The sequence below is a fragment of the Zootoca vivipara genome, chromosome 6 (assembly GCF_965207765.1).
Source record: "Zootoca vivipara chromosome 6, rZooViv2.hap1.1, whole genome shotgun sequence".
Classification (NCBI taxonomy): domain Eukaryota; kingdom Metazoa; phylum Chordata; class Lepidosauria; order Squamata; family Lacertidae; genus Zootoca; species Zootoca vivipara.
The window spans coordinates 63,776,915-63,848,623 of NC_142589.1; the positions used below are offsets into that span (position 1 = coordinate 63,776,915).

The 71,709-nt window shown below is 47.6% G+C and overlaps 1 protein-coding gene and 1 non-coding gene across 7 annotated transcripts; one reads left to right on the forward strand and one right to left on the reverse strand.

The window, feature by feature from the left end:
- Nucleotides 1-5,808: 5,808 nt before the first annotated feature.
- Nucleotides 5,809-54,003, reverse strand: LOC118087368 (mitochondrial peptide methionine sulfoxide reductase). 6 transcript variants are annotated; one of them, XM_035119942.3, is made up of 6 exons: nucleotides 53,824-54,003; nucleotides 33,589-33,657; nucleotides 32,852-32,971; nucleotides 25,061-25,165; nucleotides 16,872-16,978; nucleotides 5,809-6,597 (listed from the first exon to the last, which is right to left on the reverse strand). In XM_035119942.3, exons 1-6 carry the CDS (start codon nucleotides 53,894-53,896, stop codon nucleotides 6,439-6,441), a joined length of 633 nt encoding a protein of 210 aa, XP_034975833.1. In that variant the 5' UTR covers nucleotides 53,897-54,003; the 3' UTR covers nucleotides 5,809-6,438. The 6 variants fall into 6 exon arrangements, with proteins under 6 accessions (XP_034975833.1, XP_088528525.1, XP_088528527.1 ...); XM_088672399.1 differs by lacking the exon at nucleotides 53,824-54,003 and adding an exon at nucleotides 43,375-43,651; XM_088672401.1 differs by lacking the exon at nucleotides 53,824-54,003 and adding an exon at nucleotides 43,045-43,066.
- Nucleotides 45,592-45,664, forward strand: TRNAQ-UUG (transfer RNA glutamine (anticodon UUG)). Its single transcript has one exon. It is a non-coding gene; the product is annotated as a tRNA-Gln (tRNA).
- Nucleotides 54,004-71,709: the final 17,706 nt, after the last annotated feature.

The window sequence follows — 71,709 nt, forward strand, 5'->3', positions numbered from 1 at the left end:
ACAAACCATGTAATCACCACCACCGCTAAAATTAATCAACCAGTCTAAGCAATACCAACAGCGCTAACAAATGAAAGATTTAAAAATTATTCAAAAGGCCGAGAGGAAAGAAAAGTGGTTAAGTTGCCCTATCTGAAAAAAAACCCACTACCTTAGCTTATTCATTTGCAGTGCCTTGCTCCCCGTCACATACGCAAATCCAATTGCTTATGGATTGTTGCCCTGTTCGCTGTTGTGCGATCCCTGACTGGCTGGAACGGCCCCCTTTGCCTATACCGGTACAGCAGAGGCGGGGAAACATATGTGACCCTTCAGAAGTTATGTTGAACTCCATCTCCCATCGGCCCCAGTCAGCATGGCCAATGGTCAGGGATGATGGGAGCTGGAGTCCAGCAACATTTCCACACCACTGCCATAAAGTGAAAAAAGCAGCAGCTGGGGGGTGGGGTGCACACGCAAACACACCACATGGAAAAGAAAGAATGCTGCTGCATAGGACGGGGGGGGGGGGAGAGGTGAATATCTGCAGAATTCCTACCCAAGCCAAAATGTTGGTCCGTACCCCAAAATACAAAGACAAAAATAGAATTTGTAACATGCAGCTCCGATAGCTATTCAGCTGCTTTCCAGTTCAGAGCCAAAAGTCATTGTTTCAGGGTAACCCTGGTAGGTAAAAATTGTTGTTGTTCAGTCATTTAGTTGTGTCTGACTCTTCACGACCCCATGGACCAGAGCATGCCAGGGACTCCTATCTTCCACTGCCTCCCGCAATTTGGTCGAATTCAGGGCCATCTTAAGTATATCCAGTGCCGCGGTGCAAAGATCCCCCTGGAGCAACCCCCCCCGGTTTCGCAGAGTTGCTGACCTTTTTACGGCGTTGCTGGCAGCTTTGCGGGGCTAGAGGGGGTGGGCAGCGGCTGGAGGGTGGCTCCTCCAGTGCATGCTTCAGTGAGGTGGATGAGGGCGGTGAGCTGATGTCGGGAGGCGCCGCGTCCAGCCTCCGCCTCTTACCTGGTGTCCTCCAGAACTTGGCTCCCTGGCGCCCTGCGACACTTGCCTCTATGGGCAAGATGCCCCTGGTCAAACTCTTGTTAGTAGCTTCGAGAACACTGTCCAACCATCCCGACCTCTGTCGTCCCCTTCTCCTTCCCAACATCAGGGTCTTTTCCAGGGAGTCTTCTCTTCTCATGAGGTGGCCAAAGTATTGGAGTCTCAGCTTCAGGATCTGTCCTTCCAGTGAGCACTCAGGGCTGATTTCCTTCAGAATGGATAGGTTTGATCTTCTTGCAGTCCATGGGACTCTCAAGAGCAAGGGTCAGCAAACTTTTCAGCAGGGGGCCAGTCCACTGTCCCTCAGACCTTGTGGGGGGCCGGACAATTTTTTTTTGGGGGGGGGGGATGAACGAATTCCTATGCCCCACAAATAACCCAGAGATGCATTTTAAATAAAAGGACACACTCTACTCATGTAAAAACATGCTGATTCCCAGACCATCGTGGCCCGGATTTAGGTGGTGATTGGGCCGCATCCGGCCCCCGGACCTTAGTTTGGCGTCCCCTGCTCAAGAGTCTCCTCCAGGACCATAATTCAAAAGCATCAATTCTTTGGCGATCAGTCTTCTTTATGGTCCAGCTCTCACTTCCATACAGCTGTTTTTCAGTTCAGAGCCAAAAGTCATTGTATCAGGGTAATCCTGGTAGGTAAATATAATAGAAAGTTAATGTTAGGTCCTGACTTAAAATACAGGTGGCGACTCCATCTGGAATTGCCAGCACCTGTCCAGGACTCTTGTTTGGATTACTTAAGGGTTTCACGTCATAAACACACTATGCCTTTGCAACACCTTATTTTATTCAAATAATTATGGGCACTGTCGTTTGCTGGTCGGTTAACAATTCACAGCAGAGATGGATTTTGGGGAGCCTTGGGGGCACCGCAAGTATGATGCAGAATGGAAAGTGAGAGGTATGGGGGCACTGGGTTTTGGTGTTGTGCAGGGCACCACTGAAATTTGAGACCCCAAGGTCTGCCATTGTTCACGGCAACATTTAAACAAGAGCCGTCGAATTGTATAATTGGAAGGATAATCAAGTCCAACCCCCTGCAATGCAGGAAAACACAGCTGCGCCAAATGGGGATCAAACCTGCAAACTTGGCATTATCATCACCACACTTTAACCAAGCTATCCAGGCCATTAGGGCAAATGGGGTCCTGCCCCACTAACCTCACTGTGCCCTGGAGGCCAACTTCCTCCTCCTCCATCTCAGTGTTGCCCTTGTATCTTATTTTTCCTTCTTTTAATAATTTCAGGGGGGGGGGTTGACAATAAATTTTCTGCGCCGGGTACCACCTGACCTTGCTATGCCACTGGCCCCTGTAGAACTCAGCTGGGAGGATGAGGACAAAACTAGAGTTTAGTTGGCTCTGGAGCCACCTACTGTTGGGCTCCAAGCCTTCTGAACTCTTGCATCCTGATGGGCACCAGTCACAAATCAGGTGTTTGTGGTTTATGACCCCAACCCGTTTCATATCAGCCATTTCACTTTTGCATCTGGTCCCACCTGAAAAACCCCTTTCCCCTTTGCATGGATTACTTCTTTCTCTTTCATTCTCAATCACCAGATGGATGCTGACCAGAAGAGGTTGATTTGGTTATGCCTTTTTTCTTTTCTTTTGGTGCATGCAGCATGCTGTGATTAATGTCACAGCTCCCCCTGCTGGCAGTCTCATGGAACACAGCTACAAAGGCAGAAAAAGAGGGCAGCCCCAAAACTTTTGAAGGCAGAAACAGTATTGGAAGCAGAACAGGCTATAACCAGCTCCCCTTTATACCACCATGATGAGCACAGTCATGAATGCACAATAAAAACCAAGCCTGGAGGGGCCCTGGGTATGGTTGTGGGGTATGGTTTTCTAACTTTGGATATTGGGGAAAAAACACGCCTGTGCTGTTGTTCTTTCATGCTGGGTTATCATTCTTGACACTCTGGGCTCCTTTTCCAAGAGAGAGGCAGGACAAAAAGAAGTTTGCTAAATAAATACACTGAAATACTGATGTGCCAGAGTGTTCTGTATTTCTTCTATTTGTTTAATTATTTTTTTTAAAAGGACAGCCTTCTAAGGCTCCTTTTCATTAAGGTGGGGGAGGATTAAACTGAGTTCAATGGGATGGGCAACACAATCCCTTAAGTCCCACTACGTTCAGTGGAGCTTGAGTTAACAGCACATAGGACAGCTGCCTTACTTAACTCAGTGGCAGACCAGTTTGTTTTGCATGCAGAAGGATTTAGGTTTAATCCCCAGCATCTCCAGGTAGGGCTAGGAAAGAATCATGTCTGAAAACGCAGAGCCACTGCCAGCCAGTGCAGACAGACCTGAGTTAGATAGGCCAACCACCTGATTCAGTTATAAGGCAGGATCCTGTGCACCTCAATTCTTTCTATGTTCTAAAATGGGTGTGGGTGCGTGCATCCATGTAACTCAATCCTTTGCATGTAGGATGCATGGAATTAAATGTGGCTCCCATGTACATTTATGTAGGGTTGCAGCCTTAGACATATCCCCTCCCCACCCCCCACAACACATGCTTTCCCCCACTAAATGCATTTATCACTGTATATGTTGACACATGGATTGTTTTACAGCTGCCTGGCCATGGTGGTGTTTTTTTAAAGCACCGCCAGTCACTGGAACAGTACAATTAGCATATGCAGATGAGCTACTGCTCCACTTCTCCCCTTCCCCCTCAATACTTCTCGAAGCCGTAGCAACTTGAAAAAAGGGCCCGTGTTGCTAGAAGCATTACTCTATGACAGGGGTCAGCAACCTTTTCCAGCCGTGGGCCGGTCCACCATCCCTCAGACCATGTGGTGGGCCGGATTATATTTTGAAAAATAATAATAATGAATGAATTCCTATGCCCCACAAAAAAACCCAGAGATGCATTTTAAATAAAAGTACACATTCTACTCATGTAAAAACATGCTGATTCCTGGACCTTCCGCGGGCCGGATTGAAAAGGTAATCGGGTAATCGGGCCACATCCGGCCCACGGGCCTTAGGTTGCCTACCCCTGCTGTATGATGTTTTGGAGGCTGCCGAAGCAGTGCTGTTTCCCCCCAGTTGTGATCTACTTTGAATTCAGTGACTTGATGCAACACAGAGAAGAGCCTTCACTGGCACCAGTACCACATGAACATCAGAGGGCAGAGGGCACTTCCAAAAGATGGAGATACTATGAGTCCCCCCCCCCCACAAACAACGCTAGTAGCTAATCTCTGAGAGAGACTCTTCTCTCAATCCCGCTACACGCACTGAGGACATTTAAGCAGTTGATTTGTGATCTAGTGCCATTTCTTCAACCTTGGGTCCCTAGATGTGGGTGGACTACAACTCCCATCACCATTAACCACTGGGCTGTGAAATGCACCTTGAAAACAGAGTGGCGTTATAAATGGTCCCGTGGCCAATCAGGGGCAGGAGCAGAGAGGAGCCCATCAGAGCCCTGTGGGTGTGACATAGCCTGCCACAGCCGATGGACAGAAAGAATGGGAAGGAGAGACACAGGCCAGCTGTCTCTCGCTGCAGATTGGTGAAATGGGGAAGGAGCTGCGTAGCTGCGTTCAATAGCAGCTGGCCTGTTGTATGCCCATAAGACACAGCAGAGGGAGAAAACAAGGTCTTGGCTTTAGTCACAGGTCACAGATGTGGAAAATCCTGAATATTATTTCATAGTTCCAGGCAGCCTCTCCAAGTCACGGTGACCTAAAGAGAGCGCTACAAAGGAAAGCACAGGAGAGATAGTATTTGATGCAAAAACCAGTGCCAAAACACTCAGGGCTTGACCACAGTAGCGTTTAACATGCGTTTGAAGCTCCTGGAACCTAAATTTTTGGCCCATCATCCACATGACAGCCTCCTTTTGAGCATTCAATTAAGAAGCCCCCTAGCCCTGGGACAAGCCGAAAAGGGGTAATAAGCCTACCTCACTGCCATCATCGAGCTGGACACACTGCAGTGGGGCTTTTTTGTGGGTTGGCATGTCAGAACTTTTTTGGGGGGGGAATCCCCTTCCCACTTCCACATCCCCTGCTTCCTCTATGGCTCTTGTCTGTCTTCCAGTAGTTCTCCCGACAACTTTTGGTAAGAGTCAAGAAGAGTTTCTTTAAATGCAACTGCACTGGAACTGGATTTTTCCGCTGCCTACAACCACCTACTTACATTGCAGGCTGTCTCGGTTGTCTCCAGAAGAGCTGCAGATGGCTCCTTACTGGTGAGGGCCAATGGGATTGTGAGCATTGCGCCAAGGACATCCACCCTTTCCCTCTCTCTGCCCCTCTGGAGGGCTGCTCCTTAGCAGGCTGTTGGTGGAATCATGCACAATACACACACACATCTATGTTGTGAGTCTGGGTGCAACTCAGCTTTTGCGTGGGTTAAAACAGACAATGTTATGGACTTCCAGATCCCCAGACTATCCCTGTACCTTTAACCTCTTTGATATTAGACTGATGTTCTCAGGTTGCATCCTGCTTACAACTTCCTCTTCCTTCTCCTACTTGAACCTCAAGATAAGCGGTCACCTTTAATTATCCTCTATGAAAGCAAAGAACCAAGCATGGCTGCCTCGTTCTTCTCTAGACTAGAAAATTTTCTATCCAAGTTACAGATTTCCTACAATAAACAGCTCTGTTGCTTTCTTAGCTGCAAGCAGCTCTGTGTGGGCAATGGCAACTGGTACAAAGTCTGCTCTCTAGCCCAATTTCCACTAGCCAAATGCTGCTGACTGCATACAGAAGGGTTTCAATAGGTAACAGGCCCAGTTGGTCCCAATAATGTATTTATTTTTTAAAAAAAACACAAAAACCACAGGAGTCCAAAAGTGATGGCAGTGCTAATGGAAGGGCATAGAAAACAACACACAGCCCCAATACAACCCAGCTAGAAGTGTCCAACTGTTGTGGATGGGAAATATCTGCACAGAAAATTGAAGGCATTTGTGTGCGGACAACCAAGGTGTGACAACAGGCATGTGGAAATGGCGGCCCACGCATGTGTTAATGCTTCAGTGGGAACACAGCCTCAGAGCAATGGCAGTCTCATCTTTCTGCATCGGCCCTCTCCGAGGCAGGACTGGACATGTGAAGAGGCCGCAACCAGGAAGAAGGCACCACTTTCCTATGTGAGGCCTCTATAGGTGGGCAGCTCTATCTTATCCAAGGCACAGGACAATGTCCTGGCAGGCTGGCCGTTGTCTGCCTGCTTCCCCAAATCTTGCAGCATCCCACAAACACAAAGGAAGGAAAGGACAGCCCCAGTTGCTAAATTACAGCTGAATTAAGGAGGATGCTAGGCTGCTTCGGTTTCCATGGCAACTGCTGAAGGGTTCCGATCACCATGGTTCCCAGGAACACTCCCCTTTGGAGGAGGCGGGCTCTCATTTGCCAATGGGGCAGGCGACCCCAGTGCCTTTCAGGCCGCAAAACCCCTCGGGGTTTTTGTGCAGGTATTGCTGGTGGTAATCTTCAGCGTAGTAGAACTTCCCGGCCTCCTGGATCTCAGTCGTTATCTGTCCTCGCTGCTTCTTAGACAGCTCCTGCCAAAGGATGACAGTAAGGAAGAAGAGACATTCAGATAGTTAGCACTTCCAGCAGGATGATTAGAGCAAAACGTAAACCACGGATAGGTAACATGCACCCTTCTAAATGTTGTCAAGACTACAGCTCCCATCATCCCTGACCAATGACTATACTGGCTGAGGCTGATGGGATTTGGAGTTCAACCATTATCCACAGGGCCATAGCTCACTGTCGCCTAGTACACTGACTGACAGCGACCCTCTAGGATTTCAGATGGGGATCTTTCTCAGCCAGGCCTGGAGATGCCTGGATTAGAGCGTAGTACTGAGGACACTCAGGTTGTAGGTCCAATCCCTGTATGGGGCAGATGCATATTCCTGCTTCTCAGAGGGTTGGACTAGATGATCCTCATGGTTTCTTCCAACTCTATGAGTCTATGCCAGGTACTGGAACCTGAGACCTTCTGCTTGCAAAGCATGTCTTCTACTACCTTCCCCCACCTGCCTCCAAGATCTTTAGTTACAAGTCTACACCACTACCACCTTCGTAGCAGCCATCAAATTTTGGAAGCTTGGTGCTGGAGATACAGTATAAAATATCAAGATGCTTTTCACCATGCATGAAAAGAACACAAGTTTCTGGCCCACATGACTGTGAAGGTGGCTGCACTTGGAATACTGTGCACAGTTCTGGCTGCCTCAGCTCAAAAAGGATATGGGACAGCTGGAAAAGAAGAGAGGAAAGAGCAGCCAAAATGATCAAGGGGATGGGAGTGGCTCCCTTATGAAGAAAGGCTGCCACGCTTGGGACTTTAGGGAAAAGGTGACATGACAGAAGTCTATAAAATTTAGAACTTATGGGTACCAAATGAAGCAGAATGTTGGGTAGACCAAAGAAAATACTCCACACAGTGCATAATTAAACTATGGAGACTGCTCCTCCTGCAGGTAAAAGATAAAGGTAAAAAAAACCCTGGATGGTTAAGTCCAGTCAAAGGCTGGGGTGTGGCGCTCATCTCGCTTTCAGGCCAAGGGAGCCGGCGTTTGTCCAGAGACAGCTTTCTGGGTCCTGTGGCCAGCATGTCTAAACCATTTCTAGCGCAACAAAACACTACTAGAGCGCATGAAAACGCAGTTTACCTTCCCATTGCAGGGGTACCTATTTATCTACTTGCACTGGCATGCTTTCGAACTGCTAGGTTGGCAGGAGCTCGGACAGAGCAACGGGAGCTCACCCCATCGCGGGGATTTGAACCACCAACCTTCCCATCAGCAAGCCCAAGCGGCTCAGTGGTTTAGACCACAGCACCACCTGAATCCCTGATCCTCCTGCAGGAGGCAGTGATGGCCACTGACTTGCATGGCTTCAAGAGGATTGAGCAAATTCATGGAGGATAAGGCTGTCCAATGGCTACCAGCCACAATGGCTGTGCTCTGCCTCCATGCCTGGAGGATATATGCTTCTGAACACCAGCTGCGGGAAACCATGGGAAGGGAGAGGGTTTTTGTGCTCAGGTCTTGCTTGAGGGTTTCCCACAGGCATCTGGGTTGCCACCTTGAGAACAGGATGCTGGACTAGATGGGCCATTGCTCTGATCCAGCAGGGTCTGCTCAGTGTTGGCCTCTGGTCACACACTGGCATGTGGCCCTGGAAGGTTGTCCAGAAAGCAATGAGTCTGGAGAGGGTTTCCCGCCCCTGCAGTAGATGGAGGGCAGACAAGACACAAGTTGTTCACAAAACACATTTTCAATCAGTGAAACTCACTGCCACAAGGTTGGGTTCTGGTGAGAACAGAGGAAAGAAGAGGATGTCCTGGCACATTTAATCAGCTGGGGTATGTGCATGGAATCTTAAGTTAATATCATTTTTAGTCTTGGTGGCTCCTGTGCGTTTTGGGCTTGTGGGTTTGTTACATGATTGATTCTCCTGCAATCTGCATTAATTGAGTTACTTCTCGGCCTGTCACTTATGTTTTCACGTTGCTTGGAAATGTTATGATCTAGTAATTACAAATTGCACGTTTTGATGAATTGCATAATGGATTGGTATTGCCTAATATATTTTTTATGTCTGTCTCATCTTATTACAAATTTGTGTTTTAACTATCGAGGTCCTGTAGACTAACATTGTTATTTTTGCATTGTACTGTATATTTTTGTCAGTTTAATGCAAACCACCTTGAACGCATAGGGAAGGACGGACTTTGGCAAAGGGAGGTGATGACCAGTAACTCCAAGCGCTTTTGAACGGGGTGAGGAACCTGTGGCCCTCCAGATATTGCCAGACAACAACATCCCACCATCCCAGACAGGCTGAAGCTGATGGGAGCTGGACTCCAGCAATATCTGAGTGGGGTCACAGGTCGACCACGTTTGCTTTAGATTAGAAGGTGATTGGACAAATTCAGGGTGGATGGGTCCACTGACAGCCTGGAGAGCACCATCACTGTTCTGGTAGCCCTTGCTACCTAACTCACTCTTCAGCGCCAAATTTAGGGTGGTGCTCTCTGTCCCCTGCTTTCACCTGGGCAGAGCAATAGCTGAAGGTTCCAGTCAGCCTCCAACCCATGGCTGGCACTACCGCTCTGCATCCTCGGGCAGCTTCTGATGCCCCAGCAGGGCCCATTGGCGTTGACGCCTGCTTTGAAATTGCTCCCTTTCCTCCCTGGGTTTGGGGCTTACCACAGCTGGCCGCCATTTAAAATTTCCCAGAAATGCCATTGTGGATCATTAAAATGGCAGGCAGCTCGCAGCCGCTGCCTGCCGCAAGACCACAGACCGGTGGCGGTGGCGGCAAACCGTTGCCCACCACTTCCATCTTGGGCCTCGCTGTCAAGCTTGGAGACGCTCAACTGCACTTAAATTTCTAGCCGAATTCTCATGCAAGGAGGTAGGAGGAGACAGATGCTGTCAAAACAAATTACCTCCGTCCGATGGGCTTAGGAGGGATTGGCCTGCTTCCTCCGGCATCTCCCCTACCCTTTCCCCTTTAGCGATAGAGGTAGCGAGCCTCTTAAGCCTTGGTGCCAAGTACAGCTTCCCCCTCTCCTCCTAGTTGGCGGCCTTCACATAGGGAGGTGATGGTAAGGAGGGAGAGGAGAAACTAATGGATGTCTTCAGCAGTGGTGGGAGGGATCTGCACCACGAGAAACGTGATGGGGGGGGGAGAGGGCGGATGCAGCCCAGCTTCCCAGCCATCTCTTTAAATGCAATTAAGGATGCTGCCCACTTCAAAGGCTCTGCCAGCTCTGGAGGGCTTCCAGCCAACAACACTGGGTTGCACATGTTTTGTGATGGTTGGGGGCGGGAGTGCGTAACAGCTGAGAGGGAGGCAGGCAGGCGAGGAGGGAGGCGCATGGCTCTCCAGGGCTCAGAACAATGAGGCTTATCGCAGGCAGAGTTAATTCACAGGCAGCACGGATGGTGCGTGCAAGAGAGCCGATAAGACAACACAGTTAATTAACTGGAACCCAGCTGGGCCTGGTGCTGGCAGAGAAGCTGCAGCGGGAAAAGAGCAGCGGAAAGCAGGCTGGCAGAGACAGAGAGAATGTGCAAGGTGATGTGGGTGCTTGTGGATGTTACAGGGGTCATAGATCCTAAGGAATTTATTTTCTCCCCCCCCCCCCCGCTCCCCAGTTCTCTCTATTAGCAGGATAGGCATGGGTGGAACTAATTGAAAAGCTCACCGCTTTGATCTCCAGCTCCCAGGAACTTCCCCTCATCCAGCGCTGCTTTCTCTGCAGCACTACGGCTATTGCTTTGGGAGACACATCCGTTCCCATACAAGCATCACTAGGGCATAAACAAAGGATGGGGAACCTTTAACTATTGAGGGCCACATTTCAGGATGCTGATAGCGGGTGGAGATGAACAGAAGTGCATACAGCCACTCTGCTTGCTCGCTTGCTGCCTCTCTGCTGCCGCCGCCTCTCCCTGCCACCTGTGTGTGTCACCCCCCTTTTCGTTTTCGCTCTGCCACCCACTTTCTCTGTGTGTCACTGACTTTCTCTCTCTGCCACCTTCTCTCTCCCCTCACCCAACCTGCTCTCTCTCCCCCATGCCTGTTCTTCTTCCCCACCCCGTGACCTACCAAGGAAAGGACAAATTGCTCTTGTCTCATCAAGCCCCAACTAGATGCTAGCAGAGGCATTTCAGCCCCACCCCATAACTCCACCCATGTTTGCCTTTTTCCTATCCTCCCCTTGCAACCCTTCCCCCAGACTCCTCCTCTGAAAGGAATTAGGCCAAGGGTCCCTACCCTTGTTATAAAGGGTCAGATTCAAAAGAAGAGATGTGGAGACCACATCAAAGAGTCGGCTAGTCAGCATTCCATTCCCCACAGTGGCCAATAAGACACTTCAAGGATGCCCACCTTATGTGTGTGTGTGTGTGTGTATACACACATACACTGATATAGGGACATGGGTGGCACTGTGGTCTAAACCACTGAACCACTTGGGCTTGCCGATCGGAAGGTTGGCAGTTCGAATCCCCGCGACGGGGTGATCTCCCATTACTCTGTCCCAGCTCCTGCCAATCTAGCAGTTTGAAAGCACACCAGTGCAAGTAGATAAATAAGTACGGCTGCAGTGGGAAGGTAAACAGCATTTCCGTGCGCTCTGGTTTCTGTCACGGTGTTCCATTGCCCCAGAAGCGGTTTAGTCATGCTGGCCACATGACCCGGAAAGCTGTCTGTGGACAAACGTGGGCTCCCTTGGCCTGAAACAAGATGAGCCGCAACCCCTGAGTCTCCTTCGACTGGACTTAACCATCCAGGGGTCCTTTACCTTTATCCATTGGCATGAATGCAGGGCCTGCATTTATGTATCACAATCAGTTTAAAAGCTTTGAAATCCACCAGTCAAACGATCCATATTTTACCCTACACAGAACACACCCTAAATGGGGGGGGTGCATCGCTATCACTATCCCGGAACATCCCAGAGCAACTTTGATCCTAGGCAAAGTTCACATTCCCACCTGAGTGCTCCTGGTGGCAGCTAAAAATGTTGCTGGTCTGCCCTTCACCCACCTATCTCTTACCAACCACCAGCAAAGATTGCTGAAGAGCAGCCCTTTATAGTAGAGTAAAGGAGCAGCATATAAATGACTGTCACGAGCCCTTGTACAATTAAGCACTCTAACAGCATAATCCACCACTGGCTCCGACACCAAAGCAACCATGTGGCTGTGGGGGCCCCTAGATGTGTGGGGGTGTATGAGCACGTGTGTGTATCTTGCATCTCTACCCCAAAGCCAAATAGGATTAGCAAGAGTTTTCTGTGCCCCGTTTATGCCCAACCACTTAAAGATTCAAGATCCATGTCTTTTTCCATCTGTGATCACCCAAGCAGCTGCCCATGGGAAACACAGATCCTGTTGCTACCTCTGTCATCGCCATCAGTTACCTGCTTTGGTCCTCTATCTCCTGCTCCAACCTCAAAAAGCATTTTCTCAGAAAGCTGGAAAGCTTTATTGCTTTTCTGTACTCCCCCCCCCCCTTTTTACTGCTATTCTTAGTGGCTTGTAATGATGCTTTTATTGTAAATTTTGGGAAGATGTGTGCGTATGTGTGTTTTAATCTGCTTTAGAATTTTATCTTATTTTATTGGTATATTAAGCAGCATAAAGATGGTCTCAAGTAAGCAAATGAGAGCAGGGGTGGGAAGGCGCCCCCGTAGGAAAAGGCAGTGCTATTGAGACAGGATCCCAGGTGGCTCTGGACAGCAAGGAGGCTCCCTGCCCTTGGAGCTATTAATAAATGCTAAGATGTGTCTTCTGCCACATGCAGGCCTCAGATGAGCAAAGCTCTAGGGACCCCTCCAGGGAGCAGGGAGCAAAGTGCCTAGTATTTAGGCTCTGCGGAGAACAGAATATATAAATAACAGATTGTTCCTAGAGGCAGCATGCTGTCCCACTACCCTCTGGGACGGGGGCTATTGAATATTTTCTCCCCGGTGGGGTATATCTTAGCATGACTAATGGGCCGTTGGAAACAAAACTGCCAGCAGTGCAGAGCTGAGCGACATGTTGTATTTGGGATCACCAAGACGGAGACAGTTTCTGGCCTCAAAGTTACACTGCTGAGTAGTCAGAGACACATACGGACAGACAGACAGACAGACAGACACACGAAAAAAGAAGATATCCTGGAGGGTTGTTCCAGAGTAACCAGCCTATTATAGCTAGGGTTAACTCTAAGCAGCCCATTGGCACTTAGGAGCATAGGCTTGCCAGGATTTTAGGCAAGGGTCTCTCCCAGCCCTACCTGGAGATGAGGGGGATCGAACCTGGGACCTTTTGCATGCAAAGCAGATGCTTTATCACTGAGCTACGGCTGTTCCTATTGGAAGCTCATACAGGTGCTTGGTCTAGTTTGCAGATGCTCGGATGCTATTCTCTGGGCCAGTTCACAGCCGTAGCATTTCCGGTTTACGCTTCTGGTTTAGCTTTGGCTAACACAGGACCAAATTAGGTTGGGCCTCTTCAGCCCATCTTTCAAGCTTTACATGCCACAGTAGGGTCTAGTTTTAAAATTATTTGCAAAGGGACGCAAACCAGTGTATTCCCAGAATGCTGATGCTCTGTCCACCAGACTGAGCTCTTGAATAGGGGCGTGGTGGAAAGTGAGTCAGTTCACATTTTAAAGCGAATCTACCTAGCTTGCGCTTTCTGAAGCAATATATGAACCGAATCACCAGAAATTCCTTCAGAATTTACATTTCTCTGAATTTTGCAATGCAGTTCTCCAAGCCATGTCTTCTTCTTCTTCTTCTTCGGTGATCACTCGTAGCTGAGTAAGATTGTCCTCCATAAACACGATTTTAACAATGGGTCCCTAAGTGACTGTGGAGGCCAATTCTGGATCCACACGTCCTTCCACAGTGGGGACATGGGTTTCCAGGTGGGAGTTGATCACGGTGTGGATTTGCCAAGTGTGCCTTCCTCTTAGCATGTTTCTCCCTTGCATCCTGAGATCGAGTTTCTTCAAATCCCATGACACCTTTGGTAAAGGCTGTTCTCCAACTGGAGCGCTTGCAGGCCAGTGTTTCCCAGTTGTCAGTGTTTATACTACATTTTTATAGATTTGCCTTGAGACAGTCTTTAAACCTCTTTTGTTGACCACCAGCAATACACTTTCCATTTTTAAGTTCGGAATAGAGTAGTTGCTTTGGAAGACGATCATCAGGCATCCGCACAACATGACCAGTCCAACGAAGTTGATGTTGAAGAATCATTGCTTCAACACTGGTGATCTTTGCTTCTTTGAGTAGGCTGATATTAGTTCGCCTGTCTTCCCAAGTGATGTGTAAAAATTTTCAGAGACACTGTTGATGGAATCTTTCGAGGAGCTGGAGATGGCGTTTATAGGTGGTCCATGTTTCACAAGCATATAGTAAGGTTGGTAGTACAATAGCTTTGTAAAGAAGCACTTTGGTTTCCCTGCGAATGTCCCGGTCCTCAAACACTCTGCACTTCAATCGGGAGAAAGCCACACTCGCAGAGCTCAGGCGATGCTGGAATTCGGCATCAATGTTGGCCCTTGTGGAAAGGTAACTGCCGAGGTAGGAGAAGTGATTGACATTTTCCAACGTTACACCCCTGAGTTGGATTTGTGGCACTGCAGAGGGGTTATTTTATACTTGTTGGTGCAGCACTTTGGTTTTTTGGATGCTGAGTGATAGGCCAAGCTTATTGTAAGCTTCTGCAAAGATATTTAGGATGGTTTGGAGGTCATCCGAAGAGGTACAAGCTAGGGGAAAATGTGCAAGTACTTGTAAAATAAAAGCACACAAAGATGCATCGTATTAGGGAAAACCTGTTTGAAAAGATGCACGTGTTTGGCAAAAACGCACACAAAAATGTGAATATTTAGGACAGGGGTCAGCAAACTTTTTCAGCAGGGGGCTGGTCCACTGTCCCTCAGACATTGTTGGGGGGGGCGGACTAAACTTTGGGGGGGAGGCATTTTAAATAAAAGGACACATTCTACTCATGTAAAAACACACTGATTCCTGGACCATCTGCGGGCCGGATTTAGAAGGTGATTGGGCCGCGTCCAGCCCCCAGGCCTTAGTTTGCCTACCCAAGAGGACGTTAAACTGAAATTTGCAAGCTGATGTGGAAATGTGGAGAACAGGCCTTAAGATTGAAAATATTAGAGAAACTGAAATTGACCGATTTGTCCATTCGTAGTCAGAAGCATCTCACTGTGGCTCCACCTAGGAAGACAAGCTTCCCAAAGTCATCCAGGTTGCCCTTGATCTCACCTCTTCCCAACAGCCCGCAAATGTGGAGCTCCTTTCCTCACCAGAAGCTGCTGTTCAACCAGCTCTGCCTACGACAACCCACACACCAACACCCTGCGACCCCCATCTATCCTTGCACACCTCCCCCCACCCCCGGTTCAGGCACACGCCGACGACGTCTGCCCAGCATGTGCCGATTCCAAGCAGGGTTGCCCTTAATTGCCTCTGCAATGGCAGCCGGGAGGGGGGGGGAACGGCTTACGGCAATGAATCACATTGAAAGGGGCGGTGGGTGGAGAGGCTACACCTGTCTGTGCCACTGACCTTTGCACCCTAGCTGGCAATTGCCGCGGTGGCAAGTTGCCAAGGAAACCAACATATTCTCTCTCCACACACACACACACCCCGGCGCAACCTCTCTTTTCCAGCCCATAGTACACATATGGCCTTGGAGGAGCAATTATCTGCAGGCACTCCCGCCTGCCTTTGTTGTGGGGCATGGCTTATAGGGCAAGTCCTATTCACTGGCAGGCAAATAAACAAGGCGTGTGTGTGTGTGTGTGTGTGTGTGTGTGTGTGTGTGTGTCCAAAAGCCCCATTGGTATCTCAGGTCCTATGCTATGAAAATGTCAGCAACGAAACAGCGGGCGAATATCTCCCCTGGGACCCTTTTATTTAGGGGATTTTATAAACCGCCTTTCAACACCCGTTTCCAAAACAGGTGGCAACATCAACCTACATAAGGAGGATTAAAATATTAAGCAATATTAACAAGCAAGCAAGCCGCGTGGGTGGGGAATCCCAGCACCAGAATCCTGCTAAAAGGAGCTTTGCTCCCCGCCCCTCAAAGGCACAGCTAAAGAGAAACCTCTGAAAAGACAAGAGATGGAATCTCAGAAGCTTCTAGAGCAGGGCTTCCCAAACTTGGCTCTCCAGCTGTTCTTGGACTACAACTCCCATCGTCCCTTGCCAGCAGGACCAGTGGTCCAGGACCCCTGCAGAGAAGATGCTGCTGCTTACAGCAGCCAGCCTAGCTTCTGCACCCGATGGTTCTCTCAGGAGGGCTTTATTTGCTGATCTTAAGTCTCCTGACAGTTTGGATAGGAAAAGAGTTTTCCCGGGATAGTCAGGACACAACCTGATGCCCCATAGAGATTTTGAACTCCAGGTCCCAGCAGCCCCAGCCAGCATAAGCAGAGCCAATTGGGATGTGGGTCGGCACATTTCGCTCAGGGCCTCAAAGCTCAAAGGAAGCCAGTGAATGCTTGCATTGGCAGTTCAGTGTGGGGCAATGGCAGTCCTTTGCAGGAAGATATTATAATAATGAATTATTATTATTAATACCCTGCCCATCTGCCACAGAGGCAGCTGTGTTGATGTGAATTAGGAAGTAGCCAAAGACAGAGAACTTTTCACAGTGATGAATGTTTTGAAGGCTCCACTAACTTCCTTTCCCACACACTTTTAAGACCACCTTCACAATTATAATTGCAAGCAAGCAAGATAGGCGTTGAAACCAAGATCTTACTTTGCACTTGAATGGGCTTCTGCACTGGCATGTACAGTACAAAGTCCTTGATCATAAATGAGATACATTCTCAGGTTTGCTTTATGGCTGCAGAATTAGGTGCTGAGCTCTTTTTTTTAGTGTTATGGGTCACAACCACTGTTAAGCAGGTTTCTTCATTAGCACCAGACTCAAGGAGTAACAGCACAGCGGGACAATAGCGGGACACGTTTTGCATACCACAAGTCCTGGGTTCAGTCCCAGGTATCTCCAGCTGAAAGATGTCAGACAGCTGGGCTGCAAAAGAACCTAACCCAGGAGTAGCCCCTCCAGATATAGCTGGACTACAGCTTCCATGATCCGTGGACCAGTGGCCATGCTGGCTGAGGCTGATGGGAGCTGCAGAAGACCAGCACAAGGGCTACCCAGGTCCTAGGGTGCTAACATGGGGGCGAAATGGACCGACCACATAAGGCAATTTAAGGTGTCCTTACCCTCCAACCTTCCCCCCATCCAAATGCCCATATCTCCCATACCTGCTCATACATCTCCTTGGATCTCAGGGCAGATTCCAGCTGCTCAGCTCCAATGGGATAGATGGCTGAACGATACTGGGTGCCGACGTCTTCGTATTGCTTCATGCCTGAAAAGAAAGCGGCTGTTAAAGGGAGCAGACTTGCAAGGCGGCCACCCTTGTTCGGCAGCAACTGGTAAAAACTGGAGTTCTGCACTTTCCGCCAACTAGTGAGTCTGCAGGTATAAGCCAGGGCAGCCATTGTGGCACCCTCCTATCAGCCACAGTCAGAATGGTCAATTGTCAGGGACGGTGGGATGAGATTATTGGTTCATCTACAGCAGCCTTCTCTACCCAGATGACCTCCAGATGTTGTGGAACTCCAGCTCTCATCAGCCCTAGCCAGCAGCACCACTGGTAAGGAATGATGGGAGTTGGAGTCCAACCACATCTGGAGGATGCCAGGCTAGAGAAGGCTGGTCTACTGTTCCTTTTCAACCTGAGACCTTCAGCCAACCAAAGGCATACTCTCCCATTGAGTTGTGCTCTTCCCCCGGCTGACCATCCAAACACTGGCCTGCCCCCATGTATCCATACAGACACACTTCCCCCCACTCCCTCCGCCTCCCAGCCATGAGCAAACGATTGCTATTCCTCTCATGGGAAAGGCTGTTAATCACCTAGGCACAACAAATCCACTGTGCCCGCTGTGTGACTTGTCAGCCCGGCCGATCCTGTGTCTGCGTAATGTGAATATATTACAAAGCCCTCATCTGGAACACAGAGAATGGAGCCCAAGCAGTGCCTGGAGGGAGCACCACACTGGAGACATTGATGTTACCAGAGGGGCAGGGAAGGATGCTTGCGGTGTGCTGGAATGAGGATGCTGCTGCTGCTGCTCTGTCCATCTCAGTACTGTCTACACGGAGTGGCAGCAGCTCTCCAGGATTTCAGGCAGAGGACATCCCCAGGGCTACCTGGAGATGCTGGGAATTGAACCTGCGACATTCTGCATGTAAAGTGGATGCTCTCTAACACCGAGTTACAGCCCTTTGCCTATCTCAGGCATAGCCAAACTCAGCCCTCCAGATCAGGCATCCCCAAACTGCGGCCCTTTAGATGTTTTGGCCTACAACTCCCATGATCCCTAGCTAACCAGTGGTCCGGACCAGTGGTCAGGGAAGATGGGAATTGTAGGCCAAAACATCTGGAGGGTCAAAGTTTGGGGATGCCTGCTCCAGATGTTTTGGGACTACAACTCCCATCATCCCTAGCTAACAGGACCAGTGGTCGGGGATGATGGGAGTTGTAGTCCCAAAACATCTGGAGGGCAGTTTGCCTATGATGTGTTGGAATGCTGTTTCTCTGCAGCATAAAAGCTTGCTTGCCTCTTCTGCAGGACTTCAGAAAGTGAATAATAATAATAATAATAATAATAATAATAATAATAAATAGGACCCTGCTCACAGTTGTCTAGAGCAGGCATCCCCAAACTGTGACCCTCCAGATGTTTTGGCCTACAACTCCCATGAGCCCTAGTAAACAACTCATATTACTTTATGAGTAAAATTTAATATCAGCCCCCACCCCCAAAAAAATAGCTAAGCAGAAATTCACTCTTCACAATTACAATAAATAACTTCTAGACTTCTAGACTATAAGCAATAAAAATAGCAGCAAGTCACAGTGCAAAAAATAACCCATTACAAGTTGAGAAGCAAAGACACACAACTTGTAAAATTATTATTGTTTTTTAATCCCCTGAACTCCTCTTCATGGTACTCCTCCTTAAGGACATGGCAATGGTCTGTAAAATTTCTCATGGTATGGAAAAAGCAGATTTAAAAAAATATTATCATATGACAAAAATCACTACTTGGCAACTATTTACACAGTATCATTCTTCTTTTTCATACATTCTAACTCCAAATTTAACACCCCAACCTTTCCCGTTATCACAATATCATATACCGGTAATTCTTCTTTTAAAGCCAAATTTAGCCTTATAAACTGATTTACTGAGTCCCTGCTGAGCCAATTTAATCTATAATTTCTCTCTCTCTCACACACACACACACATATAGGCAATTTAACAATTTCATGTTTGATCCCAATGCTGCTGGGGCTCAAATTCATTTTCCAAGTTTTGCAAATGCTATTCTTGCTCTAGTAAGAATATATACAATTAGGATTTGCTTTTCTACCCATACATAGTTCTAAACAAAAGTTTGGGGGGGGGGGGAGAAAGGGATATTGTAGAGCTAGAAAGGGTTCAGGAAAGAGCAAGCAAAATGATCCAAGAACTGAAGTGACTTGAGAGGTTGCAACACTGGGGTCTTTTTAGTTGAGAGAGAACAGGCAAGTAAGAGGGGGCATGCAAAAGATGAATAAATTGATGCACGATGGAGAGAAGTGAAGAGAGGAAACCTTTTCTCCCTCTCTTATAACACCAGAATTCTGGGGCAACTATCAGGGGATTGTTGTGGCTACTCCCGAGTAAAGACGCTCCAGTCCGTTCTGTCTTTAAGGGTTTTATTGTGCATACTATTTACAGTGCAGAGATAGCAGAAAACATGACCTCCTAGTCACTCACAGAATCCGCCAATGGCACCTTTCTGCTTCGGGGCCAGCATAATAGCCTGGGCACCCCGAAACGCCGCCCTCTAACCCTGCGTTTGGGCGCGTGCCTCAATTTGGGCACCGGAAGAGGCTGTGTTCCCTCTTCTACTTGTTGGCTAGAGCAGTGCTGGGGCTCTGCTACGTCGCTGAACCTTCCCTCCATCGCTTGTTGGCTGGATGCCCTCCATTCCGCTTCCTCCTGACCCGCTGGTGGAAGTGCTGGTCAGGATGATGGGGGGAGGCTCCAGGATAGGTATCCAGGATAGATAAAAGAAAGTACTTTGTCACAAGGCACAGAGTTAAATTATGGAATTTGCTCTCACAAGAGGCAGTGATGACCTCAATCTTGAGTGGCTTTGAAGGACGATTAGACAAATCCATGGAAGTCAAGGCTATTGATGTCCATTAGCCTCAATGGCTCTGCTCTACTGCCACTGGCAGAGGAGCAAGTCTGAACCCCGGTCACCAGATACCACAAGTTGGGGGGGATGGGGTTTGCTGCTACAGGCATCCGGTTGGACACTGTGAGAAGATGTTGCTGAGCAAGACTGGCCTTTGGCTTGATCCAGGACAGCTCTTATTATGTAACAATGGTATTCCTGGAGTGTGCTTATAGCTCTGGACTAATGAGCTGTACGTAACAGCAGTCACGAAATTAAAAGACGCCTGCTTCTTGGGAGAAAAGCAATGACAAACCTAGACAGCATCTTAAAAAGCAGAGACATCACCTTGCCTACAAAGGTCCGTATAGTTAAAGCTATGGTTTTCCCAGTAGTGATGTATGGAAGTGAGAGCTGGACCATAAAGAAGGCTGATCGCCAAAGAATTGATGCTTTTGAATTATGGTGCTGGAGGAGACTCTTGAGAGTCCCATGGACTGCAAGAAGATCAAACCTATCCATTCTGAAGGAAATCAGCCCTGAGTGCTCACTGGAAGGACAGATCGTGAAGCTGAGGCTCCAATACTTTGGCCACCTCATGAGAAGAGAAGACTCCCTGGAAAAAGACCCTGATGCTGGGAAAGATGGAGGGCACCAGGAGAAGGGGAGGACAGAGGACGAGATGGTTGGACAGTGTTCTCGAAGCTACGAACATGAGTTTGCCCAAACTGCGGGAGGCAGTGGAAGACAGGAGTGCCTGGCGTGCTATGGTCCATGGGGTCACGAAGAGTCGGACACGACTAAACAACAACAACAACAACAACAACAAATGAGCTGGGTTTGCTCCTACAAAACAGCTTCCGTGAGGAAGGAGCCATCAGCTGGCAGTTTGCATGGACCAGTGTTGCTACTGCACAAATCTGCCTAGGCAAGCAAGGTAACCCACAGGGATTAGGCAACAGGAACATATTGTGCCTGCCTTTGATACCACTGGTTCCGATTACATTTCCAGGCGAAATTCAAGGTGCCGTCAAGGGCCCAATACCCAATGGAGAGACTCTCCCCATATAAGCTATCCAGGCCCTAAGGTCATCCATGGAAACCGGGCACACCAGGTACCGCCCAATGCTGGGGGGGGGGGGCGTGCAGCATGTGTGTGTGACACATGGTGGGAGGACTGAAGGGGCCCGTCTCAACCTCCTAAAGGCCCGCCAGAGCCCGCTGCTGCTATAGGAGGGTCCGCCAGAGCCTGCCTGGCTGTGGAATCTTGAGGGAACCCGAACCCCTATGAAAATTGGGGGGCTCAGCCCCCCCTGCTTCCCCATAAATGGCACACCTGATGGAAACTATCCTCCAGGTACCTTTCATGCTGAGATCTGGAGGGTGGCAAAAGCAGAGGGGTCTTTTCAGTAGTAGCCCCATGCTTGTGGAATGCTCTCCTTAAAGAGGATCGCTTTGCAATTCTTTTTGGCACCAAGCAAAGCCATTTCTTTCCTTCCAGACTTTTATGCAGTTTTTTTTTCTGTTTTAATTGCCAACATTTTTTGAAAAAATCAGCCAGTATTTTAATTGGGTCAGCTAATCTGATGCAGTTTTTCAAGGAGATTTTATTTGTTGAATTATGATGATGGGTTGCAGGTGTATTTGAATGTTTTTTCTTGTTTTAGTTTTAAATGGGTACCAACAGTGTCCTAGGCCTCACGGCCAAGGATTTATCAAGGCATGTCTTAAGAGACACACCAGTCATTCGTATGCAAATCCTGATACTGTACAATAAATGTGACCTCATTTGCACTTCCTAAACTAATATGGATCAGAATGTAGCTTTCTCAGGCAAGTGGGAATTTCATACTGGTCTGAATTTTGCAATGCAATTCTTGACTCAAAAAACATAGCAAAATGACTTTAAAATGTGCATTTGACATAAAATACATTCAAAAATATGTATTTAAATGGAGGCTTTGTGAGAATCACAGATAAACATGGAAACCCGAAACCCTGGAGAGCTGCTGCCACTCGGTGTAGAGCAGTGTTTTTCAACCTAAGTTGAGATTCCTATGTTTGCAGCGGGTTGAACTAGATGACCCTCAGGGTCCCTTCCAACTCTACAATTCTACAATTCTAACCTTGGGTCCCCAGATGTGGGTAGACTACAATTCTCATCATCCAGTCTGCTTAGTGCAATGGTAAATAAAGGATGGTGGAAACTGTAGCCCACTCACAATGGGGACCCCGAGGTTGAAAAAACACCGGTGTAGCCAATACTGAGCTAGACGGACCAATGATCAAACTCTGTATAAGGCAGCTTCCTAAGTTCCCTGGTGAATCAGCAAAGCTGGAGGCAGCACTGCCTAGTGGTTAGGTGGTGGACAGGTGTTACAAGGGACCATTATGAGATGCCGGGGTGGGGAGTAACCTTCTCCAAACCTGCAAAGTCCAACAGTGGCTCTGCCTGAGTTCAACACCGCGAACACTGTCTGCCCCCGTAATAAGCTGTGAGCTTTGTCATGTCATTTGCTCGTATCATCATATCGTTGGGGGTACTTAAGGGTATGTAGTAGCAGCACACACACCCCCAAAAATGTTAAAAGTGTGGCACTTACTGTAACAACAACAAAAAAGCACTGTGTGTGTGTGTGTGTGTGAATGCATGTATGTCCAGAAGAGGCCAACCAAAATGGTCAAAGGCCTGGAAACGATGCCTTATGAGGAACGGCTTAGGGAGCTGGGTATGTTTAGCCTGGAGAAGAGAAGGTTAAGGGGTGATATGATAGCCATGTTCAAATATATCAAAGGATGTCATATAGAGGAGGGAGAAAGGTTGTTTTCTGCTGCTCCAGAGAAGCGGACACGGAGCAATGGATTCAAACTACAAGAAAGAAGATTCCACCTAAACATTAGGAAGAACTTCCTGACAGTAAGAGCTGTTCGGCAGTGGAATTTGCTACCAAGGAGTGTGGTGGAGTCTCCTCCTTTGGAGGTCTTTAAGCAGAGGCTTGACAGGCATATGTCAAGAATGCTTTGATGGTGTTTCCTGCTTGGCAGGGGGTTGGACTGGATGGCCCTTGTGGTCTCTTCCAACTCTATGATTCTATGTTTCTGTGTAGCACACTCCGCACTGATCTCCTTGGGGAGGAAGAGCGGGATATAAATGGTTTTAAATAAATAAATAAAGCCATTGACGCAGACACAACTCATTAAAGCACCCACACGCAATTACAAACCCAGAGGAGTGCCCTGCCGGTGACACAGAGAGAATGCTAATCTCCTCATTAAAATTACACTTCATTACAAGAAGAAAAAAAGGCTCAGCCTTCCCCAAGCCTCTAACCCTTCCCCCTATCCCTTGCTGTCACTCAGTGTTGACGTGAGGCGGGTTTCAAACAGGCCTCCCCCCCCCACCTCCCACACGGAGGGAGGGAGGGAGGGAAAGAGTGAGAGATGGAGAACATTAAAACTCCTCATTGCCCTCTTCTTTGCAACTGATCTCCCTTCTCCTTCCATCATGGCCCCACTCCCTTCAACATCCTCACCATTCTCCTCCCCACGCCTGTTGGGGGGGGGGGAGAGAATGGAAGGCACTTAAAGAGACAGCTACCTTAAAAGCAGAGGTTTGAAAATAGAGGCAGCCTGACAAGCATCATTATAGGATTGCGAACAAAACCAAAACGAAACACAGCCGCCCCTTAGAAGAGGCATTAGCAAAACCTCCCTGGGTGAAGAGCTTTGCACGTCCTCTGCATGAAGTTACCCGGGCAAATGGCTGTGTGCTGCTCTGTGGCTCTGCCCAGCGTTTCCCGAGGATTTCGCATCAATAGCCTGACTCAAGGGGACGGAGGTGGAGTTCCCAGGCAGTGCCCAACCAGACTCTGCCCAGATCCAGACCCGCACAGTATCTGCAAGGTTTGCCACATCACGTGTCCTCCTGCTAGCAAGAGCCAAGAAAGCTAAGGAACGCAGGGAGTTGCCACAGACTGGGTCAAATCGTTTGTACTTCTAACCCAACTAGTGTTTGGTTTGACAGACAGCTTCTCTCCAGAGTCTCAGGGTAGGGATGCTTGAAGAATCTACGAGTTCTGTTCTGCTCCTGACCAGACAAATGAGCAAACCACGACGCAACTATCCGTCACATCTCCCAAATTCTGGAATGAGAGTGCTCTGTTCAAAAAAGGAAAAAAGCCCACACATACCAAAATGCATTTTCAAATGTGGTCTTAGGGTGAAACAAAGCTGCACAATACATAAGATACGCATATAAAGATGGATTTTGATAATAAAATACGTAAATATTACTTAAAATGAAAATTTAAGTGGGAATATCCATGCAGGTCTTTTTTTGGGTCTTATTTTTTTTGGGGGGGGAGAGATCACAGATGAGTGGAGCAGAACAGACTTATGACTTAACACATGCAAGATTGACATATGTCAGAAACAGATTGCTCCATCCCTCCTTTGTCTCAGGTAGAGGTCTTTCACATCACCTGATTCTTCTTAGTGGAGATGTCAAGGGTTGAACCAGGGACAATGGGTGTGCTCTACTACTAAACTAGAGTCTCTCCCCCCCCCTTAAGCCGGGGTTAGGACATCTTCAATGTTTTCCATGCCATTCTAGGCACAATGCTCTATTTGCCTTGGCAGCAAGGAATAGCTGGAAGATCTGCCCTCTCCCATATGAAGCCGACTATTCCTTAAGTAATAATATAAAAATAATAGTAATTTATTATTTGTACCCCGCCCATCCGGCTGGGTCTCCCCAACCACTCTGGACGGCTTCCAGCAAAGATTAAAATGCAATAAAATGCCACAAATTAAAAACTTCCCTAAACAGGGCTGCCTTCAGATGTTTTATAAATGTCAGGTAGTTGTTTATCTCTCTGACCTCTGATGGGAGGGCATTCCACAAGGTGGGTGCCACTACCGAGAAGGCCCTCTGCCTGGTTCCCTGTAGCTTTGCTTCTCGCAGTGAGGGAACCGCCAGAAGACCCTCGGCACTGGACCTCAGTGTCCGGGCAGAACGATGGGGGTGGAGACGCTCCTTCAGGTATACTGGGCCGAGGCCATTTAGGTTGGGCTAAGAAAGGTTCCTGCTGGAAATGGTTGCAAGCCAATGTTGGCCATGGTACACAATTCTGGCATTGAGTTTGGGAACGTTGCTCTATCTAGGCCAGTTAGAGCTCTCGTTCATTCCCTTTCCTCCGACATGAGACGTTACCTTGGGTTGGATCGTGGTTCTCCCAGAAAAACTTGAGAAGGTCTTCATAGCCGATGATCTGTGGGTCAAACACAACTCTGACCACTTCCGCATGTCCTGTCATCCCTGGGAATGAAGGTGGTGGAGGAATAGATTGTTATTCCGTAAACCTGAAAATTCCCTTGCTCCTTTGGATTAGCACAGTGGTTTGTTGTAAGCGCCGTTCCCAGGAGGGATTGCTGTAGTGCCTGTCAGCTGATTGGTGCTTACAACTAGCCTGTTTTGGGCAGGGATCACCTGCGGTACAGAATTCCCAGTTGGGAAGCCTGGCCTGTGGGCCAAAACAGCTGGTATCTGCCCCTAGTGGCTGACCAGTGCTTACAGCAAGGCCGCTGGGATCAGCACCAAGAAGCATGAATGTGCAAGCATGCACATTTAGAAAATCTCGGTTACAGCTTGTGATGCATTTGGAGCAAGACAAACCACGAGCCTGGGTTCGGGTGTGACACTAAGCCAAATCATAGCTTAGCTCTCAACAGCATGGCAGCAGCATAGTTTGGCTTTAGCGCTACGCCAGATCCAGGCCAGCGAAGGCAATATTGCAAGTGTGCTCAGGTCCAGCTTGCAGGCTTCCCACAGGCACCTGATTGGCCACTGTGTGAACAGAATACTGGACTAGATGGGCCACTGGCCTGATCCAGCAGGCCCTCCTTCTCCTGGAGGGCAGCACATTTGCTATGCCTGTGTATAGGATTGCATCTGCAATATGTGGAATAAGCCTCACCGAATCTGCATTATGTTTTGCGTCGCATTTCTGCATGCCACCCAGGTATTCTCCAAATCTCCAAACTCCGATACAAACAGTTGGCCAACCGATGGCTGAAAAAAACCCCAAAGCAAAACAATTCCTGCATCTGCCTTAACAGTACTGAGCAGAATTTTATGCATGCGGGTGGATTAGGGAAGATAGAACCACAGCAAGCAACACTGCAAGGGTTAACCTAGAGCCTCCTTCCCTATTGGTAGTAGCTGAAGCATCTCCCCCATATTACTGTCTCCTATAGAAAGTCGTATTACTGTCTCCTATATAAAATGGGGATGGGGATGGGGGAGAGCGGTGCTCACTACCGCAACACCTCCCCCACCCCCTCCCACCCCAACAGGGCTGGAGATGCTTCTCGGGGAGGCCATTTCCCTTGAGCAGTTTCCAGTTAATTTTGCTCAAGCAAACCTGCTGCCCCTCACACGGTAATTAAGGGGAAAAGGAGGGGCTGCCGTGCAATGTGATGAGCAAGGCAGCCGAGCGAGCCACTAGCGCCTGCTGAGAACTGCCCTATATACAGGCGGATGGGGAGGAGCAGATGGGGAACAGCCACGGGCTCTTTCGCCCAGGATGCATTAAGGTGGGGACCACAAGCAGAAGGAAGGGCAAAGCCTTTCCACCCCCCACCCCATTCCTGCTCCCTGTCTTCTCCTGCTTGGCAGGCCAAGGTCTGAAGGCAGAGCAGGGAGTTGTGTGGCTTGGGGAGCAGCCACGCTAGCAAAGCAGCACAGTGTGCAAGCACATGAAACAAGGCGCGTTCTCCTACTCCTCCCTCACCAATATATATATATATATATATATATATATATATATATATATATATATATATAAATGTGTGTGTGTTGAGAATCACACTCCCCTGCGGCAGAGAGAGATTTGCAGCTGCAGCCTCAAAATAGGCCCGCATTTCGAAGCTGCTGCTGCAGCGTGCCGATGCGCACGGCCGTGCATCTCTTGCCCTCTGCTGCACCCAAGGAGGCACTGCATAGCTGCACGCCAGAGACCCTGTGCTGTTTGGCAAAACTTTCCCCCCAACAGCCTTGAAAGACAAAAGCAGGAAGGGCAGGGGGAAGTTGACATCACTGCTGAAGCACAGCCACAGTTAAGCCAGCTTTGCCTGCTTGGGTGTGCTGATTGAGCTTTGCTGAAAAACTACCTGTAGGTAAAGGATGAAGGAGAAGGTCCTTCGGTACATTGCACTGGGCGCAGGGGGTAAAATAGCCCTGACCATTTTGCAGTGGTAATAAAGAACCAGGCCAAATCCAGATTCTGGGAACAGGCCCTCTCTACTCTAGTAAGCCAGTAACTATTGCTCCTGTCACCCCTTGCCCATTCATTTGTTATCACTGCCAATTCGCCCTCTGAGGCCCAGTCTATCCAGATGGAGGTCAAAGCAAGCAGAGGCTGCTTGCTGCTCTTGCCATTGCTGGTGTACCAGGAGAGGGCAGTCAAACAGGAATGTGGAGCAGAGGCAATGAAGACAGGGCATAGGGGGCTAAGCTAAGCCCTGCTAGTAGAGAGGGGCTTGCCAGGTGCCAACTCATTATGCCAGCCCTGCTTGGGGCGATGAGATCATCTGGTTTGTGCATCGGCTGCATTCTGTAAGAAGCCAGGTAGCAAAAGCAAGGAGGAAGAGCAGGTCTGTGAGGCCCTGGGTGGAAACAGCAGGACCCCTGTAGGGGTGTGGGTGGGCCTCAGCAGCTGCCCAACAAAGCCACCTCTTGACACTGGCCTTGCCTGTACATATGGGCAAGGGAAATGATACCGACTTATCCCTTTAGATAAGAAAGCTCTATAGCAGGCATGTCTAACAGGTAGATCACTGGATGTCTGCGGTAGATCACTGGTAGATCATTGGCTCCCCCCAAAGAAGCTGAACAACTGTGGCTCCCCTAAAAAAAGCTCAACATTCTACCTCCTCCCTGAAAAAACTCAACAACTTTGACCTGAACCCCCCCAAAATCGGGCCTTCCTCCTTCCTAAAAAAAGCTCAACAATTTTGACCTGAACCCCAAAAAAGAGGGTAGGTCACTGCCAGTTTTTAACTTTGTGAGTAGATCGCAGTCTGTTGGGAGTTGGCCACCCCTGCTCTATAGGGTGCTAACACCTAGTGGTTTCCTGCAAGGCAACTGAGCCTCCTTCCCTACTCACTTAACACAATAAGGCATTTAAACCTTTTCGGTTGCCATATGTCCTCTTTTTCCAGGACACGTCCCATTTTTCATGGGTGGAATTGTAGCGACCCATAGCTAACAGTAAAGGTAAAGGGACACCTGACCGTTAGGTCCAGTTGCGGACGACTCTGGGGTTGCAGCGCTCATCTTGCTTTACTGGCCAAGGGAGCTGGCGTACAGCTTCCGGGTCATGTGGCCAGCATGACTAAGCTGCTTCTGGCGAACCACAGTTTACCTTCCTGCTGTAGCAGTACCTATTTATCTACAGTGGTACCTCTACTTACGAATTTAATGCGTTCCGAATGCACATTCGTAAGTCGAAAAAAATTGTAAGTTGAATCCCATAGGAATGCATTGGGAGAAAAAATTCGTAAGTCGAAGCAACCCTATCTAAAAATTTGTAAGTAGAAAAAATCCTATCTAAACCGCATCCAAGGTGGCGGACGTAGCTCCCTTCGTAAGTAGAAACATTCTTAAGTAGAGTTATTCGTAAGTAGAAGTACCACTGTACTTGCATTTTGATGTGCTTTCAAACTGCTAGGTTGGCAGAAGCAGGGACCGAGCAACAGAAGCTCACCCCGTCGCAGGGATTCGAACCACTGACCTTCTGATCGGCAAGCCCTAGGCTCTGTGGTTTAACCCACAGTGCCACCCGTGTCCCTTATAGTTAACAGTAGAGGTCGGCAAATGTGTCCTCTTTTTTGCTCTTCAAAATATGGCAACCCTACCAGCTTCCAGCCCAGGGATAGGAAACTGGTGCCCCTCTGTCGTGTTACTCAACTCATGTTATCCGCCTCAGCTAGCATAGTGTCAGGAATGGTGGGAGGGGGCAGCCACAGCTTCCCCATATCCGAGTCCTAACAAAAAATAAGACATTTAATCCTGAGCTGGAGATTTTAACATTTGCACCAGTATTACTTAAGATCCGGCCTCGCTTCTCCTCCTCTGAGATGCCAAAGGATCTCCTACCGGTAGTCTCCTTTCCTCCCAGATGGCACCCAGGGAGCAGATACAGACTTAAATTTGAAAAGCAAGAGCAGGGCACACACACACACACACACACAATCTCTCTCTCTCTCTCTCTCTCTCTCTCTCTGGAGATGCATCATCTCAGCTCAGTTAGGGAAGGGTTAAGCTCAGAGACAGGTTATAATTAGATGCATCTCTGCTATATTTGCAGCCCAACACAGTATGCATGTATGGGGGGGATGAAGAGATAAGAGTCTGTTGCCTTCTTTTATCTGCAGCCAGCCAACCAGTGAGAGAAAAGCAGAGTCGACTGGGAAGGGTGTGTTCAGTAAGGCCAGGCAAAAGGGCTGCTACCCCAAAATAGCCAAGCACAGCAACTGCAAACAAGACTACCACTTCATCAGGAGGGCAAGAGATAAGGACAGCCCTGCTGGATCAGCCCAGTGGTTCCTCTAGACCTGTTCTCACAGTGACCAACCAGGTGCCGATGGGGATGCAGCAAGCAGGACCTGAGGGCAGCAGCCCCCTCCCCACTTCTGACACCTAGTGACTGGAATTCCGATTCATCCCTCTGCCAGGGGAGGTAGAACACAGCCATTGCGTGTAGAGCCACAGAAAGCCTCATCCTCCATTTGTCTAATCCTTTAATTCTTTAAGTAAAATAAAAATAAAACAAAAATGTTGGTAAAAAGTATGACAGCACAACACAAAAAGGACTTACAACAAAAAACAGAACAGTTAACAGAAAAAAAAGCTGAGATACTTAGGGGTATGGTTGACAGCAAATAATATAAATAGATTTGAACACAACTATATACCAGTAACCACTTGGAAATAAAGAGAAATTTGGAGGTATTGGGGAGGATGATCATTGTGGGGAAGGATATCAGTAATAAAAATGAATGTAGTCCCAAGAATGTTATTTCTATTCCAATCGATTCCAGTAATCAGGGGAGCAGGACACTTCAAACAATGGCAGATAGATATTTCAAAATTTATCTGGCAGGGGAAGAAACCAAGGATAAAATATAAATTGTTAACCGATACTAAGGAAAAAGAGATTATACTACGAGGCGTCCTGTATTTGCTGGCTGCAGGAGTGGATTATTCTAAAGATTGTTCTAAGCTGCCCAAATTTGGTGGTCGTCGCCACAACCTCTCGTGGGAGTTAATTCCATAAATCAATGGAGAAGTACTTTCAACATTCTTCTGCTATTCAGCTTCCCTGGATGCCCTGAGAAGCCCACAATGACCTGTGCACCATAGCACTCAATCCTCCTGCAGTTTCCAGCAGCTGGTATTCAGTCGCACATGACCTCCAGACATATCCATGAGGACTAGTAGCCAACGCAGCAGCGTAGGAAGGGGGCATGGCACCCCTGGGCAGCACTTGAGGCTGCAGGGTGCCTGAGCCGCTGCCTCCCTCCTGGGCACCCTCCGGGCCCAGCTCTGCCCAAAAAAGCAGCGCAGGGCAGGGGTTTCCACACCGGTGATCCATCAAAAGACGTGTTCTCCATAGATTTGTCCATGTTATTGGTGAGCATCCCTGCCTCTTGTGGGAACAAACTCCATAGTTTATCTATGATAAGCAGGTTTGGCCAAGTCTATGGCCGGAACCGGAGAGAAAGAATCAAATTACATTTGTACAAAAATGGCTGCCAACCAGACATCAGTAGCTGTGGGCAGAACTCTATCCAAAATCCAAGAAATATTTATCGTTGGTTTACAGTCAGGCTTTCACTCCGAGTCCTGCATGCCCCACTGTAATCTCTTCAGATTACTCCAGAGAGAGAGAGAGAGAGAGAGAGATGGAGGGAGAGAGAGAGGGGGGGAGAGAGAGAGGGAGAGGGGGGGGGAGAGAGAGAGAGATCCTTAAAGGAAAACCTGAGCCATTATATCCCAGCTTGATCACTGAGATAATCTGGAGGAGCACTGTAAACTGATGCCATGTTACAGAAACCCTATTGGCCTCAGCTGAAAGTTGGGCATTTAGTGTACATCTTATGCTGTGGGACACAACATTAGCAGAGACTCAGCACCTATATTCCCTCTGGACTTTCAGGCATTTTTTAAAAGTATTTTTTTTTATAAAAAAAAGGAGATAGAAGAATTACACAACTTTTAGAAAACATCTGAAGTTTTTAATGTCTGACATATTATTATTTTTTATATTTTGCTGGGTAAACCCAGCCAGATGGGCAGGGTATAAATTAGTAAAATTATTATTTATTATTATTATGTCAATGGGGCTTTGCATCCATTTAATTAGCCAGGCCCTTTAATGGTTATTTGTATTGTTTTAAACCGTGTTTTTATCCTAGTTTATAATATGGCAGCCTAGAAATACTTTCCCATAAATAAAATAATTAAAAGCCCCTCCTTTTCCCAGCTGCATTGTGTTAATACCCAGAATGTAGACAACAGACGTGGATAATATTTCTTGCAGACAGATAATCCCCTGTACCAGCACTCAAAATGTTTTCACAGATAAGCTGCAAAACCGTCTGTTCTGATTGATCCAGGTTGGGGATGTTGTGGGAGGCGGGGGGGGGGAGGGGGATTAACTTCGCCAATAAATGCATTGGCGTGCAGAGGGGGAAATGGGACAGCCACATCCTGAACTGATATTACTAAAAGGGTAGTGCTGTCTCTCATTAACAACGGGGGCCCCTCACACCCTTCCGCAGCTGCTCCAGATTCTGATGGGGAGGCCCAAATAAGGCCAAGGGGAACTCCCTTTACCAAGCCAAACATGTGAGTTGATGCTAATGTTTCGGAAGAGGGGCACCTCAACAGCTTCTTCTTTCCAGCAGGGCTAGCCAATGAGGTGCACTCCCGACGTTCCTAGCTTCCCATCAGGACCAACGGCCAGGAATGACAGAAGTTGTCATCCAAGAATGTCCAGAGGGCTACCTCTTTCTTAGAGCAGTGGGGCAAAACATGGCCTTCCAGATGTTATTGAACTACAGCTCCCATCAACCCTGGCCATTGGCAGTGCTACCTTAGAGCTGATGGAAGTTGAGAGTCCCAACAACTCTAGAGGGCCCCACCTCTACCTTTGAGCCCTATGCCTGTTCTTAGCAGATTGGTATTCTTGCCTGGTTGACCTCTGGAATGCAGAAGGGTCCCAGGCGACTGGTTTTCCAATAGGCAGGAGATGGGGCTCCAGTCTTCTGGGTACCAAATTATCACGGAATTGTAGGGTTGGGAAGGGACCTTGAGGGTCACCTAAGCCAATGCAGGAATATCAACTAGATCATACATGAGAGATGGCCATCCAATCTCTGCTTAAAAACCTCCAAGGAAAGGCAGCCCGCCACTTCTCGTAGGCTCCGGAACCAGAATTAAGTACGTCAAACAGGCAAACATATGCTAATTTTATCTTCCTTAGATACCCTGCCCAATGGAATGAGAGGTGCGTGGCTGCTAGGCAAACAGCCTTTTTGTTGGCATCTTGCTTACACAATGCCTTCCCCAGAAAGGCTTGCCTGGCAGTGGGGAACCTGTGGCCCTGCAGCTATTTCTGGACAATAACTCCCATCATCCATGCTGGCTGGGTATTATGGGAGCTGCAGTCCAACAATGTCTGACAGGCCACAAGATTAAAGTCCTCTGCTTTAGAGTCTCAGACCTGGTCTACTCATTTCAATTGCTTTTGTTTGACTTGCTCATTGCAAACAGATGGAAGCCTGTAAATTTTGATAATAAACCTGGTTTGCAACGGGGGTTGAATGATTTCGATTACAACTGCATGTTGGGATGTTACCTCACAGGTTAACTAGGCAAGGAGATCATAACCAAAACCTTCCACAAGGACTAAAAGAGGTGGAGAGAGCAATCACTCACCACTGCGGACTTCCTTGTAGGTAGGATTGGGGGTAAACCCTCCTGAGAAGCCCACCTGGGTGGAGAAGACGCCCGACAGCTTCCAGAACATTCTCTCCGCTCCCCAGAAACACCCCATGCCTGGGTAGAAAAAGAGGTAGGAGAAAAAACCGTTATGAATAGGCTACAGAAAGAATTCTTGGATTTTGAATCGTTTCGGTGTATTATCACTGCCATGAAGGGTGATCACAGCGTTGTGGTGATGTTTCCCTGCCCCAGGCCACATGTTCACTGAATATGCAGAATGGGGTGGGACCATGTCTCTTGGCTCCACCCCAACCACTGAAAATTCAATGTCAATCCACATAAGGCTCCTTTCAAACTAGCGCCAACACCTAGGAGCAGGGCCAGCGAGCATGGTTCATCCATTCAGAAAACACACCATGGCTGTCTCAGGTCACACCTACACAATAAATTTAAAGCACTCTTATGCCCCTTTGAACAGTCATGGCTTTCCCCCAAAGAAACTGGGGCAAGTATCACTGATTATGGGTGTGAAGAACTGCAACTGCGAGGGTAAGCTACAGTTCTCTTTGCAGGGAAATCATGGCTGTCCATTGGTGGGCCAAATGATTTCTGGATTCATTTCATTACTTTCTGTTCTGGGCAAGATTCGAGGACAGCCAGTACTGAAACCCAATGGGGGCGGAGAGAAATTGTACTCAAACCTGGCCATGAAACAAGAGCCAGTCACGTACCAAATATTGCCATCTGCATTCCTTCCGGGAATGGCGGGTACATTGGATTTTTGTTGACGGCGTGGCTGGCTGGTGGGGGGAAAGAGAAAGAGATGTGAAAATCTCCTCGCTAAGTCTCCAGAAGCTCAAATAGGACATTTCCTAACTAGCCACTTGAACGTATGATCGTAACCCCTGCTGGGGCATAACAAGAATCAGAAAACAGTGCAATGGGGCTTACACTACTGACATGGCACGCTGCAATCCTATACACAGGGGTAGCAAATGGTGCTGACCTTTAAAGCCCTAAATGGCCTTGGCCCAGTATACCTGAAGGAGCATCTCCACCCACATCGTTCAGCCCAGATACTGAGGTCCAGCTCTGAGGGCCTTCTGGCTGTTCTCTCACTGCGAGGTTACAGGGAACCAGGCAGAGGGCCTTCTCGGTAGTGACTCCCGCCCTGTGGAACACCCTCCCATCAGATGCTAAGGAAATAAACAACTATCTGACTTTTAGAAGACACCTGAAGGCAGTCCTGATTAGGGAAGTTTTATTGTTTGATGTTTTATCATGTTTTTAATATTCTGTTGGGAGCCGCTCAGAGTGGCTGGGGAGGCCCAGCCAGATGGGCGGGGTATAAGTATTTATTTAATTTTCTGCTTCTCCAGCTCACAACAGTCCCAGACAGCATGGACCATGGTCAGTGTTGATCGGAATTCTGACAACATCTGGAAGGTATCACCTTAGCTATCCTTGTAGTATACACCTACTGTCATAGAATCATATGTTTGGAAGGGATCTTGAGGGTCATCTATTCCAACCCGCTTTGCCAGTTCAAGGTCTGCCATGCAGGATGTACTGAAGAACATAAAAAGAGACTGCTGGGCCAGGCCAAAGGCTCACCAACAGCGGAGCCTTATCCTTCATGGATGTATCTCTTACTATTGTCATTTTTCTTTTTTTCACAGATCAGCAAGATTTCCTTTACATCGAGTGCTTGCAATCTCCCCAGTACCCTTTTCAATTTTTGAAATTTATATTTATTAAATGTCTGTCAGAACACTGGAAAGTGGGGGAGCCTCTTTAAATAGCCACAAGCTCTTCCCAAAGAATTCTGGAAGCTGAGCTTTGTTACGGGGCTGAGACGAGCTAGGAGGCCCCTTTTCTCCCCCCCCCCCCCAGAGCTACAATTCCCAGAAAAGTTTAACCATCGTTCCTTTCTTTTCACAGGGAACTCTGAGAACTGTAGCTCTATGAAGGGAATAGGGACCTCCAAACAACTCTCAGCACCTTTAAGAAACAGGAGAGAATTCTTTGGGGGAAGTCACCTCCAGACCATAATGTTTAAAGCAATCTAATAACACTTAAACAGTCATGGCTCCCCATTCCTCCCCTCCCCCCCAAAAAGAATAATCCTGGGAACTGTTAAGGATGCTGGGAATTGTAGCTCTGCAAGAGACCATCTAAGCACCCTTAACAAACTGCAACTTTTTGCCTGCCCATTTCCCCCCCTATTCCAACCAAATAGCATTTTTCCCCACCAGAAAAGACACAGACACAGACACAGACACAGACACAGACACACACACACACACACACACACACACTATTACAACAATTTGGTATTGGGTTGATAGGATGCCAAGGAAATTGTTAAGTACTATAACACAGCCGTCATCAACAACTGGCACAGTTAGGTGCTTTCTAAGGCTGAGAGGCCAGCAGAGGGCTCACTGCTGTCCCAAGATGCTGAGTCCATCTCCCATTAGCAGCAGGAGAAAGAAGGGTGCCAGAGTCAATCTCCTCTTCCTCCTCCAGGCATCTCTCCCGGGGCAATGGGAACTCACACACCCACACCCACTGCCCAAGGAATCACTGCAGAGGTTTCTGGGATGAGCAAATAGATCAATTTCAGTTCCTTGTTTTTCCAGCCGTAAATTCAGTTTTCCAACATTTTTCCATTTCAGTTTGTGAAAGGCTAAAATATGAATAATGGCCTCACTGCAATTCATTTGCATTTCTTGCAATTTCTCCAAATACACACACACACACACACACACACACACACCAAAAAAGAGCTTTCTCCAATATTTTGTATGTTACTTTCACTTGTACATGAATTTATATGCACACTTAGTCTATGCTGGAGAACTGCATGGCAAAACTAGGAGAAGCACGAATTTTGAAGGATCCCCATGTGCTTCGGTTCACACCTTATTTTGGAAAAATGCAAAGGCGGTAGGTCTGACTTTAAATGCAAACTGAATCAAATTTCTCCTCCCACCCATCCCTATACAGTCACACCTCGGTTTAAGTACGCTTCGGTTTGAGTACTTTAAGTACTCCGTGGACCCGTCTGGAACGGATTAATCCACTTTCCATTACTTTCAATGGGAAAGTTCACTTCAGGTTAAGTACGCTTCAGGTTAAGTACAGACTTCCGGAACCAATTGTGTACTTAAACTGAGGTACCACTGTATCTGGGGCTATATCCTTGGATGGAGGGACAACCTGGTGACTGTGCAGCCGAAGCCTTCTTTTGCTCTGCTCTCTTAGCCAAGAGTCCAGATGGAAACTCGGGGTGTTGGAAGGGTGCCACAGCATTGGGAGACCCATGGGCACCCTGTGACTTGAGAGCCCATAGAAAATGGCAAGCAGCCCCGCTCCACAGAACCCAGAAGCGATCGGTGCCACTAATCGAAGGGCTTACAACAACTTACTCTCAGCGGGACTTTAAAAGGGATTAGACAAATTAAGGGAGGACAAGGTTGCCAATGGCTATATAATACCTCTAGGATCAGAGGCAGCCTAGCATTCCTTTGGATACCAGTCCCTGGGGAATAACAGCATAAAAGGAGCATTGCCCCCCCTTGCCCTGCTGCTGTGCTCCCCCCAAAAGTATATGGCTGGCCTTTGGCCAGATCCAGCAGAGCTCTTCTTATAGAATCATAGAACTGGAGGTGGAAGGGACCCCTAGTTCAACTTCCTGCAATGCAGAAAACTAAACTAAAACTCTCCCGATGCAATTCAGAGGTACAATGCCTCTGATGTGGGATGTGAAACACAGCCGTCATGGCTAATAGCCATTGGTGGCCTTATCCTTCATGAATTTGTCTAATCAGCTTTCAAAAGTTGGGGGCTGTCACCTCTTGGCGAAAAAATTCCATAGTTCTAACTACGTGCACAAAAATGTCCAATACGTAATAATTTTTTTCTTTTGTTTTGTCGACTTCTCACCCCGTTTTCCATTGGGTTCTCCCCCTTGCTGCACCCTATCTTCTCTCTCTTATACCGTAACAACAATACGACAATCTCAGATTCCTTCTGTTGCTCATAGTTCAAATCCTGCTCGCTACAGTATTTCTTTAAATAATCTGAATTTTCCAACGGTTGGTTTCACTGGATGTTACCAAGTTCTAGTCCAGGCAACTCCCAGTTTAGGGGCATCTGAATGACGAGCGATCATGCACACAGCAGCGAACCCTGAAGTAGCCCCAAAACATCACGAAAACGTTATGTAAAGGGGCAAAGCAGACTTATGTGCACTCTGCCAGTGCATGCAGGGCTCCAGGATGGAACTTCTACACAAAACGAGGATTACATGTGTAATGAGAAAAGGAGAACAACCTCTCCAGATGAACTTTCTCCACACTACATCGCTTAATAAACCTGTATCATTTCCTCTCTTCACATGCCTTTTCTCTAATCCACTGGATCTCAAACTCTTTCCGCCCCCTTGGTTTCATCAACTCATCCCTGGTACCCCTTTTGTTGTTGTTTAGTCGTGTCCGACTCTTCGTGACCCCATGGACCATAGCACGCCAGGCAATTCCTGTCTTCCACTGCCTCCCACAGCTTGGTCAAACTCATGTTCGTAGCTTCGAGAACACTGTCCAACCATCTCGTCCTCTGTCGTCCCCTTCTCCTAGTGCCCTCAATCTTTCCCAACATCAGGGTCTTTTCCAGGGAGTCTTCTCTTCTCATGAGGTGGCCAAAGTATTGGAGCCTCAGCTTCACGATCTGTCCTTCCAGTGAGCACTCAGGGCTGATTTCCTTCAGAATGGATAGGTTTGATCTTCTTGCAGTCCATGGGACTCTCAAGAGTCTCCTCCAGCACCATAATTCAAAAGCATCAATTCTTTGGTGAACAGCCTTCTTTATGGTCCCAGGAGTCAAAACAGTAGCAATTTATTGCAGGTTTATTCAAAATCAAATCAAGACTATTCAACAAAATGGGTGGACCTGACCCCGTGATGCCACCCTTTCCAAGTCTGAAAGACTTTTACATTTCCCCCTCCCCCCTGCCACGCACTTGTCTCTTAGTGCTCCCCCCAGGCAACTCCACCACCACCACCCGAGGGTGGTAGCACCCACTTTGGGAACCACTGCTCTAAACCAAAAAGCCCCAAACATTCCTTAAAAGGAAGTTGTTAGCAGGATGGGGACTGGCAGCAAGTTGAACGAGGGTGCAGGTCTCAATGCCAAGAGCCTGGGGTCAGACCGCTCATGGAATAGAACCATAGAATCGTAGAATAAGAGAGTTGGAACTAAGGACCAACTACGGTAGTCCAAATCCCCTGCAATGCAGGAATCCTGCCCATAGGTCTCCCTAGGTGGGCTTGAACCACCAACATTCTGGTTAACAACCAGGAATACTGACCCACTGGGGAACAATGCTTTCAGAACAGTGCCATGCAGCCGCACAACCCAAGAAACTAGGCCTCCTGCTAATCTGAATCCACAGGATTCAGGCACATCAGTACCTCTAGGGAATGCACACAAAAGTTATACACTCCCTCTATCATAGATTAAGGCTACAAAAGCCCAGGACTGATTTCTCTCACCTGCACTCTGCCCCAGCCCCCGTCCCTCCTTCTGCTGCAGATCTCTATTTTAATACTCTACCCAACAGCATGTGATCAATCGGCAGGAAGGCTTGCTTCATGTGCAGCTTCCAACCTCAACAGATGGAAGCAGGCTATGTTTATAGACGGCCTGGGACAGATCAGCCGAGACCTGCTTTGGCTTTAGTGCTGCTTGCCGGGGCCTCCCGAGGTGAAGCGGGAGGGAGGGGGAGTCCGCAAACCTTCCTGGAAGATTAGCCTGGACGTTCTCAATGTGGGCGGCCGCACATAACTCAACCCTGTGAGTTAGGGCATCCCCGTTTCTTCCTCTGACCTCAAGCGCCATTGGTTATTATATGGATCAGCGGAGAAGGGGCAGTGCCAAGGGGCACAATGGCTACTTGCATAGGGAGAAGCAGGAAATCTTTCTCTAGACTAGAGGATACCCAAGCAGCAGGAGCAGAATGTAAAGGTGGAGGGGGGGAGGATACACAAAAAGAAAGCAAAGATCAACAATGTTTGGCAGCAGGCATGTAAGAGGCCAAGAGCTGATTAGTCAACCCAAACCGGAACACAGCTCTGCAGTCTCATAACCTGCATTGTACAGATCAGTCATAATTGTTCAGTAAATAAACATGCATTCCAATGTTTTCCTTTTATTTTTTATAGAGGGAGATTGGGGGATCCCCCAAAAAATGGGAAATGGGAAGGGAACTTGCCAGCATTTCTTCATCTGCCCCATCTACAGAACAGCAATCAATCCGGCGAATGTGATTGGCATTCGCTGTTGTTGCAGTTGTTGTTGCTTTCAGTCTACAAACGATACATAACTGATCACGTCCCCCCAACCCTTTGCACTAAAACAGAGTGGAATAACGTAATGGCAGTGTGATTTCTGTAATTAATTATGATGTTGCCACACCAGACCGTGAGACGAACAACACAGGTTTTGGTGGAAGATCAAATGGAAAAGGAACAGGACTGCATGTGATGAATATAGGACAGAACGGAAAACTCTGTCTTCTTACATCATTACTTTTAAACAACTACAGTCATACCTCGGTTTATGTCCACTGCGGTTTGAGTACTTTCGGTTTAAGTACTCCGCGGCCCCGGAAGTGTTTACTTCTGGGTTCCACGGCGCGCACATGCACAGAAGTGCTCTATCGGCGCTTCGTGCACGCGCGGAAGAGGCGCTCCATTTAAGTACTGTTCAAGGAGCGAACGGCTCCCCGGAACCAATTGCGTCCTTAATCCGAGGTACCACTGTATTGGATGAAATTAGCAGTCCATGGAATTCATACACCCAAGTTATTTGAGACCTACGGGAGGAGACTGAAGCCCACCCCCCAAGCTTTGCAAATCTTCACAGCTGAAGAACACTAGAAATGGGACTCTTTTCTAGTCCCACACACACAACACACGATTCTCAAGAAGTTAAGAACCTTTTGCCCAACAGCACATTCTGAGCTTTTTTGACTCAGCCATGAAGGTCACTGGGTGAAATTGAGGCCAATCATTAACCTATCTCACAGTGGGTCACAGTGGCTGCTTTAATGTCCCTGGAGGAAAGCTAATATTTAAATGAACTACTTAACTAAAAACCTGCATGCTTCCTTTTCTAATAAAAATTCATCCAAGCTGGCTTATATATTAAAATATTAAGAGATACAGTGTGGTATAACAGTTAAGAGTGGCAGACTAGGACCTGGGAGGTCAGGGTTCAAATCCGCCCTCAGCCAGGAAGCTCACTGGGTCAACTTGAGCCAGTCACTATCTCCTAGTCCAACCTACCTCACAGGGCTGTTGTGGGGCTTAATGAGAGGAGGAGAACTATGCATGCCACAATGAGCTCCTTGGAGGAATAATAAAAATAATAAAATAAGAGTAGGCCAACTGTAACAAATAAAATAGTATTTCCCTCCCAAATTCCCAAAGAACCATTCTAATAACAAATACTATGTATTATAGAAAAGACCACACAATGTTAAGACTGACCTGCAGTGGCATCTGAAGCAGTGTGTCAGCAAACTGTGCTTAAAAACTTTATTAATTTCTAAAGTATATTTAATATCAGAATGGAACTGAATGTACTGGGATATGAAAAGAAAACCTGGGGGGGGAGGGTGAAGCATATTTGAAATCAATGAATAGGGATCATCTGCTTCAATCTTTCATTCGTTCCGAAGCAAATACATTGGGGAAGAAATGGATACTCTTTTCATTACACTCATTCATGTCGGTTGGAGGTAGGAGAGCTCACCTGCTCCAGCGGCAAAGGGGGAGGCTTCTCATCAACTGTGCCATTCCAGGCACTGTAGGTAAATAAAGTGGTCTCCCCCCCCCGTCGATCAAAAGTGGTCTTTCCCCCCCATGCCACCTGCCACAATACCCCCTCCCTGTGCCAATGTCATAGCACAGGGGATTCTGGGTAAATACAGTGGTGGCTGCAGGAAGCAGGCGCCCTCCTGTCTCCCTGATCAGCCTAGCTGCTGCCACTGCAGGCAGGGGTTAAACAAACAAAGGCACAAGAAAGAAATGGCAAAAAGAAATGCAAGCAAGGAAATATGTGGTTTCTATGCATGAACCATGGAAAAAAATGGCTGAAACGAACAAACAAAATGAACCGAGTACCAAAACGAGGGGCAATACAAGAATTCACTGTGTGCCTCTGTAGGAAAATTGCTGCCTTGCCATTGTGTGTTTGGACAGCTAAGAGTTTCAATTTAGCCACATCCTGGTCCAGTCATACCATTTTTTTAAAAACAACCACCACAAAGGAACTGTCTGCACTCCCTTTTGGCTACGTGTACATTGCAAAGCCATAGCACGTCCCCACTTCAAAAGGAAACTTGCCAGCTGCAGAGTGTGGAATGGTCCGCTGTACAAGGCGGGATTATGATGCCTTCATTCAGAGGTATGGAATCTGTGGCCCTCCAGATGTTGCTGGACTCCAGAGCCCATTATCCCTGACCCCTTGGCCACAGGGGCTGGAGCTGATCAGAGCTGAAGTCCATCGTCATATAGATAGCTGGTTCGCCATCCATGCCTTGAGTTAATGCGTGTGCAGTTACATTCGTGAATATTAAAGAGTTCACATGAATTTGCTCCCTTACCTTCCCATTTAATTTTCCAAGCAGGCTGAAACCTCAAAAAACGAGGCCTCCAGCATGCGGGAATTCATTGAAAAGGAGAAATTTTAAAGAGACAACTAGGAAGCATGATTTTCCAGAGGCAAGAAAGGCACCAGGAAATCAGCGTTGTCACAGAAAGGGAACGAGCATCCAAAGAGATAGCCTGCCCAGCTTCCTTAAATCCTTACTTGGTAAAAGAGAAATTAGCATTTCAAAGCGTCCCAGCCTCTTTGTACCTCAGGATATAGCATACAAGCCAGGTGGCAGCTATATATAATAAATCAGCACTGTGTTGACATGTAAAGAAGAGCTGAGGGAAGGACTGTGGTTCTCTTCTCTTTCTAACATTCTCCTTAACACATGTCTGCATTGGGATCATTCCAGCCAACCCAAGCCGCCCTCTAGCAGAGAGCTATTTCCCCGTTTTATCTCTGGCTTTCTGGACCACACCCACCTGATACGCTTTGCAGTGCATTGCATGGGCAATCCAAAACCCGAAAAGATGCAGCCATGTCTGCGGCTCTGCCTCAACTGTCCCTAAACCTCAGAGTGCACAAAACATATGGGAAATTAGGGGTCTGCAAGGTGGAATTTGCCCAGGAAAAGGGCCATGGAGAGGATAATGCATTGCCAAATACTGTACAGAAATCAGGAGAATAATGGATGCCAGTCAAGAAATAACAAAGCAGGCTTGGGAAGGGTTGTGGAAAACCTGCTTTGCAAGCTGAAGGTCCCCGGTTCGATCCCTGGCATCTCCAAGTAGGGCTGGGAAGAACTCCATCTGAAACACTGGAGAGTGGTGCTGCCTGTCAGTGTAAGCAATATAGAGCTAGAAGGGACCAAGATTCTGACTCTGTACAAGGCAGCATCATATGTTCCTAGGACTCAGCCAGCCCAGCCCACAATCATATACCCAACCATCTGGCATGCAGAACAAAAAGAAATGCTAGCGACCCAGCATGGGTGAGTTGGTCCTCGATTTTCCTACCTGTCCCGAGCTACCTGCCAAAGACTCCGGACGCTGCCCATTCAGGAGCCCAACGTGAACAAGCCGGGGCCATGCAGGGGAGCCACAAAAGGGGAGATAGCAGATAACCCAAGGAAGAGTCAAAAGGCACGGAGGCCCGCTTGGATCGGCTCGGTGTTTTGGCTGCCAAAGTGGCCAGGCAGCTCGGCAGCTCCCAGCCAACTCCTCCCTTGTCTCTCTGCTTTTCTCTCTCACTCTCACTCCCTTTTCCGAGCGAGAACAAGCAGGCTACATAATTTCCTTGGCCCAGATTCAATTCAATCAGCATAGGAACTGCCACATTCCCCCCCCCCACCGCCTGAAAATATATTACAAAACGGAACGAGCCATCCAACAACCTCCACGAGAGAAATATCAAATATGAAATGGATCCCCCCTCCAAAATAAAAATGTAGACACAAGAAAACGTCCAATTCAGTAGTCTGCAATTCCTATTCTCCGCCTTTCCGCGTTTCACCATTTCTTCCTCACCTCCCATCCATACAACATCGCCGCGTCCAGGCTGTCCCAGTCTTCCATGGCATCTCTGCCAAGCTTCCTTGGCAGACCTCCAGCCCGTGCCAGCTTTATTCTCTCTCTCCCTCTGTCTCACGGCTTCCCTGCCAACCTTCTTCCCAACTGTAATGGTTCTATGCCACCCTCCTCCCCCCCCCTTTTCGCTCTACGTCTGCCTGGCGGAACCCAGAAAGCTGGCCAAAAAAAAAAAGTAGACAGATCCAAACATTCATAGCAACTAGTTTATTTATTTAAAAACACCCACAGAGATAAAGAAAAGATTACAGCAGAAGCAAAGAAGCTTACCTCCTTCTGGTGCATGGTCCCCCAATTCCTTCAGGCCAGTACCCGCCCTGGACTCCTCTGGGTGCCCGCCTCATGCCCTCTATCCACAAGAGGTTCTGGGTGTCAGGGAAAGGGGTGGGGGTGGGGGTATAAAGAAAGCCAGAGAATACAAGACAAGGAGGACCTTGTCGGAAGCCTGGCAACTTTCACCTCCAAACGGTGCCAGGGTTGCTTCCCCCCTCTGCCACCAGAAGAACGGGCAGGAAAACAGCCACTCTTTTTATATGGCATCGGCTTGCTGAGGTGCAAAGCATCATGGGACCAAGAGAAAGCGAGAGAAAGGGAGGAGAGAGAAAGAACAACTCGGTAAAGGCAGGAAGAGAAGGGGAGACAATGAGCAAATTTACATTAAACATGCCAGTCCTGCGGCAGGACGCGCACGCATGTTTTGTGTGTCCAGACAACACACACCGAAGAAGAGATCAGGATTAGGCAAGGAGCCGAAATACCAAGCTGCTAATAGTTCTTCCTAAGGCAGAGGTCGGGAACCTGCGGCCCTCCAGGTGGAATACAACTCCCATCGTTCCTGATCCCTGGTGGCTATGCTGACCGGGGCTACTTCAATAACAAATTCATACCTTGCTTGCTCTAAGTACCTGATATGAATCTCTCCCAGACTAGTAACACTGTTTTGCTTGGCATGGCTGCAAAGTTTTGAACCCCAGGAGAACAGAAGGAAATATAAAGTATTTGTTTATTCGTGTGTGTGTTTTTATACCCCGCCTTTTCCCCCTGATGGGACCTGAGGCAGCTTACAGGTAAAAATAAGAACAACTCAAAACACAGGAAAAAACAATCATCATTTTTATTTAAAAAAATTAAACATTGGTAGAATTAAAGCCTTATTTATTTATTTATTTATATACCGCTGTATCGGGGGGGGGGATATCAAAGCGGTTTGCAACAATGCAAAAACTTAAAGCCAAACAATATCATAAAAGTTTTTTTTAAGTTAAAAGCAAAAAGAAATAAAAAACAAACAAACAATACTGTACTGTATTGTGGGAGATGTATAACTGCCTGCATAGGCCTGACGGAATAGAGAAGGAAGGCATTTAAAAGTTGGCACAGAGGGCACCTGCTGAATACCTAGGATCTAAAACCATATGGATGATTACAATGAACACTACAGCACCAGCCCTGTCATTAAAAGCAGTCAGTTCCTCAAAGCCTGTGGAAACAAAAAAGTCTTCAGCTGCCGTCAGAAGAACAGCAAGGATGGAGCCAGTCTAGCTTCTCTAGGGAGGGAGTTCCGAAGTCTAGGAGTACAGATAAGCATATGAAACAAAACACTCTGTGACTTGCTTGAGAGTAAAGTAGCAGTTTGGTTTGGTTTTTTAAGAAACAGGGAAGTAACCAGAATAGGGAGAAGTTGTTATTGGTTTTTTTTAAAAAAAAAACAAACACTGGTCTGTTTGCAAGGGAAAAAACCTGACTGAGGAGCAAAGTTGATTTGCAACCAGTTCAGCTGAGACACGATCCAAGATCTTCTTGCACTGTCAAGGTGGCAAACTGGCCATCTGAGTAGAAAGAGCACTGGTGCTGTTTCAAGATTATGAGTTCCAGAGAGTTGACTGTGTTAGTCAGCTGCAACAAAAAACTGGCGGTTGCAATCATAGGCACATTTACCCGGAACAAGTCTCGGTGACCACCCTGGGTCCTACTTCTTTGTGAACATGCCTAGGCTTCCACTAAGTGCTGAGCCAGGATGGAAGCTTCAGAAGGCAAGGTACATGCTTTGCCACTGAGCTACAACCCTTCCCGAGCCTGCTTTGTTGTGCCTTCACCAGCATCCCCTTCCATCAGTCTCCATAGTTTTGAATCTGGCAATACAAACATCCTCTGCAAGGCTCTTGTTTTCACCCTTGCGCTCGGTAAACATCCACTCTGCAGACCCTCATCTTCCACCTTCCCCTTTTGACTTGGGCAGTCCAGGGTGAGGCAAAGCCACACTGTGAGTGATCAGCGGTCCAGACTGAAGGTCTTTTCCAGCCCTATCTATAGATGCCAGGAACTAAAGCTGGGAATCTTCTCCATTGCAAAGCACAGAATAATCTAACTTGCCACGGTGGGCTGGGTGGACCTTCATTCCAATTCAGTAGGGTACATCTTATGATCAACGGAACTACAGCAACACCCAGCATCTTCTTCTGCATTGCATTCATAATCTAAAACAAAGGGGCTGTGGCTCAGTGGCAGAGCATCTGATTTTGCATGCAGAAGGTCCCAGGTTCAAACCCTGCCTGCTCCATGTACTGTAGGACTGGGAGAAATTCCCTGCCTGAAACCCTCGAGAGCTACTACCAGTCAATTTAGACATTACTAAGCTAAAAGAGGGGGACCCAGGTGGCGCTGTGGTTAAACCACTGAGCCTAGGGCTTGCTGATCAGAAGGTCGGCGGTTCGAATCCCTGCGATGGGGTGAGCTCCCGTTCCTCGGTCCCAGCTCCTACCAACCTAGCAGTTCGAAAGCACGTCAAAATGCAAGTAGATAAATAGGAACCGCTACAGCGGGAAGGTAAACGGCGTTTCCATGTGCTGCTCTGGTTTGCCAGAAGCGGCTTTGTCATGCTGGCCACATGACCTGGAAGCTATACGCCGGCTCCCTCGGCCAATAATGCGAGATGAGCGCGCAACCCCAGAGTCGGTCACGACTGGACCTAATGGTCAGGGGTCCCTTTACCTTTTAAGCTAAAAGAACCAATGGTCTGACTCAGGGTTAGGCAGCTTCTGAAGTTCCCATGCAAATACTTAGGCTGCGTACACATACATTTAAAGAATCATAGGAACTGTAGTCTTCAAGAGCGCTGGGAATTATAGCTCTGTAAAGGATAAACTACAATTTTCAACAACAAAAAATTTAGGGAGTGCTTTAAATGTGCATCTGCTCAGCTTATAGAAGGTGCCCAGTTCAGTCCCCAACATCTTTGGGTAGTGATGGAAGAGACTCTAGGCCTGAAATGTTGGAAAGTCACTGCCAGCCTGTGTAGACAATGGGACTCAGCAGAAGGTAGCTTCCTGTGTTCCTAAGCAAGATGCCCCACCACTGCCATTTCTTACAGACATGGCAGAAGGTCATACAAGTGCCTTTGTACCAAGCAAGACTACAGGGGTTAATGGCGACTGACATTACTGCATGTTAGATGTGCAAAAAAGAAGAATGCTCCCAACTCCTCCATCGCCTTGCGCTACCATGGGATGGTTGCAATTGCAGTCGCCACGTTTCAGGAATAATCTTGTTCCAAAAGACACTTTGGGGAGAGAGTGGAAGACGAGGAGGAGGAGGAGGGGTACGAAGGCTGCTGGGCATCCCTCCCAGCCTTTTATTCCTCCGCTGTCTCCTAGCAACACTTATCTGTTGCCATGGAGAGTGCAGTATACCCCATCCCCAATCAGTATCATTCCATAGCACAGGCCCTTGGCACATGTTCAGAATGTAAACAAGGATGACACTCTCTTGGGAAGAGCAGCTGGGAAATCAGCAAGCAGTTCCCCCCACCCTAATGCATATAACCATCCACCCATTCATTCCAGCACAAATAATAATAGATAACACAAGTTATGGAGCGAGCATAAGACATGCTCACGCCATGATCCAGGTGATCAATAAAGCTTATCTGAAATGCAAAGTGCATCAAATGATGGTCAAGCCATTATTTTCTTTTATTGCTTGTAAGAAGAACTCAGTTGGACCTTCAGGATCGGAAGGAATGTAGCTCAGAGCTTTTCCTCTACTGAGAGCACATGTCCAACTCACCCTGTCCAGCTCATGATGGCATTACTTTCACACACAGTTCTTGAGCATGTTGCTCAGTCACGGTGCTAATGAACACTATGAAAATATTAAGAGCGCTGGAAGCTGCCTCATACAGAATCAGATCACCGTTCCATCTAGCTGCATATTGTCTGCTCTGACTGCAGGGGCGTACCCAGGATCAAAACTAGGGGGGGGGAGCCATGGTCGTTCAGGGGCGGGGCCAAGGCACGGAAGGGGAGGGGCCACGAAGTGGGCGGGGCTAAAGGGCCAGCGGGCCTGATGACATCGTGGCGGTGGCAGCAGCGGCCACCTTGTGCTTCTGGGGCTGGTAGCGTTGGCGGCTACCCTGCTTGGCTGGAGAGGACGGGAGGGTCGGGCAGGCGAGAGGGGGTGGCGGGCGAGGGCGAGGCAAGACACGGCCGCAGCCACGACGGCTCCGAGGCATTGCTGCATATCAGCATAATATTTCAACCATGGTTCAAGCCCCACCTTAGGAAAAAAATCCTGCATTTCAGGGGGTTGGACTAGATGACCCTTGTGGTCCCTTCCGACTACAATTCTATGATTCTATTGATATATTACCATAGCATATGCATCATTCTGCTTTCTTGAATTGTCCTACTCCTAGGCATAGCATCCAACTCCTAGAGGCCTAGGTGCCCCCCCCCAATTTACTGGTAAATACCGTATTTGAAAGAGTCATCCCCCCATGTTGATGGGCTTTCTATGTGGGGCTTATCTGCCCCCCCCGTATTTTATTAAGGATGGAAGAGGGAGGGAAGGAAGGAAGAAATAGAGAGAGGGATAACTCATATTTGTGGGTGCCTCTGGGTGACGCTGTGATGCTGGAACTCTGCATGTACAGGAGCCTTGTAAGCAGCTTTCTCTCTGCTTGATTTACAGCAGGCACGTCCAACAGGTAGATTGTGATCTACCAGTAGATCACTGGATGTCTGTGGTAGATCACTGGTAGGTCACTGGCACCCCTAAAAAAAGCTCACCCAAAATTTTCCTCCTCCCTCAAAAAGGTTGAACTATGACCTGAAGCCCTAAACAAAAATGGGCCTCCCTCCCTCCTAAAAGAAGCTCAACAAGTTTGACCTAAACCCCAAAAAACAGGGCTTCCCTTCCTTAAAAAAAAACTCAACAGCTTTGACCTGAACCCCCCAAAAGGGGGTAGATCACCCCCAGTTTTAAACTCTGAGTAGATCAGAGTCTCTTGGGAGGTGGCCACCCCTGATTTACAGTATACAGATGCAGGAGGAGGGGCAGACTGGAACACCAATGCTTTTTATAAACATCACTGTGTCTGTCAAAGCTACAGCCTCCCCCCTTTCTTATTCACTTCTTTTTAGCCTTGCAGAGCCACCTTAGTCAAATTGAATCCTCTGAGTCTGCACCCTCATTAAATCGCCAATAGAACTCTTAATGCTCCTGAATGCTCATTAACAACTCCCACTTAAGAACAATAGGGTGAAATGGTCAGCTATCGAATCTTGCCTGGGGATATATGCTCCATTGTCTTAACTGCTTAACTACTGGTAGCCACTTCGAAAGCACGTCAAAATGCAAGTAGATAAATAGGAACCGCTACAGCGGGAAGGTAAACGGCGTTTCCATGTGCTGCTCTGGTTTGCCAGAAGCGGCTTTGTCATGCTGGCCACATGACCTGGAAGCTATACGCTGGCTCCCTCAGCCAATAATGCGAGATGAGCGCGCAACCCCAGAGTCGGTCACGACTGGACCTAATGGTCAGGGGTCCCTTTACCTTTACCTTTACTGGTAGCCACTTTGCTTTATTTATTTGATGTGTTTTTGTTACTGCTGTGTCCCCCCCCCCCAGCAAGCGGAGACTTAGCTGCTCTTGCTAAAGCAAAGCCCTTTCCACTTCAGTTTTTGGAGGGGAAAAGTGCTGGTTATGGTCTGTAAAATACATTATTTTTTTGCTTCTAGGGGGGGCAGCTGCCCCCTCCTGCCCCCCCTGCCTACGCCCATGTCTGACTGGCACCAGCACTCCAGGGTTTCACGCAGGGGGCAGTCCCAGTCCTGCTGGGGATTGAACCTGGAGACTTCTGCAAGTGATGAAGGTGCTCTAGCACTGAGCTGTGGCCCTTGCCTTACTTAATTAATAGAATTATAATCTAGAATACAAAAATAATATACAGATAAAAATTACCATGAATTGGGGGGGGGGTTCACTGTTGTGCCTCAATCTCCGTGCTGCTCACCATATTGGAAGAGTGACAAGGTTTGGGATTTTTAGCTTAGAAAAAGGGTGAATGCATGTTTGTTTAGTTATGTAGAGGGGCATGGCCGAGGCATATGGTGAAAGTGGAAAGGGAGTGGTTTCCCCCCTCCCCTCTCCTAATTCAGGACCATCCCACGAAGCTGAAAATTCAGGACAGAGAAAAGAAAGCACTTTTTTGCACAGCGCTGTAGTTCGATGATGGAATTTGCCCTCTCAAGATGTAGTGATGTCCACCAACTTAGAAGGCTTCCAAAGAGGATTAGACAAATTCATGGACCACAAGGCTGTGTCGGTGGGTGCTCATCACATATCATAGGCGGTATATCCCTCGAGTACCAGTTGCTGGAGAACAACAGTGGGAGAGTGCTTTCACATTCATGTCCTGCCTGGGGGCTTCCCACAAGTACCCAGTGTTTGCCCGCTCTAGAAACAGAATGCTGGATAAACCTTTGCCTGGCTCCAGCAGGGCTCTTAGGATAGCCTTCAGGGTGGGAAAGAAAGGGGGGGGGAGCCACTCTCTTTTCATCACTTTCCTCAACGAAAAGGAAGCAGAGACCCAAATTCCAAACAAAGGCACAAACAAGAGAAGACTGGGGCGCCAAGCTCTGAAAGGCCAGTTTTGCTTTCTAATTGGTTCTAACTCTTATAAGCACAGAGGAAGTGTGGTGCAGTGGCTACACCATCTCAGAGTAAGCGTGGCAAATCACATGCTTTGTATGCAGACTGCCCCAGGATCCCTTAAGTAGGACGAGGGAAGACTTCTAAGGTTTTAGAGCTACCAGCCAAGGAAGAGCAGAGATAGGAAACCTTTGGTCCCTCAAAGGTTGCTTGACTCTTTCGTTGTCCCCAACATTCATGTTGACTGGGGCTGGTGGGAGCCAGAGGGCCACAGGTTCCCCATCCTTGGTATAGAGCAGGCATCCCCAAACTGCAGCCCTCTAGATGTTTTGGGCCTACAACTCCCATGATCCCTAGCTAACAGGGCCAGTGGTCAGGGATGATGGGAATTGTAGTCCAAAACATCTGGAGGGCCGAAGTTTGGGGATGCCTGGTATAGAGGGTTTGGCCAGGGGTTAGGAACTGGATTCAGCTGACAGACCAGACCCTTATCTCCCCTCTCCCTTGCGAGGCTGCCCACCTGCCAATCACCTGACTTCGGAGCAACATCAAGCAACCCGTTTTCGCTCATCTGATGTGCACCTAAGCTGTGCAGGCCTAAGCCCAACTATCAGGTGATGGTCGGAGCTTGCATACTGCCCTGTGCAGCGCTTCAAATCCCCAACAATCAGCGGATCATTTGGGCTTACAAAGCTCTACCAGCTCTGCCCCTGACATCACACATAACACTAGGTGTGTAGCAGGTGGGCGTGGCTTGTCCAAAATGACCTCATGGGCCAAACAGGGAGGTCCAGTGAGCATAGCTGAGGCCAGAGGTTTACTACCACCAGTGTAAACAATGAGCTAGATGTGCACTTTGCATGAGGTAGTTTCCATCCTATCTCTTAGCCTAACCTACCTTGCAGTGTTGCCATGAGGAGCAAATGAGAAGGGAAGGGGGCATGTGCACCATTAGGGCTGGGCAATATTTCGTCCAAAACCAGTCCATATGAAGTCTATATGTTGATATCTGTTTCATAATTTTTGACCTAGCAATATACCATGAATCACAGTGTGTGTATGTGTTATGCAGAAATCACAATGCAGGGGAAACTGTGAAGCCAGCCAATGCCTCTACATAGCTCCAACCTTATTTCTGACATCCTGATCTATTGATATATTGTGATGCTTAGCTGGTGATATATCGCGATGTTGAAAACCAGGTATTGCCCAGTCCTATACACCAGGCATGTCCAACTCCCAAGAGACTGTGATCTACTCCCAGTATTAAAAAAAAACCCTCCAATTGTCATTGGAGGGAGGAGGAGCATGCGTGGGGTGGGTGGATTGCCCGGAGTTGTTGAGTTCTTTTTAGGAGGGAAGTGCCCAGAGTTGTTGAGCTTTTGGGGGGAAGGATTGCACAGTTTTTTGGCTTTCCCCCCGTAACTTTTTGTACACGATAGGGATTCCACGATCTACCAGTACCAGCCAGGGATCTATCAGTAGGTCGTGATCTACTGGTTGGACATCCCTGCTATACACCATCTACAGTTCCTTGGGGAAAAGGTGGGATTTTAAAAATAGTAATAGTAATACAGTGGTACCTCGGGTTACAATCTAAATTCGTTCCGGAGGTCCGTTCTTAACCTGAAACCATTCTTAACCTGAGGTTCGCTTTTGCTAATGGGGCCTCCTGCTTCTGCTGTGCCGCTGCTGCGTGATTTCTGTTCTCATCCTGGGGCAAAGTTCTCAACCCGAGGTACTACTTCCAGGTTAGCAGAGTTTGTAACCTGAAGTGTCTGTAACCCGAGGTGTCTATAACCCGAGGTACCACTGTAATAATAATTACTTATACCCCGCCCATCTGGCTGGGTTTCCCCAGCCACTCTGGGTGGCTTCCAACAAAAGATTAAAAACACATTAAAACACAAGTCAGTAAAAACTTCCCTAAACAGGGCTGCCTTCAGATGTCTTCTAAATGTTATAAAGTTGTTTATTTCCTTGACATCTGATGGGAGGGCGTTCCACAGGGCGGGCGCCACTACTGAGAAGGCCCTCTGTCTGGTTCCCTGTAACTTCGCTTCTCGCAGTGAGGGAACCGCCAGAAGTCCCTCAGCGCTGGACCTCAGTGTCCAGGCTGAACGATATGGGGTGGAGACGCTCCTTCAGGTATACAGGACCAAAGCCGTTTGGGGCATTAAAGGTCAGCCCCAACACTTTGAATAGTGCTCGGAAACGTACTGGGAGCCAATGTAGGTCTTTCAAGACCGGTGTTATGTGGTCTCGGTGGCCGCTCCCAGTCACCAGTCTAGCTGCCACATTCTGCATTAGTTGTAGTTTCCATGTCACCTTCAAAGGTAGCCCCACGTAGAGCATGTAATAAACATTTGATGCAATCTACCACTTCAGATGGCAGTGGGGGGTGGGGCAGAGATGAATTACTTTTCTCTGGGGGAGGGATCCAGACTGGAAATCAGGGTGAGGAGTTCTAGCTTAGCCTTCTCCCTGATACTGTTTTGAATGTGTACGATCCCTTCTTTACCAAATGGGGAAACATTTAACCAGGCAGCTCCTTAGCGCTAATTAGAAATGGAACAGACAAGGAGGCTTTACAATCTTATCTACTGCATGCACAAACTAGAACTTTAGACTGTGTGAGCTTCAGGAAGAAATGAGGTCAAGCATGCTGTCTCCCTTGGACTTCATCCTTTGCTCTTTTCCTGTCAATAATCACTTTATTACACTGCTTTACATTGCTGTCCCGCTTCCACCAGAGAGGTCAACACAGGATGCATGGTTCTCCATGTTAATAACACAACAACCCTGTAAGGTAAGTTGTCCCAAAGTCACCCAGTGAGCTTTTCATGGCTGGACACGGGGATTTGGACCTGGGTGCTCTGCAGCCATAGTCTGAGGTCACATCACTGTAGTGTATAGCCTTGGGTTTCCCCTAAAGAACCCCAGGAACCTTTGGGTTGTTAAAAGTACTGGGAACTCCTCCTGGAAAAGGAGGAGGGTCCCCCACACTCTCCCCTAGATCCACCATTTGGGAAGAACCATAGACTCTGAACACCCAGCCACAGGCATAGCTTTTTGTTAGGGGGCACAGGCCTTTTGTTGGGGGGGGGGCGGCAGAACTCTTGTTGTGGGGGAGGGGCAGAACCTCCGTTTGTCATATATTTTTATTGATTGGGTGGGGCAGCTGCCCCTCCCTTTGCTAAGCTCATGCACCCAGCCCCTTATTCCACACAGACACGCGAGGAGCTTGGATAACGAAGGGAAGCTTGCACACCCATAACTTATTTTGGGGTGCAAATCCCAACTCCCGATTTTTCTGCCCCGGGAGCGTCATGCGTCAGAGCCAGTTTGCAAACCACAAAACAACGCACATTCCAAGCGCTCCCGGAGGCTCAAAACTTCCTCCGGAGCGCCACGGGAGTGCGCGCGCGCGTGCGCGCAGGATCCCTCCTGCAATCTCCGCACTCAGGACCTGGAATCTAAAGATCCTTTTGAGCTACACGGTGTTGGATGCCTTCCTCCTTGCTCTTCTCTGCCAACGATCACGAACAGCCCGGTCCTGTGCAGGTCTACGCGGGAGCAAACCCCACGGGGAGCTTCCCTGCCTTAATTGGCGTTCCCTTTTTCCTTTGCCGGGAGGAGCTTGTGCCTTGTGAGATAGATTTGGGCGGGTAAAGGACAGAAAGCATAACTGATCATGGTGGGTGGGTATTTCTTAAGCCCCCTCCCACCTCGGCTGCACCCATCCCACGAAAATACAGGGACACGCGTGGGTCTCCCTCTTCCCGTACCTGACACTACGATTGCCTCAGATCTGCCTAGCAGAGCCTCTTCCGGAGAGGGCATCCGTACAGGACCAGGCATGGCGTCGGAGTTCAACAACGGGGCGCCCCACCGCTACCCACGTGCGAGTGAGTAGCCAGCTTCCACTTTTCAATGTCTCAGGCACGGGACAAGAGGTGGGCGGAGCCAAGGGACGGGAAGTGTGACGTAAGTGGGGGGGGCTGGGAGGGCTGTTGGGAGATCTACCTGCCTCCATCCCATAATCGGTGCTTTCGTCGTCAGGAGCCCACTAATTTTCACACACAGACACACACACCATGTACCGGTATATTTACTAATTCGGGTCACGTCTGCACTGTACATTTAATGCAGTGTCATACCACTTTAAAAGTCAGGGCTTCCCCACTCCCCAAGGAATCCTGGGAAGTGTAGTTTGCTAAGGCTGCTGTTCTCCCTCACAGAGATTCCATTCTCCGAATTGGTTTAACTCTGGGAGCAGTAGGGGAACAAAAATAGACTATAGACTACAAAAATAGTCTATAGGCAGCTCACAAACAGAATAACATTACAGAAAATAGCAGAAGAAATACCCTACACTACACTAACAATATACTAACAAACAACAGCATCAGAATCACAGCAGTAGCACCAGTCAAACAATCTGAGCCATGATAAACTGTCACAATCCACTAGATGCCTTGGAAAAAAGAAAGATATTAATCTGGTGCTGAAAAGATGTTAGGCAGGCCTCACTGGAGAGAACATTCCATTTCTGGAGTTGGGTGGCAGGTGGAGGTAGATTTTCTCTTGCATTGTGTCTATCCCCGATCACCTTTTTAAATGGAAAGGGGAAATGGTTGCCCCTCTCTTGTGGCTTTGGGTTTTTAAGATCATAACAAACACCTCAGATAGTTCCCAGAGATGCACTGGAAGCCAGTGAAGCTCCTTTGACACAGACCAAATAGAAGTGGGCCAGCAAGTCTCTTGCTGTGCACACCCCATACCAGGGGTGCCAACTTGGCCCCACAACTGTGTGTGCCCAAGGTGAATGGCCCTGGCACCAAAATTTGTGGGTGCCTGGTCCCTTAATGGGGAATTTTGTGGGTGCTCGGGCACCCAGGGCCCCAGGGTGTTGGCACCTATGCCCCATGCAGTTAAAGCACATGACTTCCCCCAAAGAATCTTGGACTGTTGTTTTGTGAAGAGTGCTGGGAATTGTAACTCTGCATGGGGTGAACAAAAGTGCCCAGGATTGCGTGAAGTCATGTGCTTGGAATATATGGTGTGGGTGTGGGTGGGTGTAGCCCCAGATAATAGGCCCAACCAACTGATATTTCTGAACAGTCTTCAAGGGCAGCCCCATGCATAAGGTAGCACTTTATGTTGGAAAGGATTAAATAAATACAGAGATGCAAGTTGTGCTTAAGCCACTATTGGCTTTTCTCATTTCCATCTCTTGGTTCGGATCTAAGAGGTATTGTTGCTCGATTGGGGGGGGGGGAGCTTTGGAAACATGATTTATAAACCTGCTGTCTTTTGCTTTTATTCCAGTATCTCCTTTATTATCCTCCCCTCCCCCCCGAGTGTGGCAGCCGGGGCTCAATTGTCACCTGAGTGAGTGAATGAATGCACACGTCCTATAATTTCCTACTTGATGTCAAAAGGCATTTAATAAGGAATCTTTGTGAGTGCTTAATAACACTCTTGCCAGCGGAGAGAGAAAGGGGGAGACACCCCCTACTTCACAGCTCTCTTGCTTTCTTCTCCCTCACTTCCATTTGCTCTGCTAATTGTGCTCATAACTCCTTTGTTTTGATTTACGTCTCCTTTTTTGTGCGGAAAGGAGATGAGAAAGAGTGAAATCTGGAGGAGGGAGAAGCCTGAGCAGTAATGAAGAGCCAAAAAGCCACAACCGATGAACAGAGCAAGGCTGAGCAAAAAGCCATCCAGAGGAGGATGCAATTCCTTATTGTAATTTCCACCCAGGCTGCAGGGAAAGAGCTCAGGGCAGTAGCCAAGGCTGATCCTTGAGAGTGAAATGGGCTCTGTCCTACCAGCTTCAGTCTGTCCTCACCTTCCTTCCTTCCTTCCCTCCTTCCTTCCTTCCTTCCTTCCTTCCTTCCTTCCTTCCTTCCTTCCTTCTATGTACAATCAGCAGCTTCCTTCTTCTTAGGCGCCCATCTGCACTATACATTTAAAGCAGTATTACACCACTTTAAACAGTTGTGGCTTCTTCCCCCAAAGAATCCGAGGAATTGTAGCTTTGACTTCAGCCCTTTGTCTTCCTCCTTGCTTGCTTCTTTTCCTTTTAGGCCATAACATCATCCCCCCCCCAACATTTATCCATTTCTCCCATGAAAATAGGGATTTAATAATAATAATAATACCCCGCCCATCTGATTGGGTTGCCCCAGCCACTCTGGGTGGCTTCCATCATATATAAAAACATAATAAAACATTGAACATAAAAACTTCCTTATACAGGACTGTCTTCAGATGTCTTCTAAAGGCTGTATAGTTAGTTATCTCCTTGACTCGGGGATTGCATTACTTCATACCCTCCAACATTTCTCCGATGAAAATAGGGACATCTTAAGGGACATTTTGGGTTCAAATAAGAAACTGTGATGGCTTCTGTAAATCTGGGACTGTCCCTGGAAAATAAAGACACTTGGAGGGTCTGTGACATCCACCCCTTCATGGAAACAGTGAATATCCTCACAGGGCTTTGCAGTCTGCACAAGGCTTTCATTCAAGATCAGATGTGCTCAGGACTTGGTGCTCCTCTCCTGCTGGTCCATTGCCCATCCATCTGCATGGCAGATTAGGTGCAGAAAATGCCCACAAACCACTTAACGAAATCCTCCCTGAAGCTAAGTAGAGTTCAGACTTGCCAATGTTTGCATGGAGGACTGCCTAAGAACTGCATGCCCATCCTTCTGGGAAGGCTTTTGGGAAGAAAAGCATGCTGTGGAAAGCAATATAAATGACAGTAAGAATGGAAGGCTAATGTGAGCTTCATTGCCAGCACAATCCAAAAACCCCGGCTATAGCTCAATGGGAGAGCGTCCACTTTGCATGCATAACTTCCCAGGTTCAATCCCTGCCATCTCCAGGTAGAGTTGGGAAAGTTTTCCTGCCAGAAATCCCAGAAAGCTGCTGCCAGTTAGTGTAGACATCACTGAGCTAGATGGACCAACGGTCTGACTCAGTATCAGGCAGCTTCCAATGTTCCCCACAAACACTCGGGCTATGTACCTATCAAACATTTAAAATATATGTCCCCTCCCCACAAGGAATCCTGGGAACTGTTGTTTGATATGGGTGCTGGGAATTGTGCCCATGGACTGTCTTGCCAGAGTGGTGCATGCTCTAGTTATCCCTCACTTGGACTACTGCATTGTGCTCTACGTGGGACTACCGTTGAAAGTGACTTGGAAACTGTAGCTAATCCAGAATGCGGCAACTAGATTGGTGACTGGGAGTGGCTGCCAAGACCATATAACACCGTTCCTGAAAGACCTACATTGGCTCCCAGTATGTTTCTCAGCACAAATCAAAGTGTTGGTGTGGACCTTTAAAGCCCTAAATGGCCTCGGCTCAGTATACCTGAAGGAGCGTCTCTCCACCCCCATCATCCAGCCCGGACACTGAGGTCCAGCGCCGAGGGCCTTCTGGCGGTTCCCTCGCTGCGAGAAGTGAGGTTGCAGGGAACCAGGCAGAGGGCCTTCTCGGTAGTGGCACCCGCCCTGTGGAACGCCCTTCCATCGTATGTCAAGGAAATAAACAACTATCTGACTTTTAGAAGACGTCTGAAGGTAGCCCTGTTTAGGGAGGTTTTTAATGTTTGATGTTTTATTGTACTTTTAATTCTGTTGGGAGCTGCCCAGAGTGGCTGGGGAAACCCAGCCAGAAGGGCAGGGTAGAAATAATAAATTGCTGCTGCTGCTGCTGCTGCTGCTTTATGAAGAGCAGACTACGGTTCCCAAGTAGGGTGTGTGCTTTAAACATATAGTGGGTATGCAGTCATTTGTCCCGTGCTAAGTTTAAAAACTAGGCTTGCTCTTTCGTATTGCTTTATACAATGTTGTTTAGTCCTAAACTGTTGAATTGATTTATTTGCATTGTTTTTCAAAATGTTGCATGGATTGATTTTTGTGTGTGCACATTTATTTATATTATGATTTGTAATTGTTTCTCGTGTTTTTTTAGTTGTTACTGTTTATTTGAGTTCCTGTGGGCCACTTTGGGCACAATCTTATGGGGAAACAACATACAAATAAACAGACGAGATGAGATGAAAAAAGAAAATTATGGGGGAAGGCAATCCAAATTATGTGTCATCCAGTGGCAAAAGGAGCCTCCTACCTGTATAAATGAAACCAATTCATTCATTCGTTTCATCTTTATGCTGCCCATCCACCTAAGTGCTCTGGGCGGTTTCTGTAAGGAATAAAAATACAGTTCTCAATAAAAAAAACCCTCTAAAATCAAGATAAATTATGAAACCAACAAAAGCCTGGCAAAGCAGAGCACAACTAAAATAAGCATAAAGCCCAGCAACTATAACAAATAAAAGCAGCATAAATCCCAGCAAGGGGAAAACTGAAGAGCTGGGTGGGATTGTGCTGCAAAGAACCTGGGAGAACCAAAAGGTCCTCAAGCTGGCAACTTAAAGATCATAGTGTAGGCCAGGGGTGGGGAACCTGGCAAACCTCCAGATATTGTTGGATTCTAGCTCCCATCTGCCGCAGCCAGCATGGCCAATGGTCAGGGATAATGGGAGTTGCAGTCCAGGAATGGCTGCAGGGCCAAGGTTCCCCGTTGCCAGGTGAGCCTCTCTAGGGAGGGCATTCCATAAGCAGGGTGCCATCACTGAAGAGGCCTTCTTCCTAGTAGCTGTTCACTTCTCACTTCATTCAGCAGAGGGACCTGGGGGACCATAGAATTGGCCTCTGTTTGCTTGTTTTACATGCATGGTTTTGGTTCTGTGGCTCATAGGGGAGGGCAACATGGTACCAAGAGGACTGGAGCCCACTGAAAAACCAATCGCCTGGAACACCTCTGAAATCCAGAGGTGAACAAAGCTCTGGCTGACCTGCTCAAGTGCGTGGCTGTGTTTTTGCACCATGCCCACCAGATTACACTTACGGCTGGAAGAATGAGGTGGCGGACACCTGAGAAACTGGAGATGCTGTACCAATGACCACTGGAGTGTGTGTGTGTGTGTGTGTGTGTGTGTGTGTGTGTGTGTGTGGCATACAAATGTGTCCCTATGTAAAAACAGAAATAAATCTCTAGAAACCTAGCACAGCAGGGGGAGGACAGAACTAGAACCCTTCTCCTTGATGGACTCATTTTCTACCTGCAGTAAATTTTTACTCAATCCCACATTCCGCTGCCTTTTGTACCTAGGAACATAGGAAGATGCCTTACAATGAGTCGGGCCATTAGTAATGTCTCCACTGGCTGTCAATGGCTCTCTAGGGGTTCAGGGAGAAGATAGTCCCAGCCCTACCTGAAGATGCCAGGGACTGAACCAGGGACCTTCTGAAGTACAAATACCTGCTGGAAATGTAAAGAGAAAGATGGCACCTTTAACCATATGTGGTGGTCGTGTAAGGTAATAAAAGCATTCTGGGAGATGATATATAATGAATTAGAAAAAATGTTTAAAATAACCTTTAGATATATATAAAAAGCAGAAGCTTTTTTTATTAGGAATTGTAAAACTGACCAGAAAAGTCAGGAAGCAAGAAAACAAAAACTTCAATAAAGAATGGGGGGGAATCATAATTTGTTTAGGAGACCACTGTAAGCAGATAAAAACATTAGCAGGATTTTAATAACACTTGTAATGTAGCAAATATGAATATGGAAATATATAAAACATGGATTATGAAATAATATGCAGTTGTAAAGGTTGATGAAAGGACCCACGGAGGGTGGGAAGTCTGCAGATTCAGAGAAATTTCTAAGTATGGATATGTATTTTGTATTGTTGTAATTCTTCATTTGTAAAATCAAATAAAAATTATTTCAGAAAAAGAAAAAGAACCAGGGAACTTCTACATGCAAAGCAGATGCTCTGCCACAGGCATAAGCAAACTCCGCCCTCCAGATGTTTTGGGACTACAACTCCCATCATCCCTAGCTAACAGGACCAGTGGTCAGGGATGATGGGAATTGTAGTCTCAAAACATCTGGAGCGCCAAGTTTGCCTATGGCTGCTCTACCACATGAGCTGAAGCCCTTCCCCAATGTTGACTGACGCAGCCTAGCATTGATCCATATCCTTTAGTGTGTCTTCCAGGCTTAACATCAGCATCACCCGAATTCAAGATCTTAGAAGATGAAAAAGACTGATGATCAGCAGTTTTGTCCTCTTTCCTTATCCAAGTGACAGCGGCCAGTGGACTACATCAGAAGAAAAAGCGGGGGGGGGGGAGATGATGGGCCCAGCGACCCGCGAACGAAAACACCTACAACTGAAATAAAACAAAGATGGAGACCACGTGAAGTGAAACCCTCCTCCGTGGCCTGCACAATGGCAGCTGAACCAGATAGCTCCGAGTTCATTAGATTCTCCAATAATGTTGAAATGACATGAAACGCATAAAGGAAACTCCATGGGGGAGGGATGTGGTGCTTTGTGGCGGGAGCGGCTGTGTCATTAAAAGGATCCATCGGTGGGGGGAATTGCATTGTGGATTAAATTGCAGGGTAAAACTGCGTGTTTGGGAGGGGAAGAGAATCTTAAATTCAAGTGATTACTGCAGCTGAGAATGAATTAAAATCCCAGTGCAAGCAATTTAGGTCACAATCAACGTGCTCAGAAAGTAATATAGATGGGGGGAAATGGGGGTGGGTGGGAGAGAGAACACCAAGCTCCAAATAGGGACATTTGTCGCTCAGTGGGGTGGGAAATAGGTATAGCGTTTTGATTTAGGATCTTAATCAAAATGGCTGCTTCCGCCTTTGATTTTTGCTTTCCTCCTGATCTGCTGTTCTCTTTAGTACTGAATGTGCTGCTGGCTTTACAGAATCATCTGCATCAGGGACGTGGCCTTTCAGGGCTCACTGCCTATCCCTCAGGACTCTCTCCCCAAGCCGCACCGCTTCCCTTACCAGGTCACATCCCTCACCAGCGCTGCTTTTGCCCTTTCCTTGAGCGAAATGCTACACTGCCCTGAGCTCCGTGGAGGAAAGGCAGGGTATAAATGTTGTTGTCGTTTAGTTGTTTAGTCGTGTCCGACTCTTCGTGACCCCATGGACCAGAGCACGCCAGGCACTCCTGTCTTCCACTGCCTCCCGCAGTTTGGTCAAACTCATGTTCGTAGCTTCGAGAACACTGTCCAACCATCTCGTCCTCTGTCGTCCCCTTCTCCTAGTGCCCTCCATCTTTCCCAACATCAGGGTCCTTTCCAGGGAGTCTTCTCTAATAATAATAACAACAACAGAATGAATCCAGGGAACTGTAGTTTCCCTCTTACCAAGCTGCAATTCCCAACACCCTTAACAAACTTCAGTACCCAGGATTCTTTGAGAGAAGCCATGCACTTTAAATGTATGGTGTGGGTGTGAACTACACCTCCAGTGATCTCTCCTCTGAAAGAATTCAAATACAGTGGTACCTCGATTTTCGAGCATCTCAGAAGCCGAAAGTTTCGGTTTTCAAACACCGAAAACCCAAACGTCAATGCTTCCGTTTTCGAGCACACCTCGGAAGTTGAACAGCTTCCACTGCGTTTCTTTCAATTTTCTTCGTTCACTTTGCAAACCGCCCTTTGCGGCTTGGTTGTCAAACGTTTCAGAAGTAGAACGGTCTTCCGGAACAGATTACGTTTGACAGCCGAGGTACCACTGTAAGTGCTAGCCTTCCTGCTGCTGTTGGACTCCAGATCCTATCAGCCTCGGCTGGCATGGCTGATGTTCAAGCAAGCAGGATTCATGTATGGGACAGCTGTATAGTCCTGCACTGCAGGGGGTTGGACTAGATCAGGGTTTCCCAAACTTGGCCCTCCAGCTGTTTTTGGACTACATCTCCCATCATCCCTACCTAGCAGGAGCAGTGGTCAGGGATGATGGGAATTGTAGTCCAAAAACAGCTGGAGACCTGAGTTTGGGAAACCCTGGACCAGACGATCCTCTATGGTGGCAGTCCTAACATCTAGAGGGCCCCATTTCAGCTATCCCTGCCATTTGCTATATAATTTTGTTTTTCTATTTTAAGTTCTTCAAGAAGCCAGTCTAGGAGCCCTTTAGACTGAAGAAATGCGGTGCAGAAATGCCTGCAAACATGAAAAGCCCCGGAGAGCTGCTGCCAGGCAGTGTTGACAGTACTGAGCCCTGCGGTCCAACTCAGTATGAAGCATCTTCCTGTGCTGCTCCCACCCCTTTGGATACACGAGAGGGGGGCTGAATCGTGCAGCCTGATAACGGTGGATACAAAAGCATCATTCCTGCACATGTTTGCTGGCCCAACATCTCAGAGGGCTAAATGGGACCTTGGCCTGGGAGTCTCAGCTACTGAGGGCAAAGCTGGGGTGACTAGAATAGCCAAATATATGTTGGCTTGTTGCCAGAAGCTGTTTCAAAGTAGCTGCCTTCGGTATTCAAAATAGGTTTGACATCTACCCATTATCCCACATGCTTAAGCACACCTTTTCCTTTTGCCTTCCTCAGATGCTGTTCCCAGCCCCTGACCTTTCAGTTTGGCTCTTCCAAAACTTCCTCATCACGTCCCATTGCCTTCTGTCCCTTTGGAGAACCGGGCACTTGGGCTGCACCCCCCCCCCCACTGTTGACTTTCCGCCTGGTGCATTGCCGTCACTGGTTTGGAGAGTATTGTGCATGCGACGCCAGTCGCAGTCTAGATCTGTCCTCTTGTTTCTTAGGAAATCCTGCATTTGGGTGCATTTCCCTGCATCACCCCAACCCACCTTCAATCGAAACAGGAAAAAACAACTACCTAGCTGCAGTTGAAGCCGTGTGCACAGCCGTGATCCAAAGACTTAAGGCAGGTCTGTGGCCCTCCAGATATTATTGTACGCCAACTCCCATCTGCCCCAACCTGCGCAGCCAATGGCCAGGGATCATGGGAGTTGTGATATAACAACCTCCGAAGGGCCACTGCTCCGTTGTTCTAAGGCAGGGGTCAGCAAACTTTTTCAGCAGGGGGCCGGTCCACTGTCCCTCAGACCTTGTGGGGGGCCAGACTTTATTTTGAAAAAAAAATATGAACGAATTCCTATGCCCACAAATAACCCAGAGATGCATTTTAAATAAAGGACACATTCTACTCATGTAAAAACATGCTGATTCCCGGGCCGTCTGCAGGCCAGATTTAGAAGGCAATTGGGCCGCATCTGTCCCCCAGGCCTTAGTTTGGGAACCCTTTTCTAAGGCCTGGACCTTTTCTTTTCTTCTTCTGCATCAACCAGTGCAAAATGAACCCATTGTGTCATTGGAGGGCTTTTGATGCTGCCTGCTGCAATGTACCAATAATTCTGCTGCTGTTGGCAGAGTGTTTGTAAAAGACCCAACCCCCTTCTGTCTATCAACAGGTAACCTGGACTCCCCCCAAAATACTGTTGCTTGGAAAAAGAACGCCACTCCTGCTGGGTATCAGCAATGGACCCTTGCTTGTATGCCAACCAAAATTTCAGCTGCATTGTAGGCTTCCGTCTTCTCCCTCCCAGGACCTTAGGTGCAGAGTGACCTTCTTCTGTCCTCTTTGGCAGGAGCTGTCGGAAGATGCTTCCACTGCCTTGGTATAAAATGGTTAAATCTACACACGTACACACACACCAGGAAAGGGGGGTGGGTGGGTGGGAGGCCAGTTAACAACAGTGGTGCCCTCATTCTGGTTGGAAAGGAGACATTGACACCCTGGGTGTCACCCATCAGCTCACTGCTAAGATCATTCCCTCACTTGGGTCTTATTTGTCTGCACGCCAGCCGTCTCCTCCCTCCCTCCTTCTCTCTCTCTCTCTCTCTCTCTCTCTCTCTCTCTCTTGCTCCCTCTTCACCAAGAAGAAACAGCTTGGAGTGTTCTGCAGTTCAAACATTAAGGTAATTATGATGCAGCGGGTGTTGGGGGGGGTGGAAGAAGGGGGGAAGAGGGTGCACGGGGGGGGGGAGAGAATGGTGATACACTGTCCTGTAATGAATGCCCTATTGTTTCCACTACAAGCAAGGAATTTGGGAAAAGGGCTTGGGGAGGGTGGGTGGGAGATGTCTCTTGATTCCTGATGGGATTTCGTGTGTGTGTGTGTGTGTGTGTGTGTGTGCGTGTGTGCTATAAGAGACAGGATAAGAGCTGGCACTGAGTGACTAATGTGGGCCATTTTTAAACATAGCCCAGTGATAGGTGTCTTTTTGTGCATGTATTTTAAGGAGCAGCTAGCTGCATACCAAGAGAGAGAGAGAGAGAGAGAGAGTGCTATGGCTGCATCTCCAAATCTGCCAGCAGTGTCCCCAACTGTCACACTTTCCCTGGCCAAGCTTTTCTCTGCACTCCCATATCTGTCTGGATAGCTGCATCTCTCCAGGCAGGCAGGTCCTTCCCTATAGCGCATGACAACACAAATGCCTCTTCTCCCCACACAGCCACTCCTCTGAATCCCATTGTCCTGCCCGTCTCCCCTCTCCGTCCTCCACACAGCTTCCCCTGCAGGTCCCATTGCTTCCTGAAGCACATAGGAAACCCCCTCCCCTCTTTCCAGCTTCGACCATTTCTTCCGCAGGCAGCCACCCATTAGCATTAAGAAGGCTCCTTCCTCTCACTGCCAGAACAGCCTTCCTCTCCCCTGTCATCTCACATCCTTTGGCAAGACCCAGAAATGCCACGCCACCCTCTCCTGCGCATTGCACCTCAGATCCGAGGAAGGCTTTTTGTGTGCCTGCCTGCCTGCCTGCCTACCTGCCCCATCTCATCTGCAAGACATCCTCTGGCTCTTCCCCACCCATACCCCCATCCCAAGCACCCCCCCCCATTGTTCTTCCATAGAGAGCTCAGCTCAGAGCCAGTTATACAATCTCCAAATCAGCTGTTATTTTGAGGGGTGGGGGCTGAAATGGCAATGCTGTGAATTGGATGATAATCCTTTGCCCAATGAGCACTTCTGTTTAAATACATTTGTTGGGGTGGGGTGGGGGGACAAAAGAAACACAGCTTCCCCCCCCACTACACACACACACACACACACACATTCTTTCTCTCCCCTACAACCCCACTCTCTGATATAACCCTGGTTCAAAGATGACCTTCAAGGAGAAAGCTAGGGTAAATTCAGGGTGGTTTTAAAAGAAAAAGAAACTAGCTCATGCAGATGTAGCTGAGGCCATTGGAGTGTAAGCAAGTCCCACAGAGATAGGGGTGTTGTTGTTTTTTACAGATGGAAGTCAGCTGCTGCCCAGACCCATTTTCTTTCTCACATCTTTGTTAGGAAGCTGCAGGTCAACTTAAAGAGACAGCGATGCAGGAGAAACTGGCCAGAAGGGGTGGGTGAGGGAGGGCAGAAATGCAATCTTAAAACACAGGCGTGAAAATGGAACGAGCACATCCCTCTCTGTTTTCATTCTTGCTGAGTTCAGTGACTGTGCAGCATAAAATGAACCTATCCCCCCCCTTTAAGGATTCCAAAATCCTTATTAAGGCACAATACCTTCGTTTGGCAGCTCTGTGGCAGAGCAGCTGCTTTGAGTGTAGAAGGCCGATGGGTCAACCCATAGCCTCTCTAGGAAGGACTGGGAGAGACCCAAGTCTGAAACCTTGGAAAGAGTCACTGCCAGTCAGTGTAGACAAAAATAATAATAATAATAATTCATTTATTTATATTGAGCTCTAGACGGACCATTGGTCTGGCTCAACAATATAAGGCAGCTTCCTAAAATATCATGAAATGCTTGACTAAAGAAAGGTATTGCCCCATTATGGATTTGGGATATTCCCCCCACCCACCCCATGGACTAACACAGCTACCTTTACTTTTCTCCTGTTAGGAATAGTGTCCAGTTCTAGCAAAACCATTATGGAGGAAGTGGAGAACTCCCTTCATATCACATTTGATGATTGCTACACACAGCCCATCATCACACTCCTTCCCACCCCCGCCACAGCATCTTTGTTTAAATTGCCACAGTGTCTTCTCATTTATTTGCTTACCACCAGGGCTAGTTCAGCTGTCAGAGAGCCAGGAATGACTACTGCTCCTTCTCGAGTACACTGAGTTTTGTGTGTGGAATGGCATTTAGAGCAGGGGTAGGGGTGGGGATCTCAGGCCCCAGGGGCCATATGTGACCCTCCGGGCCTGCTTACCTGACCATTGTGACTCACCCCAAGTTACATTCCCTCCTCAGCCCCAACCGTCTAGTCTACTAGTCTACTAGTCTACTAGTCTACTGTACAAAGCTAAAAGATATATTATTTGCTCCACCCACTTTTGCCTCTAGCCCCACCCATCACTGGCATTCACATACACCCTCCCTGAAAGGTTGTCCGCAAGAGAAAGCAGCCCCTGGGCTGAAAAACATACCCCACTCCTGCCTTAGACCCTTGATCATCAGTTGCTGGACCAGGGAACAGACTGAAAGGGCCCCTCCAAATGCCCTTCTTATTGCGCATTCGCTTTATTTGTTTTTATTTATTTCACAATGTTTATATGCCGCTTGATTGCACTAAAACTTCAAAGTGGTTTACAAAAAGAAGAAAAACGACAAAAAGATCATTTTAAAAAAATTGTTTAAAAAGAAGCACTATTTTAGGGGGAAATTATTTAAATAATCAATAAACTAAACCAGATTAAAATATGCAACCATTTCTACATATGGCTTACCAAAACAAAGATGTTTTAAGCAGGTATCAAAAGAAGCACAGCAAGGGCCACGGCCTGATGTCAACAAGGAAGGAGTTGCGAAGTGTGGCTGCTGCCATAGGGAAAGGTTGATTTCTCGCAAGGGCGGAATGAGTGATGTTGGATAACGGTTGAGATTATTGAAATACTGAATGAAAACTGAAACGTGTGAGAAGGGTCTGAGCAAGTGAAGGTTGGGAAGTGAAGGTTGCATTTGCAAGACAACCATTAGAGAATTGCAGGGCAGCATATGCACAAGAGCTATGGCTATAACTGTTAAGGAAAAAGGAAGGAGAGAGAGAAAGGGAAGAAAGTTGTTATGCCTTGTGACTGAACCAGTAGACGCTAGCGGAAGTAAGTACTGCCATATATGGACATAACTACCCCTTTGCTTGCAAGTATATAAATGCTTATGGTTTTTTCATATTTGGTGTTCCACCCATCAGCTACTTGCTGTCACCCATCTGACGATGGGTGCCTGGATTTCACTGGCTGAACCCACAGAGGTACTGGGTATTGAACCCCAATATATCCCCAACAGTATTAAGTGACGCCTATAACAGTGCCCGTTCCACAGCTTGAAGCAGTCAAGGGGGGACATGAAGGCAAACTTGCAACTAAACTGGTCCCAAGCTGTTATGGGGGTTTACTGTATATACTAATAGTAATACATTTAGCTTGGTCTGGTAGCAGATCAACAGCCACTGGAGGTCTCGGAGCAACATCTGGCTCACACGCAAGGGAAGCCCCACATAGGATGTGTTGCAGTAATCCAACCTCAAAGGAACCAGGGCATGAACTGCTGTGGCCAAGCTCTCCTTGTCCAGGAACAGTGGTCGCTGTCAAACTGCAGCCAATGGCATCAAATGCCGATGAGAGATCAAAAAGCAGGAACAATGTCACACTCCCCATTGTCCCACTGTCTGCAAAGCTCCCCCATCATGGAGACCAAGGGCAACTTAGTTCCATAGCCAGGCCTAAACCTAGGTTGGAATGGATCTAAATCATGGATTGGCAAACTAAGGCCCGGGGGCCGGATTCAGCACAATCGCCTTCTAAATCCGGCCCAAGGGCGGTCAGTGTGTTTTTATATGAGTAGAATGTGTGCTTTCATTTAAAATGCATCTCTGGGTTATTTGTGGGGCATAGGAATTCGTTCATTTTTTCCCTTCAAAATATAGTCTGGCCCCCCACAAGGTCTGAGGGACAGTGGACCGGCCCCCTGCTCAAAAAGTTTGCTGACCCCTGATCTAAATGAACAGCACTATCACAACTCTCTCTATCACCTTCCCCTCAAATGGGGCATTTGCTGATTAACCTTCTATGGCCTTTGCCATAGAAGTGTTTGTGGGAGTGGGGTTATTGATTTGTTTTTGTTTTATCATGTATTCATTTTGTATTTTTATGTTGTGAATCACCCTGTGATCTTCAGATGAAGGGTGGTATACAAATTTAATAAAATGAAATAAATTTGCAATTAGTCAATGACTGTTCCAGCCCAGTGGGTCAAGAACTGGTTCCATTAGATGCATGAATCACAATCCTAAAGTGGCAAGCATATGTACAAAAGGGTAGCCAATGAGCTCCCCTCCATATGCTTTAGACTCCAACTTCCATCATCCCTGACTGTTGACCCTGCTGGTTGGGGCTTATGGGGGCCATGATACAACAACCTCTCAAGGGCACTACCCTAGATATATAAACATGGGGTTGGGTTGAAATTAGGCAGTTAAGGTGACTCATTGGGTGGCATTCTATGCTAGTCCCACTGTGAGTCAACCCGTTGAAATTGATGGACATGGCTAACTTAGTTTTATTGATTTCGGTTCCGAAAAAGGTTGAAAACAGTTATGTTGAGAAACAGCAATTGGGGCTTCTGAATCCAGAGAAGTCACTGATATTTTTCAAAGATTTTCCTTTTGGTGTGAATGAAGTTTGGTGAGACCCTCAGGGATGTTTTGTTTTTGTTTTTAATTGGTAAATTAGACAATGAAACCACAATAACATTATGCTTCCTGTATGCCCCCCAAATAACTGGCAGGCTAACTTTCTGAATAAAGCCCTTTCTAAGCTTAAGAAATTTAAAACAGGGGAATAATTATTATTAGAAGGGGACTTTAATTGGAACTTGGAAGGAGTAGACATGAAATTACTCATTTGTCCTACAAAGAAATCTAAAAATAAAAGGGTGAATAAATTTTTGAAGGAAAAGGCACAATTTTATGCTTAGTACAGAACTATAGTCTGTGAGATGTCTGGACTGAGACACACACCCCACACACACAGAGAGAGACCATAGGTTCACATCCCATTCTTCTATCCATGGAACAGAGTCTTGGACTGACCATGTGTTTCACTTGCAAGGCTTATTTTCAAACACCTGCTTCGTGCAGGTAGGGGCAATCAGCATTACTGACCACGCTCCAATCCTAGTAGAAATTATGGCTTTGAATTCTTTGCCTGCCCACCACAAACACACCCAGCCAGTATTTTAATTCATCACTTCCCACCTCAGCAGTAGATCCTGAGAAAATAAAAGATACCCCTGATGGGTCCGTAACAGTGTTATGAAAATCTATGGAAACTTCTTTTGCACAGAACCTGTATTAAAAAGTTATCTGAACTGGAAAGAAAGAGCCAGTGGGTAGAATCTGTGTTGAAATTAGCCCATAGATGGTAACTCACGCCAGTGAGAACATCCCAAATGAGCCCTGAAACCTCTCTGGTGTCCTGGAGGGGTAGTGCCAAAGCAGACACCTATTGCCATACGAAGTGGTTGAGTCCATGGGTTGGCAACTTCTGGAACTTAGCATTTGATGCAGTTCAGAAAATCATTACACAACCAATAGACCAGATCCTGCAGCTGAATTTATTAAACGTTTTTTTAATAAAAAAAAATCAAAACGAGGAAATAGAGAGTGAAAACAACAAAAATTACTTGGACACTTTTTAATGGTAACTTTGTGAACATGCACAATGTGGGAGCTTATGACATTATTGCAGAAACAAACAATAATCAAATCTCTGCACCTCTCACCAAAAGCAGCAACACGCTGTGAGAACAGAGGCATCTCGGGAACTTAAATATTAGGAGCTCTCCATGGTACTGAAGTGGCTGAACTGTTAAAGCAGGCATAGGCAAACTCGGACCTCCAGATGTTTTGGGACTACAACTTTCATCATCCCTAGCTAACAGGACCAGTGGTCAGGGATTATGGGAATTGTATTCTCAAAACATCTGGAGGGCCGAGTTTGCCTATGCCTGTTTTAAAGTTTTCAATACCTCGGGGCAGCAGAAGCAGGATCCAGACTCCAGAGCACTCGTGCCAGGTCCTGCCTGTTTCTTTTGTTAAGGGAAAGGGGGGGTATAAAATGGGAAATAAGCCCTTTCCATGCTTCTTTCATTTCTGTGCATAAATGAGGAACTTGCACATTTCCTCCATCTCCACACTTTGCACCAAGGCCACCTTTTAATATGGGGACCACAATGGCAAGGAGCCCGACTTCCTTGCCTTCCTTAAGGCTCGAGCTGCTGGTGATTATGTCCTGGATCAGCAGAAAAGCCACCAAGGCCACAAACCCCTCCAAAGCAGTGGGTTTTTTGTGGCTGTATCCCGCAACATGTTCTTGACTACATTAATAGTCAATTCGTGGCGGATTTATTATTCTTTATTAGTCTGTCTGTGAGGCTTCCCCAATGCTGCCGCATTACTGCTGTCCAGGGGGACTGGAGCGCAACACAAGCAAAGACAAGAAATAAACTAGGGCGTTAGTGGTGTAAAATGTTACAGGATTTCAGCAGGGCTGTGCACTGATTGGGAGTGAAGCTTTGTGGCCGCCCAAACGTTTTTGCAGTATTGGAAGCAGGACTGTGTGCAACTGCCTTGAGAGCATCATGAGCACAAATCACCATGATTGCGGCAGGAAAAAAGGAGACGCCTGGAGGGGCCCCGTGTCTTTTCAACTGAGTGCTACTTTTACTGGTCCTTGGCCCTGATGGACCTTTCATCCTCACTTCCTATGGTTGCTCTCTGCTAGCATCCCTAGCAAGCTCTAAGAGAGTCTAGTCAAATCACGATTCTGCCATTGTGCTGTGCTTTCAATCATCCAAGTTTTCTGTGGGCTACGCAAATCCCAGCTGATGCCCTTCAGCCTCTCTGTGCTTCATTACATAAACACACACACACACACACATACACACTTTAAACCAGGATAGCTTTAAAATAGAAAGCTGTCAATCATACACACGGATTTCTAGAGAGACAGGAAAAGTGGCCTTGATAAAAACATCTATCCCCTTTCCTCCTCCTCTGTTTTTTTTAAAGTAATTTGTATTAGATTTTCCTAAAGCATAACAAATGTGGGAGGGGGACAAAAAAGAGGGTAACAATTCTCATCCATAATGAACAAAACTGCATTTTGGGGTATGTTGAACAAATGCAATTTACCCTGACATGTGGAGATATCCATGCTGTAATGTTTCATGTGTTGCCGGAGGATGAAAAATTTCCTTCTGGTTGTTGACAAAGTAAAGAAATTGAAACCATGTTACATCAAAAGTCTCACATTTGGACATGCCCTTTATTGCCCTGTGGTGTGTTGGATGTTCTAGTAGGGCTATAGGCCCATATCCTGTCCATCCACCCCTGCCTAGTGGCGTCATTCATGCCTTACCCATTTCTTGCTATTTCTATCCTCTTTCCTAAGCCTTTAGCCAGCATCTCTATCCATGGGCCAGATCCCACCCACCTGCTTTCTACCTGGAGCCTGCACATGTCACAGTTCCATGTGGAGATTCTCAAGAAACCTGGATTCTGCCCTCGTTTTATCCCTTCTTGCCTAAGGAGCTCATTGCTTCTTCAATGTAGCCCTTCAGGCATTTGGCAAAGGCAGAAGTCCTCAGATCAGAAGGAGAAGCCCTTCTCTGTGTCCTGCCAAGGGTGGAAGCCCAACTGGGTGAGGCAAGAGAGAAGGGACTTTTCCATGGCTACACCCAGATTATGGAACACTTTGCCCCATAAAGTGCTGGTGTTTGTT

Bases quoted from the DNA above. Each gene is read 5' to 3' on its own strand.
- LOC118087368 (XM_035119942.3), bottom strand. From the start codon at position 53,896: ATGCCTGGTCCTGTACGGATGCCCTCTCCGGAAGAGGCTCTGCTAGGC. The intron at 33,658-53,823 runs GTACGGGAAGAG...TCCCCCCACCAG, and splicing joins TGAGGCAATCGTAGTGTCAG to CCAGCCACGCCGTCAACAAA. The intron at 6,598-16,871 runs GTATGGGAGATA...ATCCTTTGGCAG, and splicing joins CCAAGGAGATGTATGAGCAG to GAGCTGTCTAAGAAGCAGCG.